Source organism: Desmodus rotundus, chromosome 3 (genome assembly GCF_022682495.2).
Source record: "Desmodus rotundus isolate HL8 chromosome 3, HLdesRot8A.1, whole genome shotgun sequence".
Lineage (NCBI taxonomy): Eukaryota > Metazoa > Chordata > Mammalia > Chiroptera > Phyllostomidae > Desmodus > Desmodus rotundus.
Genome location: NC_071389.1, coordinates 188,905,179 through 188,966,126, shown reverse-complemented (window position 1 = coordinate 188,966,126; position 60,948 = coordinate 188,905,179). Strand labels below are relative to the sequence as shown.

The 60,948-nt window shown below is 36.6% G+C and overlaps 1 protein-coding gene and 1 pseudogene across 2 annotated transcripts; one reads left to right on the top strand and one right to left on the bottom strand.

Moving 5' to 3' along the window:
- Positions 1-393: 393 nt before the first annotated feature.
- WASHC4 (WASH complex subunit 4) lies at positions 394-53,738 on the bottom strand. 2 transcript variants are annotated; one of them, XM_024579108.4, is made up of 33 exons: positions 53,580-53,738; positions 50,246-50,385; positions 49,105-49,158; positions 48,945-49,010; positions 48,185-48,230; positions 47,665-47,732; positions 44,722-44,804; positions 42,460-42,502; positions 41,896-41,999; positions 41,242-41,362; positions 39,872-39,995; positions 39,635-39,762; positions 38,395-38,555; positions 33,184-33,310; positions 29,162-29,287; positions 26,993-27,100; positions 26,349-26,495; positions 26,139-26,218; positions 24,737-24,842; positions 24,047-24,163; positions 22,293-22,461; positions 21,143-21,297; positions 18,564-18,638; positions 17,987-18,091; positions 15,854-15,988; positions 13,986-14,094; positions 10,523-10,589; positions 9,962-10,048; positions 6,808-6,955; positions 4,784-4,880; positions 3,980-4,176; positions 3,542-3,641; positions 394-1,419 (listed from the first exon to the last, which is right to left on the bottom strand). In XM_024579108.4, the coding sequence occupies exons 1-33, from the start codon at positions 53,638-53,640 to the stop codon at positions 1,352-1,354; spliced, it is 3,522 nt and encodes a 1,173-aa protein (XP_024434876.2). In that variant the 5' UTR covers positions 53,641-53,738; the 3' UTR covers positions 394-1,351. The 2 variants fall into 2 exon arrangements, with proteins under 2 accessions (XP_024434876.2, XP_045042841.2); XM_045186906.3 differs by having other exon boundaries at positions 26,139-26,215.
- Positions 21,525-22,223, top strand: LOC128780619 (large ribosomal subunit protein eL15-like; annotated as a pseudogene).
- Positions 53,739-60,948: the final 7,210 nt, after the last annotated feature.

The following is a 60,948-nucleotide window of genomic DNA, read 5'->3' as shown; positions in this document are numbered from 1 at the left end:
TCTTCTGACTTTTAACAATGAAAGCATTTGTCTTGGGCTGGGAAAATGACCCTGACTGTAACCAATGAACACAGACGGGGCATTGTACACCTGTTTCAGAAGCTGGAACTCAAACAATGTTGTTAGAATTACTTTCAGGATTTACCCAAAGAAATGTTTAATAGGCGAGTGCAATGGAATGTTAAATATTTCCCAAAATACTGTTAGTATTACATGTAAGGTTTTAAACTCTCTTGTTTTCACTATAAAGGTATCACTGTGTTATATTAAAAGATTATAGGCCACAATTAACCATTTAACTATTAAGGAACATAAAGCTTTACAAAAATAAATCTAGTACCTTGCTGGGAGCTAAATTTACTCAAGATCTTTCTATACTTTTTAAAGCAGTAAATGATTTAATTTATTAAAACTTTACTGTCTCACAGTGGTAATTTTTTAAGAACCTGCACAGTGCTTAATCTGATGTCTTAGATTATACTCGGTCTAAAGAATAAGTTTGCCTAAACCATCACCAAGATTTCAATTCAACTTAATGAAGAAGAAACCTGAGTATGGATGTGAAAATCAGAATTCATTCCGTTTTCTCTGACATCATACATAGGGCCTTCAACCAAAAGTGAAGCTTCGAGCAGGACTCTATGGCTTATCTGAATTTTATTCCACTTTGTGTATTAAGTAAATCTTAAATTTAAAGCAGTTGTAGAGGTTAAATGTTTTCAGAACAATGTAAACTGGCTAGAAAATGTCTCACCAAAGACACCAGCAGCTCTTGTGAGTCACATGAAGTTAACAATGAATCAGCTTATACTGGATATAAGAGTACGTAACACACTTGTGCCTCATCTCTAGTATCAAAACATCCTCATATAGTCCCTTTATAAGAATATGGACTGTGTATGCTTCATGAATTTCAGGCTAAATTCCTTTTGTTTAAACATGTATTTACTGGCTGTACACAGTATATGCATTGAATGTCCAGCGACTGGACAAATACGGGTCGAAGACCCACGCAAATAAAATTCTCAATATTCACGTAGATGACAAGAGATCTGAGGTGGCAGTTGAGGAATTTGGACTGGCCCTTTTAGAACTTCACTTCCTAGGCACATCTTAGCCTAAAGTCCAGGCAAAAATCCAACTTTAAAATCTCATTCTCAACCTTTGAAAAGTAGAGCCTTTGGAAGAAGAATGGACTTATCTTTAGAGCATCGCCTTAAAGAGTTCCAGCAGTTAGATATTCCCCAGAGAAGTGGCCCAGGAAGCCCTTCATCAGCTCACTGACATCCACGTCACTGGCAGCAGCAATGACTCATTCTGATGACTGCACGGGCACCGCGTGCCGCCCGAATCATTTGACAACACGGTCTGCAGACACGGTGCTGTCGGACAGGTCTCCATTGCTCATTTTAGTCTCTTCTGGAAGTACAAGTTCAAGTAACAACAGACAAATTTATGTTTATTTTTAAAAACTGAAGTAAATAAGAGCTGCATTGCTAAATTTCAAACTAAGAAAATGTTGTATCTACCAAATATTTCTTTAATATCACAAATTATATTTAGATTATCTTTTTAAAAAAATTGAGGCTGAATATTGCAAATGTTACTGGTTCTTAAAGGGATGTAGATTTGTGGGAGATCAGAACAGCATCTGGGGACAGGCAGTGTTCACCACGCACGTTTGAAGGCAGCTTCCCCGCAGCCAAATAAAGAATCACTACTACAGTGCGGGACATTACTGAGAGAAACATGGCTACAAATTCAAATAGAAAATTGTCCAGAACGAGTAGCTTTTCATTTGAATCTATAATTTATTTTTAAAAGCACCTTACTATGATTGTGATAGAATGTCACATACACATACAGAGAAAACTACTTAACTAACATATTCAGCAAACTTTGCCTTCACTCCTGAGCAACCTTCAGCTAAAATAAGAGTTCGAAAACAGAAGAATAATCCAAGCACATGAGTGATGTACATCAACCAGAAAGAACCCTAGAGTTCCTTAAGAACAGGTCCAGCCCTGGCTGGTATGACTCAGTGGATGGAATGCCAGCCTATGAACCAAATGGTCACTAGTTCGATTCCCAGTCAGGGCACATGCCTGGGTTGCAGGCCAGATCCCCAGTTGGGGACACGCAAGAGACAAGCAACTGATTGTATCTCTCACATATCAATGTTTCTCTCCCTCTCTTTCTCCTTTCCTTCCCCTCTCTCTAAAAATAAAAACAAATAAAACCAGTCCAAATCACGGTGTTCTACTGAGAATGAAAGGTTTGTTTGTGTTAATACTTTAGGCCTTAAAATAAGGACTGGAGACAAGGTTCTGGCATTATAAAAAGCCTGAACAGAACCTATGCAATAACTGAGTTACTTCATAATTTAGATTATACTGACTAAATTCTTCCAAACAGCTTTGCCAAACATTATCTTAGCTCTGAAAATGAACAGAAACATAGTATCAACATATTTTTATTTAATAAATACTGAGTATCTTCTAGGTAACAGCCTGAAATGATTTTTCAAGCACACAATAATTATTTACTCAGTCTAGACTCAAATATGTCTGCATATGCTCCTTACCAATAAGTAATATTCAATTTATGGGAATAAGATTGTTGATATAAGTGGTCTATCCAATTAAATCACCTCTCCAATGTACAAAATTTTTTATTTGACAACATTAAGATTAATAACATGTCATTTATGAAATCAAGAAAAAAGGAAAAAGAGCAAACACAAAAACTTTCAACTCAGTTGCTATACCTACTTTTGTGCTTCCAAGCAAAGAGGAAAACCTAAGTTACATAATTTCCACAACATCCATTAATGGAGAAAAAAGGAAACATCCATTTCTGAGGGAAGACAACTGTCCCTAAATTTGAAGTCTGAGAGAAATGTATCATGGCAGGGTCTTTAAGTACGACACACTGAGCAATGTACTTAAACATTAAAATATGTAAGTACTTTCCCACCATCCTACATAGTATACTATACAATGGACAGATCCTTTCCTAAATGACTCTAGTTCACTGATACCACTATCCGTTATTCTGGCTACATTACATACTAACTTTCCAAGGTCTGGCTATGGAGGAGAGCAGGAGGCAGTTCCTGCGTCACTATGTGGCTCCCACTATTTTATACCTTCTTAGTCACCTGCCCCAACTCAGTCGGTCAATGTCTAGCCACCAGCAGCTCTGACTCAAGCAACATTAATGTTCCTCCTCTAAACTGTCCCTTCTTATCTGATATAGGGGTGGAAAAAACCCACTAAGCTTATTACTTTATTTACATTTAAGAGAAGATGAATGAAACTGAATAATGAGTTACCCCAGAATGAATTACATATACTATGTCCCTTTCTTTTCAGGTTCACAAATGATCCACGTAGGCTTTATTTTTTTTTAAAGATATTTCTAGTTTATTATTTTTCAAAAGGAAAAGGGATCTGGAAGTCTAACCAGATAGAATGGGGAATTAGTGTCTACTATTAAGGAAAGATTTATTGGTCTTTCCAAATTTAAGCCATTCACTGACCTTCCTTCTCTTTCTTTTCTTGGTTTTCTTCAGCTGCAGTCTTGTCAGCTCTGAAGAAAATTCTTGCACTGCTCAGTGAGAAATACAGCAATTCAAATTCCTAAGTAAATAAAAAATATTTGAAATAAAAGCTGAAAATACTTGTATCAAAACATCAAAATTATATTTAGTGTCTTTTTTATTATTTCTAAAAAGCTCCAGTGGAAATCATAAATACAGAAACTGAAATAAGTAACCCATCCATTTTTAAAGATCTGATCAAATGGCTTCCAAATACCATTCATTTTAAAACATTCTAATTACCTCTACTCACTTCACTTGTTAAAAGGGGGGATTTTCATGAGATTTACGTTTCCTCAGATATTAAAAAGTAATGGATATTAGGAAGTAATGGATACCAAAAAGTCAAAGCAGATTGAACTATTACTCTCCCCTAACCTGCAGATAGACATCCAATCGCTTCTGGGTAAGATTCATGGTTTGCAGTAGTTTTTCATCTTGACTAGCTGACTGCACGTTCTGTTGCTTAGCAACTGCTCTTATCTCCTTCAGGTACTTCTCTCTAACAGACTGGAACCAGTGAAGCGAGTCAAATTCCTGGTACTGATCCAAAAGCTTTAGAATATAGGCCACACCTGCAGTCATTAGCAAAACCAAAGCAAAATACAGTGAGTATGTAAGTTGTGTTCTATTCCACCAGTAACTCCTAGCATTAAGCTAACCATTTTGAATTATTCTCTTTTAAATTACATCTTATAGCATAAGTAAGTGTAGCAATGTGACTGACTTAATTTCACCTTAAAAAAAAGATGTGAAAGTATAGAGAATGAAAAGCAAGTCAAGAAAGAAGAAAAAAGAAATGGCATGGCTGCGAACATCACCTGGAGATAACACGGCTGTAAGGGCGGGACAACGTGCCACCGTGCCCAGAGAACAACGAAGGGGGCTACAGGGAGACCCGGAAAACTAAATACAAGATGCTAAAACTGGGAAACAAAGCCTGTTAGGTCCAACTATACTAAGGGGTTAGCAATACTAAGGGGGCATGAACGGTAGTTACAAATTATGAAAGACAAGTATCAATCAGATGACCCAGCAAAAACAATGCTCATTAACAGTACACACTGCTCACGAAAAACAAAGCAACAACGAGAACACAGACCCACTCTCAAGCAACTCCCTCTAAAATTCCATTACAAGGTGAACATAAAACTAACGGGAAAACAATTCCATCAAGCTTACCCATGGCAAAGCCATCATCAGTAAAAGCAGCTCCAATTTTATTTTTTTTATTCAGTTTCTCCTTGCAACTAATGGAATGCTCTACAAAGTTGAGGGTCTAAAAAGACATAACAACATATTATTATTTAGTATTAGAGAAACCATGCTAAAAAATTTTCAGAACTTAGTTCCTGAAACAGAGATTTCAATTATAAACAGGACTTCTTCTAGGTTCCTGTCCTTTTGATTTGAAATAGTTGCTTCATATAAAGAGCTTCTTGGAGATGTTACAACCTGTACAAGTGTTTCTCTGAGTGACTCTTTTCCCCAAGTTCCTAAATAGGAGCCTTCCCCCCTCAATCACTACTTATCCCAAGCCCAGGGCCTTTATAGAGGCATCATAAAATATCATGCCCATTTTACACATAAGGACTCTGAGGCTTAGGGGTTGGATAACTTGCCTGAAGTCGTATTCTAAGTGAAAGTTGGATTCAAAAAAGCAGGCCTGCCTACCTCAAAGCACAAGCCCTTTTAAGCATGGCAATCCTTACTTTTGCCTACCCAATTCATTCTAAAACACCATCATCACATTCTTGGTTAAAAAGTATTAGTAGTCATTTGCATAAATGAATGCCCCCCAAAAGCGCTCCCTTAAAGTTCACCTCCTCCAATACCTTCACTACCATATTATTTATTCAACAAAGAGTTACTGATGCTTACTATTTGAAGTAATTACGGTAAAAAAGGAAAATACCATCAGAGAGCTCACACCTACCGCAGCACTCTCAGCAGGGACAAACATGCTATGTACCTGCGCTGTCCAGTGCAATGAGCACTAGCCACGCAGGACCAGTGAGCACTTGAAATGTGGCCCTCACCACTGAGGAACTGAGTTTTTTATTTTATAAAATTTCAATTACTTTAAATTTAAGTAGCCACTTGTAGCTACATACAGTAGCACAGCTCTAAAGGGGTAGAGACTTATTTAAAACTTATGAGCCCTGACTGATGTAGCTCAGTTGGCTGAGCAACGTCCTGCAAAGCAAAAGGTCACCAGTTCAATTCCCGGTCAGGACCCATGCCTGGGTTGCAGGTTCGGCCCCTGGTCAGGGCGCATATGAAAGGGAAACTATGTTTCTCTCTCACATGGATGATTCTCTCCCCCTCCTTCTCCCTCCCTTCACCTGTCTCTAAAAATAAATAAAATCTTAAAAAAATAAAGAACAGCTTTACATAGAAACCTTTAGGGAAATATTACTCTTAATGCTAGTATATACAGGGTCCTGCACAAATAATGCCCCTTTTTTCTTCCAAAATCTTTTATCACAAAATCATAAGCATGTACTTCTGTAACATAACGATACCACACTCAAGCACACCGTATGACATTTTATGTGAAAAGTTCAAATTAAAACTATAAATTATTATATCCCTATTATTACCCTACCAACCACACTCAAGCAGACCTTACTTCTGCCAGGTTCTATACTTTTCTAATCTCTTAACTCCATTCTCTCCACTGTAACAATTATTTCTATAATGCAGTTTTGGGTAACTTGAGTTATTTTTGAAGGAAACTACAGAATTTGAGAACACATGATATACTATAATGAGGAAGCACTGAAAATTTAGCCTTGCTGTATTTACTACTGAATAGAGAGCTGTCCTCTAACACAATGCTTTTAAGAGATGTGAGAAATAACTTCATGATATGATTAAAGTTAGTCTACATTAATCACTTAAAATGATTATGTGGTATATATACTTCAGCCCCAAAATAATATATATAATGGTGTACACTCAAGTATTTAAATCACACTAGGTTTCTGTGCAGTAATTAACAAATAAGAACCTATCTTAACTACAAGTTTCATCCTGCATAGCTAACAAGTGGGAAATTCTAAGCCACATTCACTGAGATCCCACTTAATTTTATCTCCAACCAGAAAGACAGTAATATAGTCTGTGTGCATTCCCTGCTACAGAGAAACTGGATCTATTTATTAATACTTTTTAAAATTCATTTGGACACTAAAAATACTCACCAGAGGGGGAACAATGATATAGAAATTTCGGAGATGTATATTCTTTGGCCTTCGAAATTCTGGTGCAAAAACATCTACAAGCATCTTGAAATACTCTGTGCCTTCAGCAGAATTTCGCGTGTGATCACTGAGGACTGAATCCAAATGCCTAAAATGCAAAAACTTACTTACTTCGTATGCAAAAGTGTGAAACACTGTAAGATATTTCTGAGTAAATTTTCTTGGATTTCAGAATGAATTAATTTTCTTACTGACAGAAGCTGAGCTGTACTGTTTAATTAAACTTAGTCCCTAAATATAACATGTGGGTCATCTTGGCACTTAAAATAGTATTTTGAGTTTTATATTCTTCCCACAAGGAGCCCTACAGAATTCCATTTCATTTAAATAGATTCCTCTTCATCTTAAATCTTTTCACTAATGCTTCTCTACACCTCCTTCCCTCAACTGAAACCTTGTTCTTTTTCAAGCACTTAGAATCCCACTCAACCTTCAGAAACACCGGCTGCTTTTTCTCCGGCATCCCTCAAGTATAGCTACTGCCACTTTCAAAGTATTGTTCCCCAAGCACTAGAAGGTAGATAGATATCTCTCCTTTGAGACTCACATAATCCAACTATTCCCAACTACTTAACTACTTCCTCCTATAGGCAGGCATCTACTAACCTTTTAACCACTGCCCTACATTGATTTATCTCGGACTGTAAACCTGCTCCAGTCCTCATCCTTCTGGAAGAGCTCACTCTCCATTCAGATCAGTTCGTTATTATAACCCCACCAGCCCCTGACCTCAGCTGCCATGAACTTTCCTTCACTTGATGCTAGTCATCCATTCCATCCAAATCTGGAAATCTTAAAAAAAAAAATTCTATTCTCTGCTGAGAATAGAATAGAGAATTCTATTCTCTATTCAAAATATTTTTAAAAAGTCATCAATTTTGAAATGAGTGAAATCATTTAGTAAGAGGTAAAATGGTCTGATTTTCTTTTTTGATATGCAAGCCACAATTTGTTCAATCATTTTAGGGCATGTGATTTCAAATAGCTTATTAAGTGTTCATGGCTTCTTTAATCTGGCAAACAAGCAAGCTACAAAACAGGGCACTTCAGAGCAAATCATCTGTGTTGGGACTTCATTCTCATAAAAATGCACACATGCATTTTCTAGTATATTTCTTTTATTTAAAAAAATTGTGAGCCTATCAAAAAGTTAAAATATAGTATAATGAACACCTGTATACCTTTCAACTAGTTCACCATTTAACATTTGTCAACATTTATTTCTTTTTTTCCTGATATAAAATTTGCTCAGCCAATAAACAGTTTAGTATGAATCTATTAAGAACCAAGACATTTTCCTACAAAGCCATAATACATTATTACACCTAAAAATAAAATACGGCAATACATAATACATGTTCAAATTTTCCCAGTTATCCCTCAAATGTCCTTCCTATTGTCCTTGCTGTTTTTCTCCTTATCCAGGATGTGATTAAGGATCAGCCACTGTATTTGGTCATCAGGTCTCTTCAGTCTCCTAATCTAAAATAGCCTCCTTGCCTTTTTCGTCTTTCATGACATGTGACATTTTTAAAGAGCTGAGACCAGGTGTTCATTTGGTAGAATGACCAACATTCTAAATGTCTCCAGTGGTTTCCTCATAATAAATTCCGAATAACCATTTCTGGCAAGAACATAACACAGGTACTTGCTGTTACACCACAGCAAGAGGCCACAGAATGTCAGGACGCCCTGTTACTGGACACCCTGTTACTGGACGCCCTGTTACTGGAAACGCTACGTTTGGTCACTCGGTTAAGGTGAAATACAGCAATCTCTCCACTGTAAGGACAGTTTTCCTCTTTGTCATTAATAAGCAATTTATGTGATAATTTTTTGATGAAATACTCTATTCTCCAAAAATATTCTAGAATTGATCATTTTTGCCTGATTTCAAGTATGATCATGGTGACTGCAAAACAGTGATTTTTCCCCCCAAATTTTCTCATCCTTTCCTATTCATTAGCTAGTGTTCTTCTGTAAAAAAGGAACTTTCCCTCTGTTCCACCAACCTTTCTTATTATCACTATGACTTACGGTTTCATTTTTTCCCTCAACGTATTACTATATTTTATAAATGCATTATGATCGATTTCTACCATTATTCTTTCTGCAATTCAAACTGTTTCCACTTTGTCCAGGGGTGCCCTTTCATGTCTGACTCAATAAACTGTTGTATCACTTATAAAACTTACTTTTCTAAGTATTTCTCAATTCTGCAAGCCTCTCTCAAGTTTTAAGTTGTGTTCCAAAGTCACTACCGACTCAAGACTATAGATCTGCAAAGACCAGTAAGATGCCATTAGCTATTTAAATTGAAATGAAATAAAAGTTAAAACTCGGTTCCCTGGCACCATCAGCCCTCATTCACGTGCTCAACAGCGACCTGTGGCAGTCCTGCACAGCGCTGCTCCAGGGTACCCGGAATGAGGGCCTGGCATTCTAGAGCAGCGTTAGCCAACAGAGATAGTAGAAAAGTAAAAAGAAACAGGGAAGTGAATTTTACTAATGAGATATTTGGCATTTACTTTCCACTAAATCCCCAAAATTAGTTATGCACGTCACATTTTAGCATATTTCAGCTCGGACTAGCTATATTTCAGGTGTTCAACTGCCTTGCGTTGCTACTGGCTATTACACTAAACAGCATGTTATAAAAGATCTCTTTTTAGTAAAGTTGGAAAGATCTCGGAATATTGTAGTCTTAAAAAATATATATTTCATAAACTGAGACCGTGACTTGTATAATAAAGTGACATATAAGTTTATATATTACCCTCTAGTCAATCTTTTATTTTTATGTTTTTAATTTTCAAACACTTTATCGTTGTTCAAGTACAACTGTCTCCATTTTCTCTCCACCACTCCCTCCCCCACATCATCCCCACCCCCCTTCCCTGATTCCACTCCCCCTTTGGTTTTGTCCATGTGTCCTTTATAGATGTTCCTGAAATCCTTCTCCCCTTCCCCCCATTATCCCTTCCCACCTCCCCTCTGGTTACTGAAACTTTGTTCTTAATTTCAATGTCTCTGGTTTTATATAAACATACACTTTATAAGTCTCCAAATTAAGATTATTCTAAAGTTAAATTACCTTGCTGCTTTTAATGTTTCTTCTCCAAGACCTTCTTCTTTTACTAGTTCTTCAAAATTTATAATATCTTCAAGATCAGGCACAAACCTGCAAAAATATTCAGGAAGGAATTTATTAAGGCAAAATAATGTGTACAACTGAAAATAAACATGTATATGTACATAAAAGTGGTACTATGGGACTCTTAACTTTTTCAATTACATATTTGAAAAGAACGTTGCATTTCAGTTTTATTACTAATATCACTTCAGACCCAAAATTGAATTTTATATATGCATAATCAAATTTTAATCCTTAAAATCATATAATCTTTAGAACCATTTACAAACTATACTGATAAAATAAATTAACTATAAGTTTAAAAGAAATAAAGATTTTCAAGTCTGTCATATTTTAAGAAAAAAATTTTAACTAGCAGACTTAATGTTTTCTTCCATATTTTACATCACAATGCAATAATATATCAATGAGGAAAAAAACCTCTACAATCTTACAATAGATTTAAGTGACATAAAAATTTTAAATGGAGTAAACAAGGCACAATGATGTTTGCATCCATACCTGATGGCATTGCTGCTACAATGAAGGCCACCAGATCTTATCATTCGTACATAGCCCATAGCATTACCTTAAAAAACCACACAAAAAATCAGGTATTTATACAAATAACTCTGAACTCTAATAATCAGGAATATAGTTATATGTAGTAATTACAAGGTGTCTTCTCCTTAGAACCAAAAGATTCTGCTGTATTTTATTTCAGTTCTTGCTCCAAAAATTTAATAAACTTATATATTTGTGCACTTAAAATATAAATTTATACACTTATATACATCTATATTAAACCCTTTGAAAATAACTGTAACTCATTTGATAAACCAAATTATATACTCACAATAAAATTTTTTTACTATATCAATAATTTCTTCACTCTTATATCGACAGAGTCAGTGTCTGTCTGTCTGTCTGTCTGTCTGTCTCTCTCTCTCTCACACACACGGCTGAAAGTACTACCAGAAAACCTTATTTGGTGCTTCCCAAATTTATGTCTCTAGCACCAACTACTCCTTCTCTAAGTTTACAATGGCTACACCTCACATGGCTAAGAAGAATTTTTAATTTAATATGTTCAAGTCAAACTCAAGATCTTCACCCCCTAATTATATTTTGTTTTCCAGAAACTGACAATTCCATCCTTCCAGTTTCTCATACCAAATGCCCTGAAGTCATTCCTGATGCCTTTCTTTCTCTTACACGTTATATCTAATCAATGGGCAAATCATTCAGCTCTGCCTTCAAAATGTAGCTAGTACCCAACCACCTTTCACCGCCTGCACAGCTCCCACCCCTCCCCAACCACCGCCACCCCTGCCTGGACCACCGCAGTACGCAGTGGCCTCCTGACCTCCCTACTGCCACTGTTGGCAATGTCGCCCCCCACCCCCACCAACCTTTTATCTACACACCAGTAAGTGGTTCTTTTAAAACTGAGTTGGAGCATATTGCTTCTTTTCTGAAAACTCCACAATGGCTTTCCATCTCACAATAAAATCCAAACTGACATCCTAACACAGCCTTGGATGACCTTGCCCCTTGATGCTGTCCTGATATCATGGCCCACCACTCACATCTTCACTAACTCCATTCCAGCTCCTATTTCCCAAAAACACGAACAGACTCAGGGCTTTTGCACGTCCTGTCATCTCTGTCTGGTACTCTTTCCCTCAACATGCACATAGCTTATTCCTTTGAGGTATTTAAGTCCTGTTCAAATGTCCCCTCCTTAGAGCTTTCTCTGAACATCACTGAACAGCACTGCCCAGGCCCACTGCATCTCATCACCCAGCACTTACTATCACTGACATCTATCTTTCTGTTTGCGCCTCCCCCAACCAGAATGCAAATCCATGACACAGCTTTTGTCTCCACTGCTCCATCCCGAGAGCCAGCACATCCTGGCACACAGCAGGAATTCCATATATAAAGCACAACTGAATTTAAATTACTCAGGAGAAAGAACAGAGAAAAAGGTAAGAAGTAGTTAAAATTTCACCATCACTGTAGTGGTATATGCTTTACACACACTAATTCATCTGATGTTTCTAACAACCTTTAAAATACATATCACTGAACCTACTTTAAGGCCTATTCCAATATGAGAGGTGACCCTAAATTGTTTCAATATGCATCCTAGAAAAATCAAGTATCTAGTTTTTTGTTTTCCTCCAAACTGTCAGACGAATATCTACCCAATCAAAATGTGCTGATGAGAGGCAAGCATTGAATAACAGTGAAGAGCAAATCTCAGAAGCCATACTACTTGGGTTCAAATCAGGACTCTGCCACTTTTTAGATAAAAGACCTCGGTCAAGTTATAAACCTTGTATGTCAGGCTCCTCATCTGTTAAATTACGGGGGGCAGAGACTGTTTATTGTTATATATCACCAACACTTAGAAACATTTCTTATCCTCAATAAATATCTACGGAGTAAATTAACAGAAATAATACTTCATAGCACTGAGTGTTATGTTAGTTAGAACACATACGCACTCAGAACAAACTGGCACAAAGGAAATGCTCAGCAAACGTTAGTGATGGCTGTTATTTCAGCAGTCAGGTTATTAGATAAAACAACTTCCCATTTTGCTCCCAGCTGTGAGATTCCTTACCCCTTTTCTCAAGATACTAAACAGAATCAAAACACATTACAGTGGTTTAAGCAGAGGTAAAGAATTTGTATTTTTTAAGAAAATAATGAAATGCTGGAACAAAATGAAAAGTGTAATTAATATTCCCCAACCATGGAATGCATCCTGGTGGCAACTGAGGTGACGCTGACCTTATTGCTTTTTTGTTTATTGGGGGAAAATGACTAGCATACTAACCTCATGACTTAACAATATTTCATAGGAGTAAAATTATATATTTTTTAAATATAAAAACATGAAATAACAGTACAGGCAATAATCACATGGGAAAAAAACTCTGGTGTTGGTATGTGAATAAATGAAGTTTTCCATAACAGTGCTCTAGGAAAAAAGCTCTTAATCTGAGGCCCACAGACTAACTTTAAGTAACTGAGCTAGAGTATATTACATGCAAAGTCAATCGAGAATTTTCATCAGACTCTCAAAAAGGGCTAACAACTATTGTTCCATAAGTTTACATAATATATGTGAAAAACTCAAATAAGTATACAATTTTGTTAATCTATGGTTACTTTTAAATGCAGCTCTTGTTTCCAAATATAATGTAACACATTTCAGAAGACAAGTCTTACATGTAAGGCAGAAAGACAACTCAAGAAGTTATAAGTAAATGTGAAATGGTGTGGCACAGAATTACAACACTTAACATTTCATCTTTATATTTATATGTAACTTATATTAGTTAACTTTTCACATATTCTTATCTTTGTATTTAAGCCGTAACCTCTTTTAAAAGCCTGGACAGTGCCTTAAACAGAGTAGGTACCCAATCAACAGTTATCAGTTGACTATTATTATGAGTATGGTCTTTGAGATGATTAGTTATTACAATATATATATTTACGTTTTGTCCTCACCCAAGGACGTGCTTATTAATTTTAGATAGAAAAGGGAGGGAAAGAGAAAGAGGGAAAGACATTGATGTGAGAGAGAAATATCTGTTGGCTGCCTTTCATACACGCCCCAACCAGAGACCAAACCTGTAACTGATGCATGTGCCCTGATCAGGAATGGAACCCACAACCTCTTAGTCTGTGGGACGACACTCCAACCCACTGAGCCACACTGGCCACAGCTAAATATAGTTTTAATTGAAAGACTTTATTTAACATATTAGTCCACAGTCTATCAATAATTTCTGCACCAACAGTCTAATCATACTTGAAAAACTTTTGGTAAGAAAAGAAAGTTCTCTAGTAGAATAAAGCTGAACTCAGACACTCACATATTAAGTTACTTGTATGAGATATTTAATATATGAGATAGATTCTTAAGATCTGTACTTTATTTCCCAACACTCTGATAATAACTTACCAATTTGGCTGATGAGTTGCCTAAACTGATCAAGGTAGCTTTGTCCTTCTGGGGTTATTCCAAGTTTTCTGATGCCTCGATTAAATTTTTCTGCTCTTTCAAAAGGATACTAGAGAGATAATTCAAAGACTACCTTTATTAATAGAGACCCCTAATGTATAAAATGCCTACCAAATCAACCATGTTAATACTACTTTCCTATCTAATTTTGCATTTCCATTATGCTTAAGGAAAAAAAAAAATCACTCAAATCTAATAATAAAAAATGCATCGCACAGAAAGTACCAATGTTTAAGGTCAGTACAAAATTAAATTTTTTGAGAATAATCATTAATGCCACCACACTTAGGTTTCCCACCACCATTATCAGTCTCCCACCACCCACCCACTCTATTGGATAGATAAGAGAAACCAATTCCTCCTGAAAACATTTGTTCAGAGATGTGTGACCACATTTCTATGGGCTGAATAGGTATTAGGAACTTATATAAATATACTTCTTCCCAAATAACACACAGTGGTTAAACTAAAATTTCTAGGAACCATCACCAATAACATTTTGCAAGTCTTAGGTCATTAAAAGATTTAGGATATGACTCATTTTTATAAATAACAAATGTAAACAATTCTTACACAACAATAGCATGGTTGCCCTGGCTGGTGTAGCTCAGTGGATTGAGCATGGGGTTCGAACCAAAGGGTCGCCAGTTCAATTTCCAGTGAGGGCACATGCCTGGGTTGCGGGCCAGGTCCCCAGTAAGGGGTGCATGAGAGGCAACCACACATTGATGTTTCTCTCCCTCTCTTTCTCCTTCCCTTCCCCTCTAGAAATAAATAAAATCTTAAAAAAAAACCAAAAAAACAAAGCAATAGCATGGTTATTTATTTCTCTGAATACTAGTAATTTCTGTTCCAGTAAAAGATAGTTGATACAATTCTCTACTGATAACTATAATCTGTAATTTTATTATTTTACTAAAAAGCAATATTTTTCTGCCCTGACATTGAAGAGAACTCCCAACTAGTATATAAGAGAGTTGAAACTAAGTGATGCTTAAGAAGGGTAATTAAAATAGTTCTGGATGTAGCAAATCAAATATATCACCCACTTAAAGCTGTTGGTTCTCTACCCAAGTGGCTATATGCCTCTATACTGTTACCAATTACAGTTCTTCACCTCACTATGAGAAAACTCAGCCTCGAGGGTGAAGACAAAACAGCATTTCTATAAATTATAGGTTGGGATGTTAAATGGTACAGTATTTTATTTTTTTAAGATTTGTATTTATTTATTATTTTTAGAGAGGGGAAGGGAGGGAGAAAAAGAGGGAAAAAACATCAATGTGTGGTTGCCTCTTGAGCGTCCCCTACTGGGGACCTGGCCTGCAACCCAGGTGTGTGCCCTGACTGGGAATCAAACCGGCAACCCTTTGGTTCGCAGGTCAGCACTCAATCCACTGAGCCACACCAGCCAGGGTTGGTACAGTACTTTAGAGTGCCTGGAAATATGTATCAATTTTAAATACTTATATTCTTTGCCCTAGAAATTTCTTTTCAAGGAACCTGTCTTTCAAAAGTAGTGTCCAAATACACAGAGATAAATGTGTAAGGATATTACTGTAGCACTGTTTATAACACTGAAAAAATCAGAAAAAAACCCTAAATATTCATCAGGAGGAGAAAGTTAGGTAAGTTTCAGTATACATCTTTACTATCAATTCTTAAAAAGAATAAGGTGGATTTAAATGTACTGACATGTAGTCAACACACTGCCCAACAGTAGGTATACAGTGTTATTCCACTTCTGTTAACCATTCGCTATACACAAGAGTTGAACTGAACTACCTTAAAAATATTATGTAAAATACCTTATGATCATTTTGGTCCTTGATTTCCCTGAAAAACCGAATATCTTTAATCAATCTGGATTTGATATGTTCATCATACATAAACTGGCTAAATATATAGAACTTCTTTTTCAAAAACTGGTAGGTGAAATTAACCTATAGAATTGGGAAAAATATAAAAATTAATTTAAAATCAGTATTACTAAATAACAATTATATTATAAAGTCTAATTTATATGAGACTTTATAAAGTCTAATATTTATAAAATCTAATTCATGCTGGACCTGAAATATTTAGATAAATGAAATTTTTTATTGCCCAACTCTACAGAACTTTCTATAAACTCCCCTTAAATATTTTTACTATAAAAGGGAAAGAAAAACAGAAAATACTTTCATAGTGGGACTAAGAACTGTAGCGAGAATCACAAAACCAGATTCATCCCTCTAGTCTTTAAGTTATAAACCACAGTCAGAGGTTTCTATATTTCCCCATCTGTAAGATTATTTATTACTAGTATTCATGTCTGGAATGATACTAAAGTAACAAATGTGGTGTTCTATTAACTCCCCTTAAGGAAGATTAGTAACAATTCAATTATTTATCAATAAATATTCTGAGCACCAGGTCCACGCAAGGCAATGTGCCTGCTCTCGTGCTAGACTCGGTCCTTCTCATCAGGAAGTTAGAGTCTAACGGGAGTGGCACTTTAAACAAGTATGTTAAAGAAGTTATTAAATCTCAATTGCAACAATTTCTAAACTGAGATGGGGGTGCTTTGAGAATGAATAACAAAAGGCCCCAATGTTGAGTAAAAAACTCTGAAAAGTATGATTTAAGCTGAGATTAAAGTCAAAATATTATGATTAATTCTGACCTACAGATGGAAGCCCTGTACTAAATTCCATTCCCACCATTCTCAAATACTACAAATTGTTTAAGAAAATGTATGTCATTTTTAACAGTCTTCATTTACCCAATTATAGAAACGGGTGCTTTCTCAGAACTTCTCTTGTGGCTAAAACATTGCCTTTTTCTTGATCACATCACAGCAGAAGCAGTCGCTTCTTTATCCTTCACACCCTCAACAACTGGTAACTGTGCCAACCTCTCATCTTACTCTTCTATGCTAACTTGATCATCATCAGACATTACAAGTTACTTTCATTAATGTGGGTAACTGATTAGCAACTATATCTCCTGCCAGACTATGATTATGAGGAAATGTCTATTTTTCTCACCCCAAACCCTAGCACAGAGCCTTACATATAAAATAGGTGCATAATCATACCTGTTACATAAATATTTGCTAGATAAGACAGTTTATTTATCCTTAAACTTCCAGATAGGACCTTTACATGAATGACTCATTTTAAATTTGAAACTCTTTTATGTCTCATTTCCATATTGGTAAGCACTAATACAGAGCTCTAACTGTATCACTTACCAACTCAAATACCTCAATGGCTCCTCCACTACATACGACAAAGGTTCCTATGTAACTGTGCAGTTACATAACTTCTCCCTATTCCCTTACTCTCAAATATGCTTAATAGCATTCTACCATTTAAGCATTCACATTCTTTTTTCAAGGAGAAATTAAGTATGCCCTGAAAACCAGGGAAATTCAAAGAGCTCTCTTCTTCCACAGAAGGAAAAACAGCACACAAGTTAAAGTGATTTCTTCAAGTGATTGATGCCCACTTCTAAGATTCAAAATACTTTTAGTACATTGCTACTTATATGGATATCAAATAATTATTAAGCCCCCCAAAAAAGAGCATGAGTGATGCTAAATAAACTGTTACCAATGATTCACTTTTGAAAGCAACTTTCAGACAGTATCAAACAATCCATACAGATATATATGTATTTATGCTGATGCTGTCAAATATCTAATGCTGTTTTTATAATGATGACCCTGAAACAGTAAGATATCCGAAAGTGCTTTTGTATTCCAGAGCTTCCATCACAACCAACACAATTTTAGTGCAAGACATTTTAATTATACCAACCAGAAAAATGGAAATTCCAATACAATATGAAGAAACTGGCATATATTGACCAGAATATTCTATGAGAAAACTGCTTTCCAAAATACCAAGTTAAACAGGGGTCCATTACCCACCCAAACCCCTAAAAAAGATTCTTACTGTTGTGTTCATGATTCCTGTGCCGTGTGTTCGAATTGAATTAGCAATATGCCGAATATTAATAGTATTCAAATGTTTGTTATTGCTGGTTCGTTCAATAAAAATCTGCAATGTAACACATTTATGCTTAAGTAACAACACAGCCCAACAAAATCACTGGTCAGTTATCCAACAAAAATTTTAGAATCTATTTCATGAGTGATAATTTCATTAGAAAGTCATTTAAGAAGATAATACAATTAAAAAATAAACAAGATGATCTCTAATTTTAACTATTGAGATCAATGCTTGCACTGGCTGGTGTGGCTCAGCTTACTGAGCACCAGCCTGCAAACCAAAAGGTCGCCGGTTCGATTCCCAATGAGGGCACATTCCTGGGTTGTGGGCCAGGTCCCCAGTAGGGGGCGCACGAGAGGCAACTGCACATTGAGGTTTCTCTCCCTCTCTTTCTCCCTCCCTTCTCTCTCTAAAAATAAGTAAACTCTTTTAAAAAAAAAAGAATCAGTTCTTTACCCCTCAGCCTTCCTACTATATAGCCACCCACATTATAAAAATAAAATTTCTAAAGCCCACTCACCTGATTGTTCAGATTGTAGAGGTATCGAGACACAAATATATGAATATTTCTCATAATTTCCAAAACATCCAGACCCTGCAAAACAATCCACACAACTCTATCATTCATTTAAGATAGTTAGACTTGTATCAGTATAGTGACTTACTGTTTACATTCCCCAATATTTTTTATTTTAAAAAACAGCTATACAAGAAGACTGACCAAATGTTAAAAGAGCCTTCTAACATGTACTATCACTGGCTGCTAGTTATCTTATCCCTTTTGTATACACAGGAACAGTTAAGTTTAAATATTCAAAGATCTATGACTCACAATCAGTTACCCACCATTCTTGAGAATAGTTCTGTCTTCCTGGGGATTTTCTCTGTTTTTTATAAAGTAAACTAATGGCCAGATTCTGAAAGATAGGGTATGTGGTAATATTTGTAAAATACACACTATTTTTCAGGCACTGTACAAGGTTCATTTTAAGTAATTCTCAAAAAGTAAGGTATTATTCTAAATTCTACACCTGAAGAAAATGAAGCTAAGGGAGTTCTCCAGCAGCTAGAAAGAGACAGAAGCCAGGGGTTAGAAGCCAGGTCAAATACCTAGGAAGACGCAGAAGCCAGGGACTTTTGAAGGTCTAATTCCCAATCCTTATGCTTCTTTTAATTATACTAGACCATGTTTAATGAATCCTTCATTAAGAATGGTGAAGAATCTGCCCTGGCTGGTGTGGCTCAGTGGACTGAGTGTCGGCCTGTGAACCAAAAGGTCCCCAGTTTGATTTCCAGTCAGGGCACATGCCCAGGTTGCAGGCTAGGTCTCCACTTAGGGGCATGAGAGAGGCGACTAATTGATGTATCTCTTACATATCGATGTATCTTTTCCTCTTTCTCCCTCCCTTCCCTCTCTCTAAAAATAAATAAATAAAATACTTTAAAAAAAAGAATTATGAAGAATCTGTTAACTTCAGTTATTACTCTAATACCTAGTGGTATCATATAAACTGTTCTACAGCCCATTTGATAAAATTTTCATTGTAGCTTTTCTCATATTCCAAATTAAAACTTTGTTTACTCATTCTTTCTCTACTCTGTAAGTACATGAGCTGAGACTGTTTCTATTTATTTTTGTAACCCTAAACATAATTCAGTGCTTACCAGGTTTTCAGTAAATATTAAACATATAAACAAATGAAAGGATATACATACTGATCCCACAAATAGTTCCTATATGTAGTGGGATGAAGGAAAAATTATGATCCTTAAATTCTGGAACTGTTTTGTTTGTAAATATCATCTGGATTATCTTAGAAAGAATTACATGCAAATTAACTGAAAAAAAAACTTTTGTACTCATGAGATAGTACATACTGTCAAACAGCTCATTGAATTAGCAAAGTTAAATGCTTCCCTATGCTTCTCATTCAAAACAAATACATTTGTAAATATATAAACTTAAGCATTTTCCCTAAGACATTGAAATGTATATATTATATCCAAGTTTAAAATCCTTAACTGTGTGATCTTTATTAAACACGTTACAATTCTGCAGAAATCACCTGGCTATCCCAATGTTTCTGAAAAGCTGTATCAAAACCTATGCGTACAGGCACACCTTGTTTTATTGAACTTCACTTTATTGAACTTTGTACATACTGCGTATTTTATACACTGAAGTTTGTGGCAACCCTTCATCAAGCAAGTCTACCAGCGCCATTCTTCCAACAAGCTCAGGTAAGAGTTAGCATATATTAGCAATATTTTTAAATTAAGGTCTGTACATTGTTTTTTAAACATATGTTATTGCACACTTACTAGATTACAGTACAGTGTACACATAACTTTTTTTTTAATGTATTGATTTTAGAGGGGTCAGAGAGAGAGACATCAATTTGCTACTCCACTTAATGATCCACTTCATTGGTTAATTCTTGCTGTGTCCTGACTGGGGATCAAATCTGCACCTTTGGCATATCAGGAGGACCCTCTGACCAACTAAGCTACCTGCCAGGGCACAACTTTTCTATGCACTGGAAAACAAAAAAATTTGTGTGACTTGCTTTATTTCAATATTCACTTTTATTGCAATGGTCTGGAACCAAACCTGCCTATCTCCGAGATTTGCCTGTAATTCAAATGTTCAACACAAGATGAAGTATAAACAGGAAGCCTGTGATAATTTCTTTCATAAAGCAAATTAGGGCCCTAGCCAGGTAGCTCAGTTGGTTACAGCATCATCCCAATATGCCAAGGTTGAAGGTTTGATCCCCCCTGGTCAATGCACATACAAGAATGAGCCCACGAATGCATAAGTAAGTAGAACAACAAATCGGTTTCTCTTTCTGTCTCTCTCCCTCTCTCTTGCTCTAGGTTCCCTTCCTCTCTCTCTAAAATCAATACATTAAAAAAAATTTTTTTTAAAAGAAAGCAAATTCACACCATATAATTTTTTATTCTTGTCAAGTATGAGATTTTATATAGCAAATGTTTTCTTAAAAAATGAACATGTAATAATGTTTAAAAAAAGATTTCTTAAAGAAATACTGTTATCATGCTACAGTCAGACTAAGCTGGAAATATTTTATACCATACCTGTTCCAAGGTCTGACTAGGAAGGTGGGCCTCTGTCATAACCAATCCATAACGCTGAGTAGCTAAATTTCTCATTTCACTGTAAGTGGCCCAGTCATGAAGAGCTACTGTTGTAAGATTGTAGAAAGTCTTGTCTAGGTAGTGAGTTACATAAGCTAAAAAATAAATAAATAAATAAATAATTTTCTGACTCAGGAAAAGGTAGAAAAGAAATAAAACTAAAAAGGCAGCAACTTTGAATATTAAATTTTTTTCTAAATAAGGTGCTAGGAAAATAAAAACAAATAACCAGAAAGGAATTAAAGAATAAATGGACTGACAAAGGGATTGTGGGAGAAAGACTCTTCCTTTCCATCTGGCAGCAGCCATCCGGTAAGCCAAGATGGGCGTCTGCAAGTACATCCTGCAGCTATGGAGAAAAAGGCAGTGCGATGTGATGTGCTTCTTTCTCAGGGTGCGCTGCTGGCAGCACCACCAGCTCTCCGCACTCCACAGGGCCCCCGCCCCAGCTGGCCAATAAAGCACGCACGCAGGCTGGGATACAAGGCCAAGCAAGGTTATATCACATATCGGATTCACGTGTGCTGTGGTGGCCACAAACGCCTTGTTCCTAAGGGTGTGACCTACCGCAAAACTGTCCATCATGGTATTAACCGGCTAAAGTTTGTCCAAAGCCTTCAGCCAGTTGCTAAGGAGCGAGCTGGATGCCACTGTGGGGCTACTGTGGTCAAAATTCCACGTACAAATTCCTTGAGGTTATCCTCACTGATCCACTCCATAAGGCCATCAGAAGGAATCCTGACACCCAATGAATCACCAAGCCAGTCCACAAGCACAGGGAGATCCAAGGGCTGACATCTGCAGGGAGCCAGAGCCGTGGCCTTGCAAAGGGTCAGAGTCCCACCACACTATTGGTGGCTCTCACCACACAGCTTGGAGAAGGCACAATGTTCTCCAGCTCCACTGTCACCGCTAATATAAGTAATGTTTGTAAAATTCTTACCTAATAAATAATTTAGGTCAATTAAAAAAAAGAATGGAATAACAGTAAAAAAGATAAGCTCCAAGTTTCATTTTTGTTATTTGTTCTTTTATAGTTAGGGCAAAAAGAGATATAATATGACTTTCAGAAGAAAAGCAGAACACTCACCTCGAATATCAATGAAACGATTGAAAAACCGAATTGGATTCAGAGAGAAAAACAGGGCCAGGTCTTTCATGCCAACTTTGAAAGGGTTTCGGTCATCCAGCTTTAAGTGAGTATGCACAGAAAGTCGCAGATCCTTCTCTATTTCTTTGCACAACTTGTCCAGCAAATGCTATTCACAAAAGAATTAATACCATAAGTTTTCAAAGTGATATTTCAATTGTACTGCTCCGCTAGGTATCTGTGCTTTAACCATTAGTTTTATAATCCATGCAATGATGAAAAATTTGTCAAGCTGGTTTAAGGGCCTAAATACTCAGGTAAAATATTATTTTTATTAGGAAACTGATTATTACTTTGCTCCCCATTTTAAACCAATGATTTTTCTGACCAGGAAGCAGTTAGATATAACGCGAAGCTTTTTTCATTAGTACTTTAACACCCTTGAGAGAAAATCAAAAGCTAATGCTTGATGGTTTAAATATAAGGAACACAAATATATATTATAAAGCACAAAATTTATGGGAACGAGCAACAAGAAAAATCCTGAGAACATGCAAGAGAGGAAATTTTTTAAAAGCTTCCTTATAAAAATCACTAAAATGTCATAAAATTCATTGAGCTAAAGGTAATGAAGTTGTCCATCTTTTCTGGTCTACCATGGAGTTCTAAACACTGGTAAGACATGTATTTAATCTTCTAAATAAGAATATTTCATATAAAAATTATATAAAATTTTCCATAATTTTATCAAACCCAAATAAGGTTTATATTGAAGTTGACTCATTTTTAATTCCTCCCTCTAAATAAAAATGTCACTAGATGAAAATTTTAAAGATATCAATGTTTATAATACTTTATTCAAACAGGGGGGATGTACTATATTGTATCTGAATTATTGCTGTTACATAAGTATATCTTTCAAAAATATAATTTCCTCCTCTTAGTAAGTAGCTCTCCAAATGAATTTAGTAAAATAATGGTAGTTGTCTTAACTGTATTATCATTAGTAGCATCAATATTCCAACCAATTTTGCATTTGCATTCTTCTAATAAACAAAAACTTAAATATAAATATACTATTTACTGAAGTAAAAAAAAAATCCAAATTCCTAGTCTGGATTTTTATATAAAAAATTACAAATTAAAGATCAAGTTAACACAATAGTGATACTATAACTAAAAATCATGTCTTTCTTCTAGATAGTGATTTATAAAAAATTTTAAATATGTAAGCTTGCTTCAATCTAAAGTTTTTCCAGCCCTGGCTGGGTGGCTCAGTTGGTTGGAGCACTGTCCCATGTACCGAAAGGGTTGCAGGTTCAATTCCCAGTCAGGGCACATACCTAGATTGCGAGAAAGATTCCCAGTCAGGAGGCAACCGAATGATGTTTCTGTCTCACATTGATATTTCTTTCTCTCTAAAAAAACCCAAAAATCAATAAACACATCCTTGTGTGTGGATTAAAAAATAAAAAATAGCCCTGGCTGGTGTGGCTCAGTGGACTGAGTTCCAGCCTGCAAACCAAATGGTCGCTGGTTCGATTTCCAGTCAGGGTACATGCCTGGGTTACGGGCCAGGTCCCCAGTAGGGGGTCACAAGAGGCAACCACACATCAAGGTTTCTCTCCCTCTGTTTCTCCCTTCCTTCCCCTCTCTCTAAAAATAGATAAAATCTTAAAAAAAAAATAAAGTTTTCCCAAATACTGCATTCCAAATACATGTTTTAAGTTTTCCAATCTCAAATGTGGTATTACCTCATTTAAAATTTCCATGATCTCCTTGTCATAGCAATCCAGAAGTATTTCATAGGACTCTAAATGCCTTGCGTGCATCATAGCAGGTACACAGTCCCGTAAAGCACTAAACATATACTAAGAAGAAAATTAGAAAATTCAATGTACATGAATTTACAAAAACCAGATTCTAATCTAAATAATATCACAGAGTTTAATTACCTATCTTGAAAGACAAAACGTCGATCTGAAGGCTATTTTTTTTTTACGTATAACTTTCTTCCTTTCCTAAATGAGAGTAGTTGGATTTTCTAATGTATATATTTTAAATATACAAAAAAATTCAAATTTACTTATTCTTTCCTATCTTGAGCATTCAGTTGCACGTATTTCCATATAGAAATAGAAAGATCTGAATAATACATACCTTACTGACAAATTAATGTCAGACAATTGTGACATAAACTAAAATCAAGGAAATGAGAGTGGTAAGGAATAGAGCATTTCCCTCTCTGAACAGAGGGGAAGAGTTAAATATATTAATATGTATTAAGTATACAGTCTATACTGTATCAATGCTATTGAGTATGTATAGCAGTGTGAAAACCAGCATTAGCAGTCAATTTTAAAACAATTTGTTAAATCAAATAATCTATTTTAAAATTAGTTTGTACAGTGATTAAAAAAGTGATGGGTTTATTCTTTACTTACATGTAATCTGGCTGCATCAACAGCATTTTCATATACATCATCTAAATAAATTGGGAAGACAGCTCGATGCCAGTATAAAAAACAACAGTTACATTGTGCTTGAACTCTACAATGTAAAGGAGTAATTAGTGGTATCAAAATTGAAGTATCTCTCCCCTCGCCAAAAAAAACTAATTTCTTACTCATTTTTGCACTCCCGGCATCACTTAACCCAAAATTAGTATTGAAAAGCCACAAATAAATATTTCAACTTGAACAAAGGTAAAAAAATATTCTAATATATGATATTTTCAGAATTATGCACATACACTTTAGTTTTAAAGCACATATGAAAAACTAACTTTTAAATAGAGGAATTTAAAATAAATTTATTTCTATATCATCTGGTATGTCTGCACTTACAAAGCTTGCATCACATGCACACTTTTACCTGTCTCAAAACTGAAAAGCAAAGTCTTTTAAAATACTGTAACAAAAAAAACCCAGTTACACTTAATCTGTCTACTATGTTTGCAAAGTGACTATTTCATACCTTACAGTGCAACAAAATGATCACTAAGTATCTCATAAAGAACACCATTTAGTATTTCCTCCAAAGATGGAATGTTAAATGCCACTAACTACAAAAAACCTCAGCTTCTCAGAATAAAAACATTGTTGTAAATATGAGCATTAAATGAAAACTGTGCTGTAACCTTAATTTGGCTAGAAATGAAAATTCAGAAGATTCATTTTCCAGTTAAGAAACTTGCTGCTTACTCTTCAATTAAAAAATAAATAGTCCTGGCTGGTGTGGCTCAGTGCACTGAGCACTGGCCTGCAAACCAGAGGGTCGTGGGTTCAATTCCCAGTCGGGGCACATGCCTGGGTTGCGGGCCAGGTCCTCAGTGGGGGGCGTGTGAGAAGCAGACACATGACTGATATTTGTCTCCCTCTCTTCCTCCCTCCCTTGTCCTCTAAAAATAAATAAAATCTTTTTAAAAAATTAAAAAATAAAGCCACAAGGAGCTACAAAAGGAAAGCCTTTTAAAAACTACTTCGTCTTAGTGCCTGGCTACCAACAATGGATGTCTAAGTCTCTCACAAACAGATGAAGCCTTATGAGAAAGCAACAACTTTAAATGTCAGCTGGAGACACCCATCACAAAACCCACAAAGCACCTCAGGGTCTGCCAGATGCTCTCGGGGCTACAGCATACTGGCCCATGTGAGTTCTTCCAGAAGCTGGAAGCAAAGTTAGACATATGATTCCTAGTCACAGTCTCATTCTGGTCATGCTAAAGGAATCACGCAGAGGAACTAGTGGTCAATCGGGATTTCATTTCTTCTCTTGTTATGCTAAAAAGAAAATCAATGTTTCCATTAGCCCTACCTTTTGATATCATTACACATCCCTACTTACCTTTCTCTGAGTTCACTGATAAGATCCAGCTTTTTCATGACTACTTGAAGTGGAAAGAGTTCTTCATCTTTAAATGTCTTCTATTGTGGAAGGGAAAAAAGGGCAGAGAATTTGCAGCCAAAATAAGAAAAGATTTCTTGGATCAATAAGAAGGTAACTATGAAATCTCAGATCTTGTTTTTATTACATAAGTAGGAGCAACACACTTACCAACTGTGTGCCAACACTGAGCGCCAAAGAAACAATGAGGCGTCTTTGCTTTGTGCTTGGTCCATTTAGAGTGTTTTCAGCCAAAACTAGAGCAGAAAGCACATCAAGACGCTGTTCGCTATATTTTTTGTCAGAAATTACTCTTTTCTTAAAGATAAGAGAAAACAGTACATATTAGTTTTATTTCTGAGGCAATAACAAAAGACTCAGAAGAAAATCTTCTCAACAATCTTTTGCATGATTCACTTTGAGAGAGCTTCTACAATACTTTCCCTGTTGAGCTTCTTCTGAAACTGTTACGTGATTTATTCCTGTAACATTATCGTTCAGCACTGTTGGGGATAGCACATCTGTATCAGGCATACTTTAAAATTTCCATTTTAATTTAATAAGGAAATCATTCCTTTAAAAAAGATGCTTGTATTTTAAAGCTTCATATAATGTCACTTTTAATATGTTAACGTATTATGTGTTTTAAGTTCAGAGAAAGAGCACTCTAAGTAAAAATCATAAAATACCACGGAGATAAATGACCAAGAAAGTTATGTTTGAGGGAATGGAGTAAACTGGCTGAACTAGAAAACACATATAAAGCAAAATAACAAACTAAAAAGATAATTATGCTGAATACATAAGCTTCATACCTTGGCCACAGAAATAGAATTCAGAGCCTGATGTTGAAGGTGCTGTGTTATATGTGAAACGGAATCGGCCACAACCATGCTTCTCCTGTAGAACATATGCTCAATTGCCTGAAAAGGGTCAGAAGTAATTGTGTAAAAATTAACAAAAAACTTCTAGGCAAAAATTACAGAATATTTTTATTACCTTGAGCTAGGTAAAGAACTTGTAAATGAGATGCAAGAAGTACTACCATAAAGGATAAGAATGGTAAATTCAAATGTAATAAAATTAAAAAGCCAGTATAAAAAAAGGCAAGCTAATATATGAGAAAATATCCACCATACACAAGGGATTAGTAGTTAGAGTACAAAAGACCCCCAAAAAAGTAAAGATTTTTTTAAAGGCAAATATCCAACAGAAAACTGAACAAAAGACATGAACAAATTTTTAACAAAAGAAACAGTTAAATTTTAAAAAGATATTATTAATAATCAGAAAAATGAACATTAAAAATCACAATCAAAACCATTTACACCCACTAATTTGCCTAATAATACCGATATTGGCCAGCTGGGAACAACGGAAAGTCAATGTAGGAGGCATGTAAGCTGGTATGACTACTTTGGAAAACATTTTGGCGCCACCTTGGAAAGGCGAACATGTATGTAACAGCAATCCACTCTTATACAACAGCTCAGAAAAACTCAGGCACTAGCACTCCAAGAAACATATGCAAGAAAGGCAACATTGTTTATAATAGCAAAAGCTGGAAACGACCCAAAAATTCATCACCAGGCAAGCTGCACAGCTACAAAGAGGAAGAAACTATAGCGATTCATCCCGACGTAGATAAATTCAAACACAAAATTTTGAATAAATAAATAAATAAGTCAAAGAACACATGAAGTATTTACTCATTAGTATAAACTTCAAAACATATATAAACAATGAATGATTTATAGACCCAAACTTATGTGATAAACTAAAAAGAAAAACAAGGGAATGACAAGCATAAAATTCAGGACAATAGTTTCCTGAGGGGGCAGGAAAAGATGCGATCAGGGGGGATAAGAGAGGGGGCTTTGAAAATATAGGTAACATTCTTCTATTCCTTAACTGGGATAGTGGGATTTGAGTGTTTACTATCTTTTTTAATTATTCTGATACATTTCATATGTATGTACCTATGCATGCATACACACAAATATATGCACTTTTGTATTTGTATTTCTTAAAAATAAAATATAGCTGATAATATATGTTAAAGAAAAAAGACAAAATCTAAAGGCACAGTCTCAAAAAAAATCTATTTCCTAAGCAAATCTAAAAGCTATCAGCAGAAATTTGCTAGCAATTCTGAATTTCAATTTTTTTAAAGATTTTATTTACTTTTATTTAGAGAGAAGGGGATGGGAGGGAGAGGAAGAGAAACACTGATCAGTTGCCTCCTACACGCCCCCAGTGAGGAACCAGCCCACAACCCAGGCCTGTGCTCGGACCAGGAATCGAACCTGCGACCTTTTGGTTCAGTGCAGAGCTCAACCCACTGAGTCACACCAGCCAGGGCCTGAGTTTCAATTTTTAAAAAAGGTTAAAAGGCTCTCCTGCTTAGAGGGGCTTCTTTGTTTATTTTTATAGAATATGCTAAGAAGTATTTTACCATATTTCCAGAAGTACACTCTGGTTCTTAATTTATTTGACCACTCCTGCAAGTAGCTTACTCATTCATATCACAAGATTACAGCACTTTCTCTAAGTTACAAAATATATAAATATATAAATATATATATATGGCCTCATGTTGACTATCCTCATATGTATTTGAAAACCACAAAATAACAGCCAATGGTAAAAGGGTATAATTTTTTTAACTCATACAATGTGCTTAAAACTTCCATGAGTAAATCTTTACTAATACTTAGGCTAAAGTTTTGTTTTTTTTTTCCTTCCTTTATGTCTCACTACATGTTAACTTTTAATACAGTTTAAATGTATTAGCCATTCATAGAATCTTAACATAAATTTCATTCAATGCCTAGTTAGTTCCTTTAATCCACTGAATGATAAGTATATTTTCCCATAATTTTTTATTCTCATATAATCAGAAAGTCAAACCTTAAAATATCATCCTAATTTAAACCCAGGTCATTTCTAAATTATAAGGCAAGGTAAAATAATTTAAAACCTACCTTGAGAAGTTCAACAAGCCTGCATAATGCCTTAACTGAGGTTTTGGTCATTGGCTTTTGCATGGACATGTAGAGATTCATTGTGGTTTTAATAATGGTACTAATACTATATGCATATAAGAAACCCTATAAAAATAAAATAAAACGATTAAAATCACAAGAAAATATTTCTTCACAATTTCAATCTCTGTGTAATAATTATTCCTCAACTTACCAATAGCTAGTGTTTCTAAAGTTCGTTTTAAAGTCATCTCTTATAAGTCTCACATATTCTTCCCCCACAATGTTATGTACATTGTGGTTAAGTTTCAAAGCAGCCCTTAAAAGTTTTTTTAATCTAGCACATTCCAGAAGTTTGGTACTGCTGAAATTATTGTTTATAATCGCATTAAATAATCTTTGCACTAAAGAAAAAACCTTCAGAAAAGTTATTTGGGTGTCAGGAAGATATCTATTCATTCGTATCTTATCTGCCAAGCAAGAAGATAGACAGAAGTTAAAGACTCCTATGTGTCTACAGCTTAAGATGAGAACTGAGGACTATAAGGAACTAGGGATTTAAAAATGAGGGTGAAGAGAGCTGCTCTCTGGCCAACCCCTAAATACAAATGCTTTCTCAGTTCCGAGCCAGTTCCCCCTGCTCTTTCCCCTAGGCCAATACCCAATCCACCTGCCACCATGTTCCCTGCCCACGCTGGTGCCAATCAGACTTTCTCTCCTCCCAGTCCAATAAGAACAGGTTCTCTCCTACCCTCCTATTCATGAAGAAAGCACACAGGTCTTGTGAGGTTTTAAAAAAAATAGTGCTAACAAACCCAGAGAAACATTAGGGATAAGAAAACAGGACAAATAATATTCCCTCTCAAATATTTTTTTAATTTAGATCCAAAGAGGATATAGAAACACAAAGACAATGATGGAGACTTGATGAGTTTATAAAGGACCAAGAAAGATACACCCACTGGTTACGAATAAAGCTAAACTATGTTATTGTGGACATATCCAAGGAGCTGGGGCAGGAGCTGCATGTGAGTTGTCCTCAGCCTCTGGCTCCTGCCCTACCATATGTGAGAGATCCAGTACACTCCCATCAGGACCAGCAGCTCACTAAAGGAGTGAGACACTCAGTGTGGGGTGGGAACTTCTCTGAACCTGTACCAGCTCTGCGGTAAAGAGACGTGCTAAATTAAGAGAACTAAGAAATGAGAGGGTAGCAACCTAAGAAAGTAGGCAATAAGACCAAAGCTTGGGGTATTCATGCAGGGAAGAGCCACAGTCTTACCTTGTCAGCTACAGGGCTGTAACACCAGACTCTGCCCTAGTGCAGTGCAGCACTGGGAAAGGTTAAAAAGCAGGACAAGGAATAGGAGAAGTGTAACTCAAAGGCAGGCGGACAGTGGAGGGGTCTCTTTTAGGGGGAAAGGAGATATAGAACTCATGGGCCAATATCACGCCATTCCCAGACAGACGGTCAGTAATTTATGATAGATATACATGAAGGATGTACAGCACTTATTTTTAAAATCTAAATTGAGGGGGCGGCATCTGGGGTCTGTTTCTGTTAACAGCAGAATATAAATAATTTGGACTAACCTTTCCAACTAGAAAATCCGGGTAAAACATTTTTAAAAACCTCTTGGCATTAAAGCTATGAAGAAAATAAGGAAATTTACATTCCTTATGGCCAAGCTCTGGGAGAAGACAGAAGCCAGGAGAAGTGAGCTTGACATGTGAGGCTGCTTTCCCTTCCATAAGAGGAAAATAAAGGCAGAAGACAAGCTTATTTTTCAACCTCTCATAGGAAGGGAAAGGGGATAAAAATAAGAGTTCGTGGCCTGTAAGGAGAAAATGAGAGTCCAGGAAAACACTAGGCTCTGGCTTGGGATCCTAAAAAACTACCCCTAAACAGTAGGGGTGAACTAGAAAAAACCAGCCATCAGAGGATTTAGGTCCCACTTCAGTCATCTCCATGTATGACTGGGTTGCGCTGACCCGTGTTACAAGTTGTCCAAGGCCAGGTATGTACCAGAAGAAAGACAAAACCTCTCTGGAAGAATAAAAATAGTATCCAGATCTTCAAATTGTATCTACAAGTTTTCATATATAATGTGTCACACTATAGAAAATAACCAACCATACAAAAAGATGGCATATCCAAAAACAAGATAAACAATAGCTAATAGAAATCAAAGGAAGCCAGAAGGCAATAAAATGGCAGCTTTAAAAGCTACGGGATGGTGGGGAATTAATCCTACCAAACTAGAGTTCTGTGGGCAGCAAAACGACCTTCAAAAATAAAGTTAACATTATACCAAGTGAAATAAGTCAGTCAGAGAAAGACAAAACCATATGATCTCACTCACATGTGAAATCCAATGAACAAACTGAACTAACAAGGGAAATGGGGACACACTCACAGATGGGGACCAGGATGACAGCTAGAAGGGAGGGGGGCTAAGGAGGGATTGAGCAAAAAGGAAAAAGGACTCATGGACATGGTGTGCTGATTGCCTGGGGGGGGGAGGCAGGTATAAGGGGAATGAATAGTAATGGAAAAAATGCAATGAAGATTAAAGCAAAAAAAATGAAGTTAAAATAAAGACACATTCACACAAAAAACTGTGATAACTCATCAATAAAGTCATTTTAAATGAAATACTAACAGGTATTCCATAACTAGAAGGATGAAGAGATGTAAGAAGAAAAGCAATAAATACAATGAGTAAAAATATGAGTAAATCTAAATGAACGCTGACTATAAAAACAGCAGCAGCAACAATAATACCTTGTGATGTTTAAAATGTATAAACAAAATACACAGCAGCAGCACAGAGAGAGGAGAATAAAGAGAATTAAAGCGATTTAAGATCCTTACGCTTTCTGGAAAAGTGGTAAAACTAATGTACGTTGGAGTTGAATGAGTAAATCATGCATCTTAAAATCTCTACAGTAACCACTAAAATAAACCGTATTCAAATTCAAATGGCAGAAAAAAAAAAAAAAGAATAAAAGCGATCTAGAACAAGTGAAGTAACTAGTAAAGTGGTAGTTTTAAATCCAAATATATCAGTAATAACATACATAGAAAAGAGTTTAATGAAAAATTAAGATCATTAGATTGGGGGAAAATGTATACTGCTTATAAAAGATACACATGAAATTTCCGGAGCCAAACAGGTTGTAAGTAAAAGATCAAAAAAGACATACAATGTAAACCTTACCTAGAAAACTAGGATAGCTATGTTATAACCATACAAAACAGATCTACAACTAAAGAAAAAAGGGATACTTCATAATTCAATTCACTAGGAAGATAAAACAATTCTTAATGTTATGCACTTAGTACCAAGACACAGAAAACGAAAACTGACAGAGCTGCAAGGATAAACGGACAAATCCACAGTAACAGTGAGCGAATCTAACCCAATTCTCCCAGTAACTGGTGTGCTATGCAGACAAAATCATTTAGAAACACAACCTACTTAACATCTACAGAAAACTACAACCGACAAATACAAATTACACATTCTTTTCAAGAGTCCACAAAATGTTTACCAAAGCTATCATAGGCTGGGCCATACTGCAAATCTCAACAAATTTCAAAATACTGAAATTATTGCTAAAAGTCAATAATAAAAAGATAACTAGGAAATCCTCACATTTAGAAAACAATAAATCTCTTCCAAAAAAGCCACAAAGAAATCACAATAAAAATTTTTAAATATTTTCAACTAAATAAAGGATAATGGAAACACAACATATCAAAACATGGCATACAACAAAAATGGTCATGCTTTGAAGAGAATGTAGGGATTTAAATGCATATATTAGAAGATCTAAATTAATCAATTACAAATAATAAATGTTACACAAATCCAAATGTAACCTAATCAATTTCAATTTTATAGACAAAAATATATCCTATCCTTTCCAGTTTTTTTTGAAGTGTACCTTCTGTGCATTAGATTAACAAAGAAATGACACGCAAAATATTCTAAGAGGATATTTTTTGTAAAAACTACCTGTATAAAAACACTGCATCTATTGGTGAGGTCTTCAGCAAATTTATCCATTCTCTGCTCCTTAGATAAAATAGATTCCATTTTCATCATCCACGAGCTCACAAAGACGTAGTAAGACTGCACATCTCTAACAAAGGAAAATACTGGGGTTACTAAGCATGGAAAAGAAAATGTACTTCCATTTCTTCGTATTGGTTGGGATAAAATATTTCCTTGCAGCAGCCATTTCTTCTTACTGGTACTGAAAATACAGATATTATATATACGTATATAATTTATTCATTCAACAAGTATCTACTGAATGCCTACATAAGGCAAGCACTGTTTCTCAGTACTCAGAACAAAAATCAGCAGTAAAGAAAACAGACAAAAATCTCCAACCCTACAGGAACTACTATAAAGGACACATGGACAAAATCAAGGGGGAGGGTGGAGGTGGGGGAGGGGGGTAGGTTCAGCTGGGGTGGGGTGGAGGGATGGGGAGAAAAGGCATACAACTGTAATTGAAAAACAATAGAAGTTAAAAAAAAAATCCCCAACCCCATGAAGCTTACATTCTGGAAAGGGGAGCTGTGTAAGAAATCACTAACAAAACTTTCTAAGATGTCAAATGATATGGGGTATAAAAAATATACAGCAGGGAAAAGGGATAGGGACTGGGATGGTTGGTACGATTTTATATACAGTCATCAAAGTAGGCTCATTTGAAACGTGATTCTGAGCAAGATTTAAAGATGAATGAGTAACCCATACAAACATATGAGAAGAAAATTCTAGTGAAGCAGCAAATGTAAAACATGTTAAAACAGAACATATGTCTGGCACGTTCAAGTAATACCAAAGAAGTGAGTGGAGCACAGACGGCAGGGATAAAAACAGGAAAAGGAGATCGGAGAGGCATACGGGCGGGGGATTGGGAGAGAGGAAAAGTGGGGAGTGGGGAGAGCCTTGCAGAGGGTAAAGACTTCAGTGGAAAGTCACTAGCGGATCTGAGCAGTGACTTGATCTACCACTGAAGAGGGTCAGTACACTTTGGCTGATACGCTGAAGTAAACTATAACGAGAATAATGGTAAAAGGAAAACCACTTAGGATGCTACTGTTACAATGCAGAAGAAAGGGGATGACAGCTTGAGCCAGAATGGGAAAGTGGAAGTGGTGAGAATTTGAAAAGCCAATATTTATTGAATGCTTACCATATGCCAGCCACTGTTCTAAGCACTTTATACAAATTAACTAGTTCGATCCTCACATTAACCTTATGAGGTAGGTATTATGATCCCCATTTTAGAGCAGAGAAAACTGACACCCAGAAGTGTGTGGCAGAAGCTCAAGATCATATAACTGATAAGCAAGTCAGCAAGTCAAGATTAAACCCCCAATCTAGGAAGCATTCCCACCTTGGAAAGACTTAATATAATTATATGCACGTTGAATCAAACACTAAAGCTTTCTACCAATGCATCTCAAACCACTCAAGACAGGAACTTTTAGCCCACATGCTGTTTAAACTATACCTTTTTAAAAAATCAGTGTGCAAAAAATGGACAATTCTCCTTTGTGGGATCTGACTTTACCAACTCTTTTCCAAAACTGTCTACAGTTATGAGCAGCTAGAGAAAAGACCCATTACTGCTGATGAGAATCAGCTAAAGGACAGTACATCAGGGCAAGAGATTGAAAAGACCCACTTCATTAAGAGTAAAATCCCACAGAAGTTGCTGGCTAGCCATACTGCCAAAGCAATCTGATAATCCCAAGAACTCAGTCTAAAGAAGGATTACACCAAAATTTGTAATAAATGCGTTTTAAGGAGGTGAAACCCTACCATCAACTCTGAGAAAAATGGTTTCCGCTGAGCCAGAATTCCATCAGACAAAAGACACCAGTATTGTGTTTTTGGCTTCACCTCCAATGGTGCTGAAGTGTAGTATCTGACTTGTGGAGAATTCGATTTAGAAGGCTGGGACACAGAGAAAGAGCACTGGGGCAACGCCTCCCCTTTCGAGTAGGACACGGTGATCAGGACCCAGCAGGGATACGATGTGCAGGAGAGGACAGAAAGACTGACAAGGACAAGAGGAAGGGGCCTAGACTACAGAGCCTTCCCTCACAGCCAATCGTGTCAACCACATTATAGAGAAGGCTAACACACAGGCAAGAGTATTCACTCGGTTTCAGACCAGAGCGTGCAGAATAAGGCAGAGTGTGTCTGTCACTCCGACCACATCACTCCTATATAGACACCAGGTGATCTTGTCTCCTGTAAATATACACCAATAAACCTGCTTCAAGTTTTAAAAAGCAAGTTAACTGACAAAAGGAGTACAAAAATGGCCAAGGGTCCTGTCAGACCGTCAGCTTCACTACAAAATACAAACAGGAAAAAACAAATCTCCTGCCCCAACATAAAGAACTAAACGGTGTCAACACCTGTAAGCCACTGGGGGTTTGAAACAAAGGTTCATACTCTATCCTCTAACATCAGCTTCCCAGTGTCAAAACGGTTGTGAGTGAAAAGCAAAATGCAGCAACCTACAAACCTTGGACCCCAGTCAAGAGATGGCTGGCGCACCTGGCCCCACGCGTCTTCCTCACTTACACGATGAACTCTGGAGCACGACTGGGACAGCTCTGAGTCAACCCTCGACCTTTTCTACAATGTTAGACGAGCTCATGCTGATCACATCCCCCCTCTCCCAGGTTTCACTGCGGTGGAGTTTCTACGGCAGAAGTGCAAGGACACTGCAAAAACACTAGCTCTGTGCAGCTCCATAGTGACTGTGTATCGGTAGGATCAAAACTTAGAAACAAAGTTTTATCGTGTGGGATCTTTGAGAGTCAACTTCTTCGACCTTCCACCAACAAGACTCACTTGGCACAGCACCCTGGACTGACGGTCATCTATATTCTGCCCACGTAGGTCTGGTGAGAGCGCACACTACCTCTCAGAGGAACCTACACAAGGCTGCTGGAGGCTTGACAGTAGAACTGGCATGGGTTTGTGTACCCTCTGCGTACCTGGCTGTGTGACCTGGAAAATTCATTTCTCTAAGCCTCATTTTTCTATCAAAAATGGGATAAAAACAGTACTACTCAGAAGCCGTTTACAGCTTATGCTCTAGAGCTGGACTGCCAGGCTCTGTCATCTACTTGTTGGTTAAATTTGGATAACTTTAATCTTTTTATACTTTAGTTTTCTCATCTATAAAATGGCAGTAACAACCACATCTACCTCCTATCATTTTCTGATGACTAACGAAGATGATATACATGAAATTCCTGGAATAGTTGCTAGCTTATCAAAAGTACTGAACAGATATTAGTTATAGCATTTATTTCCCACATAAGATTGTTACAGGTTTTACATAAGACATTGGGTTTAAAGCCTTTATTAGCATAATGTCTACTAAATAGTTAAGAGCTCAATCATGTTAGCAATTATTATTATCTGTCATTTTCATCTTTTAGTTCTAGTCCAACATTATGAAGTTACAGAGATCAAATCTATTCCCTCCTTAACCTGAATGCCCCTCAAATACTTAAAGACACCCACATCTTCCCCAGATTTCTCTTTTAAAGGCCAAAGTATACAGAGTCTCTTCAATGAGTCTTTAAGGGGCATGGTTCTCAGATCTTCAGATACCCTGTTCAGCTACACCTAGGGATGCTACAGTTTGTGACCCACTCATTGTACAATAAAACATGGTACCACCAAACACCAACTATGATCTGCCCAATAAGAATTCAATGAAACTACCAATTCCTGTCATCCAGATATTGTAACTACTAGTTTCCATAAGCTGGGTATAGTTGTTAATGTAATCTAAGTATGTACTGGCATTTTTAGCAACTGCATCATACTGTTAAAGAATATTAAGCCTCTGATAACTAAAATATCCACATCTTTTTTAAATTGTTGCTATTAATCCTGATCCCAGTCTCCCCATCTTACTGAATTCATCTCTTTAACCTAAATCCAAACTTCTGTCTTTATTTCCTCTCAACTCTGCTTCAGAATGTATTAGGGAGCTCTGAAATCCCTACCGTAAGTAGTCCTGCCTGATTTGAGTTGTCATTTTCCACTGACTTTAACCACAGATTATGGGAGAATAATGCTTTAGGCAGGGGTGTCCGACCTTTTGGAACCTCTGGGCCACACTGGAAGAAGAGTTATCTTGGGCCACACATTAAATACACAAACACTAACGAAAACTGATGAGCAAAAAAGGCATTTTAAGTAAATTCATGATTTTGTGTTGGGCTGCATTCATAGCCATCCTGGGCCACATGCGGCCCACGAGCCACGAGTTGAACACCCCTTCTTAGGGGATCTCCTGCATTTGACATAATTCTTCCCCCATTGTGCAGCAGAGGCCCCATTTCCCCTCAATAGTCAAGATCAACAGCAAGTGGGTAAGTACGCCTACTATCCTTTCAATATGTCACAGAGAGAAACTGAGTCCAGCACAGGGCCAGGGGCCAAGTCCTGTGTCACTTACAACCTTCACCCAGGCCAACATGCGATTTCAGCACTGCACTCAAGTAAAGATGCGCAGTAAATTTAATTGTCGATGCTAGGTGATGAGAACGTTGGAGCTCTTTATAATTTTTTCTCTATTTTGTGTACATTTGAAAATTTACAAAATAAGAGTTAAAAAATCAGAGGTCAATATCAGAAGAAAACTAAAAGCATTCTTTTAAGGAAGACTAAGGTACAGGTGGTAATTATTTTTCCCTTTAAACCTTTAGTTTTTAACTTTTTAAATATGTATCTACATTAGTTTCCTAAAAATAAAGAAGTGCATAAAATTAAAGTCAACTCCTCCAAAAATCAACATTGAACCACAGACACAAAATGTTTTAATGACATCTACTGCAGACTTCACTTTAAACAAAAACTACTTAGTGCATCTGATAAAAACTATATGTATATGTATTTGTGTGCATATATATGTACGTGTGTATATATGTATATACGTATATAAATACACACACACATATCTTCAAAAAGTATAATTTGCCTAAATCTTAAATGGAGGTTAAGCTTAAAAACAAAACACAGACAACTCCTAGAAAATAAATTTCCTAGAGAATGCCCAACCTTTTCCCTGGTAATGAATAAGTATGTTTGATTTTATAATTCAAATGTTTAAGCTTTGAAAATATAAAATATCTAAATATTTTCATTACAGATACTTCTTAAACCTACTTGGTAAGTGACTGAGCTTTCTGCTGTAGGAAAGTATCTCTGTGTATTTTAATGGCTTGAAGACTTTTTCTGTCTAGAAGTTTGGCAGCTGCTGGTATTTTCTGGATCAAAAAATTATCAGGAAACCAAATAATATTAGCAGTTAGAGTGATGGCTGGTACCTGAAACAGTAACCATAAGGGGAAACAAATCATTAAATGAAGGCTAAACAATAAGTTGTTTAATAGTTCTACAATACATAATGGAAAACAATTTATTTCAAGAAAAATTAACCATGAAAAATTACTCATTTATATATTATGAGACAAACTGTCTTACTGTGGCACAATTAAGGCATTTCAATGTCGGGCACAGAGCATGACAATAATTTTATTCTGCCTAAATATTAACATAGCACATGTGCACACATGCACACACTTTCACGGATTTTAAGATGAACAAATATATGCCATAAAAATTAAATGGAAATCCTCATGACCTTTACTTTCACTCTCTATTAACTTTCAGAAAAATAAATAAATAAATACCCAAGATGGCTGGGTTCTCGTGGTCACATATCACTTGATTCTTCACACAAACTAAATTTTCAATTTTTTTTTTAATACTTATCCAATGACATTTTTTTAAATTGCTTTTAGAGAGAGAGGGAAGGGAGAGCAAGGGAAACATCAATGTGTGAGAGAAACATCGACTGGCTGCCTCCTGGACTTGCCTGGACCTGTGATCATACACACCTGGACCAGGTGTAAGACCAGCAAACATAGGTATGTGCCCTGACCAAGAAATGAACCCACAACCCTTCAGTTATGGGATGATGCTCCTACCAAATGAGCCACATTGGCCAGGGCTAAATTTACAATTTTTAAATCAGGTGCCACATCGTTGTAACAGGAAAGATGTAAAAGAATTTTTTTTTAATTTTTTTCTACTTTAATAATGAAAGTAAGTGGCAACAGGAGAAAGAGAAAGAAAAGTAGTAATAGCAAGTTAACATATAGGAAAAAAATCTAGAAAACCACCACTAATACATATTTACATTATGCAGAATTATAAGGTGTTTTCATGTAGTATATTACTTATTTCTAGAATGCTAGGGGTTTTTTGAATGACTGTATTTTTGTAATTATTACAAAAATTATTTTTTGTAAGCAGAAATAGAATCCATTTTAACATATTCGCTTTTATCCAAAATCTTTGTCATCTACTCAAATTGAAAAAAATAAAAATTCCAAGTTCTTACCTTCTTACAAATGTCCAATAAAGACTTATAAAACTTCTTATCAATAGTTCGAAAAATCTGAAAGTGTAGTACAAAGAGACCACAAATTCCAACATACTTGTCTCTCTGGTCAATTTCAGAAGGCTCTCCTTATAAAATGATAACACAAGAGAAAAACAGAACAAGTATATGTAAAATTCTACTTTCAAGGACATGCAAACTTTATAAACAAAAGCCAAAGAATGCACTACACATTACCAAGTCTGGCCTCTACATTTGCAAAAATTGAGCGAATACTATGTGCAAATTCTTCTGCAAAAGTGCTATTTTTTGACACAGATACACCTCCATTAAGAGAATCAAACTGCTGCTCTATACAGGCCTAGAAAGGAAACATTTAAAGAGAAATTTAGACTCTCAGTAACAATCTATTAAGCAAATTTAAAATATAGCGTGTGATGAACTGCTACATTCATCATTTTCATTTTACTAGCACCAAAGTTCAGGTTTTTACCTTAATCTACTATCTAAATTCTTTTGAATGGAAAATTTACATATACTCACATATTTGAGTACCAGTTACGTGAAATAAAACTAAATCAAAAATCTATAATTCAATATGAAGATACATTCAGTGATGTATTAAAAGACCTATCTGATGAAGCACTAGAAAACATGTTTTATTATTTACTTTGCACTTTTAAAAGTAGAGTTTATTTTTTCTGTTTATAATTACTTCCCTAGCATTTTATTACACTATGTGTAGAAATGTCTCCTGGAAAAGCAATCAAAGACAAAAAAAATTGCCTTCTAAATCTAAAGGATTAAAGTTAAATTGATATAAACAAGAGTTAGGATGAATCTGTTAAAATTGTGGTCACGTAAAACATAAGTTAAAGGTAACCGTGAAGCAGATACTACATGGAATATAACACAGTTTCTGGTAGATACTACCCATAGCACTGCTGTTCAACAGAATTTTCTGTGGTGATGGAAATGTTCTACATCTGCATTAGCTGAGGTGACGGCGGACCACAAACAAGATCTGGCTATTTTTCCTCCAAGCCTTACTGAGATATTATTGACAAAAAACATGTAAGTTTAAGGTGTACAGGGTGATGACTAAATTACGTGTCGCTATCAAGCACTTGAAATGTTGTCAGTGTGGCAGAGGAAGTAAACCTTTTAATTAATTTAAATTTAAATAGCCACATGTGGTTAGAAGCTACCGGGACTGTGCAGATCCGAATCATATTCTCTGAGACTTGGAAGAATTAAACAGACTTTTGAAAGGTAGTTTCACAAACCTAAATCTAGAGGTTAACAACACACACAGTACTTAACACAACTGCTTAGATCTTATTCCTTGAAGGGCTTTATCTTTTTATACACTTAAAAAAAAAACCCAAAAAACACAACCCTCACCCCAAATACAACTAGTACACTAATTTTGTTTGCTATTAGGTACTGAAATAATTATACATTAGTAGACTAACAATGTTTTAAGACAAAGCACTTTTAAAGAAAAACATAGTATTCAACACTCTGCTAGTATGCTATGCAAGTATCCTGCTATAATTCTGAACTTACATAAGCCCATTTATTATACACTGATACAACTCTCATACCTGAAATATCATTCCATCAAGTAACTGCCCTTCTAGCTTCAGCAAGAACTTTTCAAATGGCTTTAGTTTTTCTTCCTGAATTCCAAATTTTGAAGGATTGTGATGGACAGATTTCAGTAACCTTGTGGAAGATTATAAGACCATACATTTTTAAATTAAAATTTAAATTAAAATCTCATATTTGTATTTCTTGTTTGGCTCTACACATTGAAAAATCTGAACAAAAAAAAGCCCTAATACATTTAATTTTCTAATCATGACTTTTTATATCATCTTAAATGCAGATACCTGATGTTCTCTAGATACCAGACATTTAGTAAACTTACAGGTTGAATAAAATAAAATGCGTTGACTTATAAAGTCTTGGACTATACAATGAAATAAAACTAAACTCAGGAAAAACAACTGTCCTTGGAATAGAACCCAAGGAAAAAATAAATCTGAGTCCTAAGGTAGTCCAGAATTAGGATGCTTTATACAAGTGTATCATACTCTCAAACAAACCCACCTGAAATTGAAGAATGGTTATATCTACATAAAAATATCCGACATGAGATTCTTCTAAATATATATTTCTAAGTCTTTTAAAGGACTTGCACTATTTATATTTGTTTACTTTTTACTAAAACAAAGAGAATATTTTAACTGGCTCACCTTTTATACATAGTCCAGTGGTCTTTTAATGTGATATGATTATCAATAATTTCATCCAGGGTAAGCAAAACTGTTAGCAGCTCTCCCAAGTGCTCATACATTGTCTGTCAAAAAACCTTTAATGATTACCATTTAATCACTAGTTAGAAGTTAAGCTTCATATGGATTTTTAAACACATTTTAGCTAATTACTGAATTAATTAAAGCAGTGGGTAAATTAGTTTATTAAGCTACAGATGAAACTACTAATCCTCAGATGGAATAACTAGCTTTCAATAGAGAAACACTGTGCCCAATATTTCATCCTTAACTATGACACTGAGGATTTGTTTCACTCTCCAGAGACCACTTGGAGAATCTGCACTGGGCCACTGCTGGGAAAAACTAAGAGTTACACTGCTGGTGGGTCAGTAATGTCTCATCAGCTTCACAAATGAAAGAGAACAAATCCAAAAAACAATCCTTTAAAACTCTTGTTGTAATTGTTGTACTCCTCAATCATACAAACTCCAAAGTAAAATCAAGTAAAAATTAGTTTTATAGATCAAGTTAAATTACTTTTACCTGAAAATGAACTCCAGTTGTCTCTATAATTTTGGGTGCACCTCTATAATAAAAAAAAAATACCCAAGTTAAAAAAAATGTATCCTTTTTTGTCGTAGTTTATTTTTATTTTAAGGAAAACACCTAGCAGCAGGAGCTCTTGGGATTTTAATATGAATTTATCTTTATTTCAGTTTTAGTTTATAAAATTTAAGAGATCCAAGGAATTACTACCATATTCCACTTTCCCAAGAAGGGAACTAATTTACACAGAGTCTGGACTATCCTTGCCTCTACCCAACTCGGTGGAGAGGGATATGACAATATGTGGTCCATGTACCCCCTCAGCCATAATACTAAAGGATCTAGTGAGGGAGGGAGGGAGGGCAAGAAATAACAAAACTGATACTCATTTCTTTCTCAACTATTAGGATTTCCCAATTCCCAATTTAGAATCTTTACCTTAACCAAACTACTTCTGAGTTGTCATCCCTACGGAAAAACAGTGCATACAACTAGGATTACACCAATATCAAAAGCCCCAAAATAATTCAATTTTACCTCCCAGAAATTCAATTTATTCAACAGTAAATAATTCAAAATAGTACTTATATATTGATGCACATATATTCCACAAGATAGAATATTTTGAAATTAAACACACAATCAAATAAATTTCATCTCCCTTGGGCAGGGGTGTGGTGGTCGGGACTCACACACTAAGGACTGATCACACACCAGGCACCGCCGCGGCTGGGGGAGCCATACTCTTTCCCTTGTGCCACGAGAGAGTTTCAGTGAAAGGACAGAACGTAAATACCTGACTGAGGAGTAAACATGAGAATGAGAAACAGTTAACACTGTCTTCCAGTTTATAAAAGAGAGTCAGGATGTAGCATGGTATGCAAGAACAAAAATGAATGGATTGGTGAACAAAAATAGTGCCTAAATAGCTATGGAATCTTGGCAAAGTAATTCCTCTGGGCCTCAGTCATCTCTTCTCATAACTGAGAATCCCTAGTCATATACCTCAACAAAGTTACTGTCAAGTTTCATTAAATACGGTCACGCAGCGCTTAACCACAGGACATGGTCTGAGAAATGCGTCATTAGGGGACTTCATCGTTGTGCAAACGTCACCCAGTGCGCTTACACAAACCTAGATGGTAGGGCCTACAATACATCTAGGCTATATGTGAGAGCCTATTTCTCAATACAGGAGGAAAAATAAATTTCCCTCTACCCCCCGGGCTCTTGGCTGAGCCATCCCTACAGTAAGAGATTTTATTTTAGTACAGGGTGAGAGACACTCTTAAAATTGAAGATTTCCCTTACAAATGTAAATGTGTTTTTACAAAGAATAACCTCTACTTGGTTTTCAGAGCTTCTCCCTTGTCTGCTGTTTTTTAAGTAATCCTTATGCCTAACAGATGTATTTTAGAGTGACAAATTCTGTTCCCCTACGGCTCCCAGGCTACAAACCTAGGATGTTACTATCCTGAATACTGTAAGCAACTATAACACAATGGTAAATTATTTGTGTAATGCATTGTGCTACAACGTAACTACAGCTACATCACTTGGTGATAGAATTTTTCAGCTCCATTATAACCTTATGGGACCACCATCATACATGTGGTCCATAAGTAACTGAAATGTCATTGTGCATCACACGACATTTCAGTGAGGGGAACAGTAAGAGGGGAACATTTTAAGTAAAGACTATTAATTATGTAAGATAATCATTTTGTGATAATAAGAATGGTAAGAACTCTATGAAAATTTGATCAATTTTCTTGAATGAAGGACAGTGGTCCCCAAACCTGAAAGATTATTAGAATTACTCACAAAAATTTTTTATATAGATTCCCTAACCCCACTCCTAAAGATTCTGCAGTTTAAGAAAAGTCTCATGTGATTCTAATGAGACAGGGAACCTTCAATGTAAAGGAGGGAGGAAAGGAGTAAAAAGAGAGAAGAACATGGTATGTGAGGCGTTTTCTATAATCAAATTTCTTTGTGATTATTCTGTCCACATTCTCATTCAGACAGATAATGGGTTCATTCACACGGTAGAAACCGTGACTCATTAACCTATCGTTTCTTCATTAAACACATCAAATAGAGTTTGAAATAGCATGAGTGTTTAAAGAACGCTGAATAAGTGAATGAAAGAATGAGTAAGTGAACAAACAAAAAACTATTTCAGGTAATTAGCTAGTTTTTGAAAAACATTTCCTATATTTCTATTATAAATGCAAAAATATTTCTAAAATCCATTACTTGTTACTGATATAGAGGGCAGCCAACTGATGGACTACATTCATCACCACTTCATAGCACCTCGTAACAAAACAAGACAGTTCCTGAAATGACAAGTTGGGTATATGTTACAAAGTTGCTTTTTAAATGTCACCATTTCTGACTGAATTTTAGGGTAACAAGTTTAAACAAAAACAAAACAGTTTTCCAGTAAGAACTCCAGTTAACCTGCAGCCAACTTCAAGCATCCCTCAAGCAATCAATTCTTAATTCATCTCCTGCATCCCTCCTTCTACCTCTCTGCCCCCACATTTCATTCATACTTCTGGTTTAAGTCTTGTGTTTTTCTCCTGTAACTCCTGAATGACAAAAACTGTCTCATTCCTTCTCTGAATATCCACTGCCTAGCATAGCAGCAAACCCTCAACTGCTTCTCAATAAATTTCTGTCCTATCAGATGAATAAACGAATGAACGTCTGAATGAATGAAGAAGCACAAAAGCTGCCAGTTTTAGAAAGTATGACAATGAGGGGAAAGGGCTCTCCAGAAATCACTCTGACATAACTTTACATGTTTACCTGTAACCTTATTTATAAACAGACTTGGCACAAGGCAAGTGAAATATTAATTATCTTAGGAACGTTTGTGATTAAATAACTAACTTGCATATACCATGTCCCACACCTAAAAGTTTTTCAGAAGCTCTCAACTTTTAAACCTATAGAAACAGTTCATATCCTAACATACTTAAAACCTGATTAAACCTGTGCTGTTCTAAATTTTACACTATAGAGGCAGGAATTTCTGCTGGTTTTGTGCCCTGCTGTATCCCCAGCACCAAGAATGGTTTGTAACATGTCTGTGCTCATAAAACACTTGTTGAATGTTTAAAAATGAAATTTTATGCAGCTCTTGGTGAAATCCAAAAACAATGTACCATTTTTAAAATGAAAATAATGCATTTCAATTTTACTTAAACAGCTCCAGTTTTAGATTTATTAAATTTCTAAAAGTTTAATAAAAGCAGAGAAAAGAGCAGAAAAATGTAGGACAAGCAGCACAAAGGAGGCAGAAAGAACTCCAGATATATAATAGACTATCTAAGACAGAAATAGAATAAATTAGCCAATTAAAAGACAAAGATTTTCAGATTGTAAAAAACATCAAAACTAGGTATGTGCAGTTTTAAAGAAACAGAGCATAATGACACTGGAAGCTTGAAAGAATGGAGAGAGATAAATAAGGAAAATGTTAACTCGAACAAAGCTGGGGCAGTGATATTAATATCAGACAAAACAGACTGTTAGCAATACTATAGCTAATTACTACATATAATATATATTTATATAATTATGTATTATATATGTTATCACAGCTTAAGAGGGTCACCATATAATGATAAAAGATTCAATTTATTAGAAATTACTAACAGTTCTAAACCTGTATGCACCAAATAAAATATCTTCAAAATAAAAAATGTAGAATTTAATAAAACTAGGGGGAGAAACTGACACAATGCTAGGACCCTACAAATTACGTTTCTTAAGACTCCTGCCCAGCAGGCTTCCTGTTAGGTTCTGCCAACAGATGTCACTAAAAGGAGACTAGAAAACAGGAAAAACATCCTATTTCTTCGTGCTTTTATCAACATAATCCAGGGGGGAGCAGTTCACGCCAGCATTGGCAGGCTGCTCCAGCCTCCAGCTCCTTCCGCCACTACAGAGCCAACCCTGCATTGCCCTCTCAGAGGTACCAGCAGCAGCCAGGCAGCACTACTCCCTCAGAGCTGTAAGTGCTAATTGCAGGGGCCTGCTCCTCCAAGCTCCCAGATCCTGGAACCCAAGCCCTCCCCCTTTCCCCCCCAGGTGTAGAGGTGGTATCTGCTTCCTCTGGATCGCCTCACTGTTCTCTTCTCACTCAGCACTCCAACTTTTCCGTAACTGACTACCTATATTAAAACCTCCTCTTTTGAAGTATGTTGTGTGAATTGTTTTCTACACTGGACCCTGACTGACCCATACCATAAGAGGATAATTTAAATAAAATGCTCTCAAATTAGGTCAAATAGACCAATAAAAGTACTAAGGATATAAAAGATCTGAACAATATATGAGCATGCCTGATTCAATGAAACAACCACATCTTGTACCCAACAATCAGAAGGCAGGTAGAATTATGGATATTTTTACCTCATCTCCAATTTTTGCTTTCGTCATATTATACAAGCATTGCTTTTATAATGGATAGGTGAGGAAAAAAAGTTATTTCATTGTTCTGAAATAATTAAACCATAAGACCTAGAATAACTCAAACTTGGCAGTGAGCCCTGACCAGTGTGGCTCTGTTGGCTGGGCATCACCCCACAAAGTGAAGGGTCATGGGGTTGATTCCTAGTCATAGCACATGTCTGGGTTGTGGGCCTGGTCCCCGGTCAAAGCATGCGGTAGAGGCAACCAACAGATGTTTCTCTCCCTCTCTTTCTTCTTCCCCTCCCCTCTCTAAGAATAAATAAAATCTTTTAAAAATAAATAAAATCGAACTTTGTAACGATGAAAAGCGAATCTAAATTGAAACATTTGGCTAGAAGCATCAAGCACATGTGCTTTCAACACCTCATCATTGCTCATTAACAGCTTAATCACCCCCACTAGCAACTTCTTCCTGACATAAATTATCTCTTCCTACGTAATATAAAGTTTAAATTATTTTAAAAGATACAGTGATAAGTTCTCCATAAATAAAATCATACAAAGAAACTTATTTTGATCTTTACTTCCCTAGAAATGCTATGAAGATCTTTTAGGAATTACGATCTCCTTAATTATAATCCAATGCCAACTAAGTGTCTTACCATCACAGTACAAATTTTCAGCATTTGAAGGTTTCAGAAATCTTTTTTAATTATGTGTAATTCACTAAAACTTTTCAAAGAAAAACCTCAATAAAAAGTAAAAATCAATTACCTGTAAGAATGAAATAAATCTCCCCATTTGAATTTGGCAATCACCTTCCAACATGCTAGAATCTGTGGCTTTAAAGGGCAAAATGAAGAATTTTATTTCAACTGCTTTTATATAAACTAAATCAATACCAAAAAATAAAAATGATTTTTATTCATTAGGACATCTTCTAATCTGCATAGCATTAATAGAATTTTTACACTGAAATAAAAAAGAAAATCATTAATTACCCAATTGAAAGTAACGATCTGTTTTGCTCTTTAATAAATTCAAGGAAAATTCTCATCTAGCTACAATGCTTTGTAATTTATAAAAATATCACAAATAGGCTTTAGAGAATTTGCTGCTCTTCATCACTCAGGGTTTTTTTTCACGTGTTTACCAAACCAACCAGCCAACAAAAAATCTGATGCTTTTCTCACACTAATACGTTATGGTGATCCTGGAATTGTCTGTTAACTTTTTGTTCATTCCAATCTCAAAACCGCATCACAACATTACAATATGAAATTTTAAAACTTACCTCCTTCTCCATAAAACAAGAGACCGTTATAAAACTTAGTTTCAGCCTGTTTTAAAAAAATTAAAATAACTTTACAAGGTGCTCTTTTGTTTGTAAGTTCCTAGGCTTAGTTATCCATATTTAATAATAAGCAGAGGGCATCACTTATAAAGAAATTCACTTAAATTCAAAAGCTGCTTAAATTCAGATAAATTTATCTTTAGAGTACCAAAGATTTTACTGACAGTCAGTGTTATTTCTTGATTTCTCTAATCTCTCCTCTCTCTTCCCTGACCACTCCATTGTACACCCTCCCATCAGTTCATGGGAGATAGAAAGCAAACACATAGTACCAAAAACAGAGAGAAAAGAAATGAGTTACCAACTTCGTTCAGAGTTTTGATTGCTTATGGGCAAGGTAACACAAAATACATTAAAAATTCAAAGCTTTTTAAAAATATAAGTTATATCTAGAAAGTAAGTATATAGGCCGGTAACACAGACTTTGAACATATGCAGACCTGAACTCAAACTGTTATGACCAGTAAACTGTTAGGCAAGTGACACCCTCTTTAAACCTCACTCTCCTCATCTATTCCTCACATAACTCCCCGGGTGGTTGGAAGTATAACAGGGTTAGCACGGTGTTTGGTGCACAGTATCCTGTCATTACTATTACTATGTAAATAAATAATTCATTTAACACTCAATAAACATGCACAATGTACACACATTTCCTTTTAAATCATGTTTTTAACATCTTAAGAATACAAATAATTACCTCATATTTTAATTTCTTGATTTCACAACAAAGTGCAGCATAAACTGTGATGACTTTGTTTAAGACCTAGTTTCATGAGTAAAAATATAAAAGTAAAATAAATTATAGTAGACAATTAAAGCATTTTTATAAATAGATTTTTAGGTTTAGGAATCTGTACCTTGTTTTCAGTCTTTATGAGTTCCAAAAGGGAAGACTGTTCATAAGGCAAAAGCTATATAAACAAGAAAAAGAATATTTCTTTTTAATTTGAAAAGAATCACTGAAATCTTAAACACACAAACGGAGTCTAGTTCTGTTCTATTTAAACTTGCACCAGACCAGATAGGGCGTGACTGCTAATGGGCATGGGATTTCTTTTCGGGGTGGTGAAAACGTTCTAAAGTCGGCTCTGGTGCTGGTTGCACGATTCTGTGGCTACACAAACCAAAGAATTGAATGATCTGTGTACTTTATCCCAAGAAGGCTTGTCAGTATGTGACTTAGGACAGTGTCTAGTACATAACAGATGCTCAATAAATGTTAGTTATTAAGTGGTAACAGGTTATAGTTTTAATGATAAAACAACACAGAACTACCTCAAAATGGAATAGAGCAGGAGTGACCTATTTTATACATTATAAAATTACTCCTGCCCTGGCTGGTGTGGCTCAGTTGGGTGTTATCCTGCAAACCGAAAGGTCTAGGGTTTGATTTCCAGTCAGGGCACACGTCTGGGTTGTGGGTTTGGCCCCTGGCTGAGGCCTGTACAGGAGGCAACCAATCCAAGTTTCTCTCTCACATCAATGATTCTCTCCCTCTCCTTCTCCCTCCCTTCCCCTCTCTCTAGAACAAAAATATGTATTTAATTACTACCACATTAAGATTCCCTAAATATCATAAAGGAGCTTTTAAAAAATGACAAAAATAGTCTGTATCTTGATTGGGATATGAGTTACATGGGTATATGAGTTTGGCAAAACTCATTGGAAAGTATATTGTAAATCTATGCATTTTACTATATGTAAAATAACCTCACCTGAATATTCTATTCCAACCCTCATCATTTTCTTGATGGAAAAAAAAAAGCTAGCTCAAAGAGTCAGAGTCTGTCATTCTTGATACTTAAAAGGCTTTGAGTTTATGTCATTCTTTAAAAACACAAAAACACCTGTATGGCTTAGAGAAAAGGAAATTACTAATTTTTCTCCATATCTCTTAGTTCTCTAGGCACCAAATAATTTATGTTTCATTTTAAGTAATTATGTTTTCAAGATATAGTATGTCCTAAAAATGTATGCATAAATAAAAAATAATCACACCTTTAATGCTATAGGATCGAGATTGAAATCCCAAACGTCTCCAATTGAATCATCCAGTGCGTCCTCAATTCTTCTCAGTTGCGATGTGTACTCTTCAAGGAATTTCCCGTAATTCTTAAGCTGAACTTCAGCATGAATTTCTAAATGTAAATGTTAAAACAGTATGTGAGTACAAAGATTATAGGACATTTATTTCAAATAATCTCAAAAGTCACAGCAAAATAGATACTAAGCATTGTTAAATGTATTACTCTGGAATATCTTAACTTCTTGAAAATAAAGTTTCAAAGTTTAACAGTAATTCAGCTTTCAAAGTTTTCCAGATAGATAAAATAATTTTAAAAACAGATGCTGCCATATACAGAGATATATATCATCTTAACACTAACTTTAAAGTATTATAAAAAAAAGTCACTATCCCATTGACCTTATTATCTAAGGCTTTGAAACTTAAAATAATTCCTTAGTCAACTAAATGTTCTGATTCTATATTTTAGTCATAAACAACACTTATGAAAAAAAACTCATGACCTGAATCAAGTGCAAAAATTGGTGTTGTCATACAAGTAAAATTGAAAAGCATAATTCTTAATTCTAGGCACAGTAAACTGTTTAAAAATATACCAATATACTGTTTCTGAAATGCATTTAGACCTGTCTCATCATAATGAATATTATTCATGTAATGCCCCAAATGTATCAAGATATTCTGTTTTATTCTACTAGCATAATAGAGTTGGAAAAGCCAGTAAAGAACACTAAGTTCAGAATACTAGGTTTATATTCACAGAATTTACATACTAACAGATTCTAAACAATCACTGGAATAAACTGAACAGTAAAGGTATATACCTTAATACTAATGAAAGTAAATATTGTACCCTATACATAAGAATTCATTACTTATTACAAAGGCAGCCAATTTGCCCTGGCCGGGGAGCTCAGTTGGTTAGAGCGCCGTTCCAATACACCAAGGTTGCAGGTTCAATCCCCGTCAGGGCACATACAAAAGTCAACCAATGAATGTATAAAAAAAGAAACAAAAAAAAAATCTCTGCCCCCATCCCTCAAATCAATAAATAAAAATGTTTTTAAAAGGCAGCAAATTCAACTCCAACTCAGTTTTTTATTAATTCGAATAACTATCCAACTTCTATCTTATTAATAAAGGTAAAATTTTTCTCACCTCAAATTAGCAATGCAAAGCAAACTCTAAGTATCTTCTGATTCATAAAGACCTAGCTCCCCATTCTCCCTTATTTTGAACTAATGCACCGAATCAGGTGGATCAATTTAGTTCATTAAGGTTCCCATCTCATTATAGCATTAACCTAGGCAATTTTGAAAAACAATTAGTCTAGATAGGATCCACAGTCCAAAAATTAATGAAAATCAGGCACAAAGACGAGGAGTCTTTTCCCCACAGCTTAAATTAAAAACTGCGTAAGATTCTCAAAAATCCCAAGTACACGTCTAATTCTCAGTTACATGGAAAATTACCACAGCTGTATTTAACCAGAAAATGAGTTCTTAGTAACAAAACTACAAAAACATGCCAATAAAGTATTCACTTAGTCTCCTGGGGAATTCACAAAGTAGCAGGCAAAAGAAAACCTATAACATCATTAAAGTTCCTTGTTGGTAATACAAGGAACAGCTATAATACTAGTAAAAGTTAGAAAAATTTGAAATAAGAATTACATGGTGATTCTTCAAGAGTGAAATTCCAAAAACCTACCTACATGGTTATCGCTTCCAAACGACCGCATTCTTTGTTGTATCTTTGTATCCCTAACACCTAGCACAGGGCCCGGCACACGGAAAATGCCGGAGTAAATCCGATCATTCTACTCTAAGGTGAACTGTTTCCCCACCCAGTAACATATTTTTACCCCAGTTTTTTGAAGATGGACGTAAAGATACCACCTTAGACGTGACAGGTCATTACTTAAGGGAAGTGGGGGGAGGTAGAAGAGGCTGTAGGGGGAGAAATGGTGATGGGAGGAGACTTGACTTGGGGTGGTGAACACAACACAATATAGACACAAATGATGTGTTGTAGAACTGTACACCTGAAACCTATATAATTTTAGTAACCAATGTCACCCCAATAAAATCAAAAGAAAAAAGAAAAGGGGAAGGTAAAGAAAAGAATTCATTACTTATTCCAAAGGAGAAATAGAGAAGCTCTGGAACAGTAAATACAGAATCCTCTCCCCCCAAAATTAAAAGATTTTATTAGCACCAAGATTGTTTCCTTTAATGCTGCATGAAAGCTAGTATCTTGTGGAATGTTTTGTGAAAAACTGCAAACCATCCTGAGTTAAACTCAGGCTTCTTTGAGACTAAAAAAACTTAATTCAATTTAAGTACACATGAATCTTTCATTAAAATTATGCAAAATTTCATGCAATTTTTTAAAAATTACATTCACTTTTTGGAAAAACTGCATTAATAAACAAATTCACAAGCAGTATGTCTCAATACCTCTTATATCATTTATGCAGATTATCACCAAAGATAAGAAACAGATTGCCAACTTGTATTCATCTCAAGTACAGTTTCACTAAAATAATTAATTTGGCTTGTAAATCTTGTTGTGTGGAACTGAATTTATTAGTTTTTTTGGTTGGACTTCTGAGTCAAATCTGACAATTCGATTTTCTGAAGCAAACTTTGAAGCAGATTTGCTGTAATTTGTGAAACTTTTCGAGTTGCAATGGAAACAGCAGGGCATCACTTTTATCTAACGTAAATAAAAGGCGTGGAAGGAGGTAAATTAGCATTCACGTGTTTATTTTTACCACGGGAAGAGTTGTTCTTCGCTCTAGTCTATGGTTATAAGCGTGTAAAGAAAAAACAGTCGAACTTCCAAAAAAGTTGATTTGGGGAGGAAAACAAGAAAAACAGGAAACCGAAACAGGAACCCGGACCTCAGCCTCTTCTAAAAGTGAACGCTGGGAGGATCTGGCGAAAGCCCCGGGGACCCAGGGCCAGACTCCGCTCCCGGGGCTGCAGGGCCTCCCAGGACCCGCCCCGCCCGTGTCCCCGGACTGCAGAAGGTGGACGCCGTTCCCCCACGGCCACGCGGGCTCCCCGGGACAGTCACCGCCCCCCATCCCCATCCCAAGCCCTGACCCGCCTCTCCAGTGAACCGTAACCCTGAACGTGACGCTAGAGAGCGCTTCCCTCTCACATCCCAAAGGGCAGAAACTGCCCCTAATCAGAGGGCTGCGCAGCAACCGCGACGCGGAGCCCTCCCGCAGAAGCACCGCCAGGGCTGAGGCCCGCGCGGCAGCGTCCCCCCGCAGCCCTTGTCCTGCAGCTCTCTTACTCTGCGAGCCGTCGTCAACGCGGTCGAACTCCCAGTCCGGGGACAGTGTCTCCACCGCCATCACCGCGGCGCCTCCCTCAGTCACAGTACCAGCCAGCCTGGGTGACTGACAACCGCGGCCTCACCCCGGCGGCTGTCACAGCACGTGACTTCCGGCTCTGGTCCCGCCCCCGCGGGCGAGGGTCAGCGGGGCTTAAAGCCCCTGCGGGCCGGGCCGTAGGGGCCGCTGGGAAAGCGAGTCCTGTGCGGTGGCCGGGGACGGTCCTCCCGGCGTCCTCGGTTTGGTACTTGGCCACCTCTCGTCTCATGCCACACCTACACCTTCAATTTCTCCTTGCAGTCTCCAAGCCATAGTTAATACCTGTGGCGTCGCTCTCAGTCTACCCTAGAAAGGCAGAATTGGTGGGGCTGGGGCTTCCCAGGAAGGCGTGGTCCTGGAGGAAGTCGCTCCCCAGGCGCTTCTTCCAGGAGGCCAGTATTTCCAACCCCCTCCCTGTCGCCACCATCAGGGAGCTTGCTGCTTTCCCCCTGCACGTCCTGTGCGATTGCTCTTGAGAAGAAACTGCTGAGCGAGAGGAAGAGTTGCGGAATTTTACTATTCTGCCTGCACTGCATTCGCCGCTCTCCATTCCCTCCTCTCAAAAAGATTGGGGGTCGGGGGGGAGAAAAAATGCTTGTACCTGCTACCTGGCTTTTCCCTGAAGAAAGAATCTGTGTTACCCAGTAACAAGCTATATAGCAATGCTCATTACTGCCTGGTTTTTTAATAGTAATGGGGAAAGGTCGAAATGTCCATCAATAGGGAATAATTACAGGAGCTTAATGATCCGTACTATGAAGTAGTAGATAGCTGTTTTAAAAAATAGATTTATAGAGGCTTGAAAAAATTGTTAATTTCTTCAACCAGTGTTTATTCAGGGCCTTCTCTGGTTGCTAAAACCCTTCAAAGACTTCGGTTGTCTGGTAAAGGAAATTATTAAGATACAGTCACATCTCAGTATTCGTCGGCTTCAGAACTCGTCAAACCCTGTTTTCCTGGCATTTTGACGAGAAAAAATGTTTCAGCACTCAGCGCTTGCTCGGTACTCATGAGTTTCAGCACTCATCAGGAGGTCTGGAATGAATTAACCACGAGTACTAAGGTACCACTGTATTTGTACTGAGGAATCTAGAAAGTACAGTTGGCAGATCTACAACTTGCTTTTGTAAAGGTTTACTGGAACATAGTCGTGCCCATTTATTTGCATATTGTCTGTGGCTGCTTCACAATACAATGGCAGAGTGGAGTCGTTGCACCGGTGACCCTATGGCCCACAATCCTAAAATATTTACTATCTGGTCCTTTAAGAAAAAGTTTACCAACCCTTATTTCAACTTCAAAAGAGCAAAATGAGCCAAAAGATAAAGTCTCTGTAAGTAATGGTCTACAAAGTGGGTTAAAATAACCTAATTTAAAAAATTGTAACTATCTTAGAAAAATTTGACACTGGTTATTAATATATCAAAGTAATTGACAAAAATGCCTCTATGTCCTTGTAAGGAGACAATGGAGATGGCCTAATGTAATCAGGTGGACCCACTTGCAGTTAATAACTAGGAAAAGTAGACAAAATACAATGAAAATAACTTTTTCAAGATCTGAAAAAGAATAAAATCATGCAGAAACCACAGGAAAATTTACTCAGCAGTAGTAGTAATTATGGGTTTGTGGCTTTTTGCCTGACAGTGTCCCTCGCCCCTTCAAATCCAGGAGTAAAACACTGCAGTCTTGCTGGCTTGAGGTGGTAGTAAACTATGGTCAGCGTTGTTGGAAGAGAAACTGGAAATTTGGGGGGAAGAACCCTGACACAAGGGACCCACCAAAGGGATGGGATCTAAAATCAGAGTGTAAACTCTGCCCCAGTCCCTGGCTGACCACCGAACTACACGCAACAGGTCTGCTGAAAACAGCAGTCAGGGGTCCTTGAAAAACAAGTGCACTGGCTGAGAGCTGTGTTTGCTGCTCTTTGACGCACACATTCCCCAGCAGATGCGCGCCTCCAGTAGCAGAAGCTGACGCCCTGTGGGTTTAATTAGCAGGGAACTGAGGCTGGCTGGAAGAGAAGCTTGACATTTAGAAGGGAAAACTGATAATCAACGAAACTACTGCAAAGGGGCTGAACCCCCAAATTTGAGTAAAAGCCCTGGCCGTGTCTTCCAAACTTTTGGCGTCTTTGGGCCACAGTGGAAGAAAAAGAGTTGTCTTGGGACACACGTTAAATACATTGTGACACATTATCACCAAAAAAATCTCAATGTTTTAACTAAATTTACGATTTTGTGTTGGGCCACATTCAGAACCATCCTGGGCTGCATGAGGCCCGTGGGCCACAGGTTGGACACCCCTGGAAGCAGAAATATAAGCTACTTCACTCTACAAGATTTAAGTTCAAGCAAATTTACTTCTTTCTAAATCAAAACCCAAATAATTTTAAGAACATAGAATCCACAGTGTCACTGAATTAGGGTTGTTTTTGGTTTGTTGTTTTTTTTTTTTTTTTTTATAATGAGTGATAAAGTTTAATTCACCCAAATCTGACAGAATAAAAGAAGAAATAAATAAAACTATAATTACAGTTGGACATTTTAACACTCCTCTCTCAGTATTTAATATAACAAGTAGACAGAACGTACATTTGAATGATACTCTCAACCAACTTAATTAATGTTTCTAAGACATTTTACTCCCAAACAGTAAAATAGACATTTTTCTTTTCAAGCATACAAGGAATACTCAGCAAGACAGACCATATGCTAGGCCATAAAACAAGTCTCAATGAATTGAAATGTTATATCCTCAGACCACAATGGAGTTATATTAGAAATCAGTAACAGAAGAATCTCAAAATCCCTGGGACTCCCTAAAAATTAACATGAATTTCAAGAGCATGATGCTGAATGAAGAAAATCAGTCTTAAAAGTTACACACAGTGTGATTCCATCTATTTAAAATTCTTGAAGAGGTAAAACTGCAGAGAGGGAGAACACTTCAGTGGTTAGCAGGGTTAAGGGGCGATTGGTAGACATGCCTACAAAGGGATAGGGCAATGAATTTGGGAGGGGGGACGGAGAGTGGAACTGTTCTGCATCTTGACTGTGGTGCTCCTCACACCAATCCATACAGTTGTTAAAAGTCAGGACTATATACCAAAAACAGTTTTACTGTATGTAATTTTTAATACATTAATTGCTGGCATTGGCCTTCACATGCATTCAGTTTCAGGATTCAAATGATGTCAAGTTTTGGATTTTCACTGTTTTTTTCTGTCTCTCCAGTTTTTGCTACATTCTTTAAGGTCAGGAGTGTCCAACATTTTGGCATCTCTGGGCCACCCTGGAAGAAGAAGAGTTGTCTTGGGCCACACATTAAATACACAAACACTAATGAAAACTGATGAGCAAAAAAAAAGGTTTTAAGTAAATTTACGATTTTGTGTTGGGCCACCTTCATAGCCATCCTGGGCCACAGGCAGCCCATGGGCCATGGGTTGGACACCCCTGCTGAGTTTAGAGGTCCATATCATAGCCCTTAGCAGCTTCAGGCTTATCACCATACCAAATCTAGCATGAGAGAGAATAGAAGCACACTTAACTGATAGCTCAAACAGAAGTCCCAGAATTAAGTCTTGCTGGTCTTGACTGGTCTTCCTAGGACATTGCTCACATTATTAGACCAATCATGTAACTGAGGGAGTGGGAGAAAGGCACCAGTTGGCTTATTCTAGGTCACATGTTCCACCCCTGGATGCCAGAGTGAGGGGTTGGGGGAGAGATAACTTTATAGGAACCACAGTATCTAAGGCAGGTGGTGGGAGATGGGAGCAGATGAAAACCTGAGTACAACTACCAGGTAGTGGGCTGGTTTTACAGTAGTTGCCCTACCCGTATATTGCACTCTTCCCTAGGGAGGTGTTTTCTAAGAGTATCAGTTGAGAGCCTAGGGTGTTTATTGGACTCTCTTCTTGGCAGGTGTTGAACTCCAATTTCTTGATACTAACATGGGTAAATTATTTATTTTAGTTTAAATAAATTAGAATTTAAAATATATAGCATATGAGTATAAAGACTGATGATGATCCCCAGAGTTGCTGAGAAAAATGAACATTTTTGTATCTCACCTTCTAGGTGCAATCTGACGGGGTGCTTCAGGGTTTAAACCGCTACATTTGCATCAGAACCAGACCTCTAGGTACTCACGTTAAAGACCTGACTGACTGAAGGATGGTCTTTGTTGAGGATGAAGATGGGGGTCATTTACTGAAGGTTGCTCAAGATGAGGCAGGATAGTAAGAAGTTGGGAAAATTCCTGGGCAAGTGGTAGAGGGACACTGAGACAAGAAAATTAAACAAGACCAAACTGTTTGAGCAACTGACAGCCAGCTAGTGAGTTATAAGAATTTATGTCCCCTAACCAAGAACACTTAAGAGTGAATGGTTTATACCCCACCTCCCTAACCAGAGAAAACATAGCTTAATTTGCCCTGGTCTGGAAGATAGAGAACAGAGACCCAATTAATGTCATTTGTGCCAGCTAAGCCCAAGGGCCAATGAAGTCAGAAACAGATAACAAAATCCACATTAAAAGCCAGACAGACTCAAGATAAAAGTAAAACAGTATAGCGTAGCAAAGAATATTCCCTAACTCCATTATGTGCTCATTTTGACACATGAGCATATTAAAAATTCATCTGGAAAGCTGATGAATATTCTGCTGAAAACCTCCCCTAACATTCTCACCCACAGAAAAAAGATAAAAAGCCCTCAAGACGAAGACTCTGTGCGGGCTCACTCTAGACCACGTCAATGCCCCTTCTCGGACACGAGCCTTTTATTTCCTCCTAAACCCTGAGGTTCCTGAGGAGACTTGCAGCTAGGGGAGCAGTGGGCAGCAGCAGCTCCACCAGGGTTTACCCCCTGATCCTCTCTCCAGGGGCACCCCCATTTTCTCCAATTTCCCGGTGAGCTAACAGCAGTCCTGCCTTGGCTCATTCCTTTGCTATAATTTTTCTAGGGAGCAAAGCAGAGCACCACCTGGCTCTCTCCTGTCACTTCTTCTACCCTGAGTCTTTCCTTTGTTTCTCTGTCCCCAGCCTTAATAAATATACTCTCAAAATCACCTGGACCCATGCTGTGACATCTTTCCCACACAAAGTCAAGAACCCACATACTGCAAGCCAGACAGGCAGACCCACTCTGGGCTGGTGCCTGCCCAGTAACAAGGAGACTAGAAACAACCTAGGGATGGGTTAAGTCAGTGACATGGATGACTCCCCATGGAGTCTGGGGCAGGTGTTAAAAATGAGCATACAGAACTTCATATACAAATTTTTTTTAAATAAGGCATTTAGTCTTTTTTCTTATTTACTGCAGTTTCTGGTATATTTAAGCTGAAATCTAACATCTTACTAATTTCCTTCTTTTTTTCCCCACCTAATTCATGTTCCTTTTTCTTTCCCTTCTGACCTTCTTTTGGATTGGTTTTTAAAAAATCATTCTATTATCTTGACAGTTTTACATTCTGTTAACTTGGTAGTTAAACATGGTATTACTATTCTTTCAGTGGTTATATTAGAGATTATACTATCCATATATGCATCCTTAATTTATTAAAGTCTCACCTAAATTAGTAACACCATTATTTCTAAGACAATGCTATGGCCTTAGGACACTTTCAGTCCACCTCCTCTCCCTAAAACTCAGATCTATTATTGTCATTTACTTTAATTATAATATATTTGAGCTCTATAAAACATTATTAGAATTGTTTTAGAAAATATTAACTTAAATTTGCCCTCATACTTACCCTTTCTACTGTTCTTCTTTCCTTTATCTCTGAAATTCCATCTGGGTTTATTTTCTTTCTACTTAATGACCATTCCAGTCCTCCAAGCCCCCCTCCCAAATTTATCCAACAATGCTTTATTGTTATTTATGTGTTTTCCTACAGATATGTATATATCCACAAGATTTTATTATTGTTATTATTAACATAGTCAATGTTTACTTAAATTCACTTACATATTTGCCTCCCCTCCCCTCCTTTTTTGTCTTCATTCCTTCCTGCTTTTGCAGGCTTCCATGTGGGTAATTTTCCTCCTGCTTGAAGGATGCTCTTGAATATTTCCTTATTTTGTGTCTGCTGTTGACAAATTGTCTCAAGCTTTTGTTTCTAAAAAATGACTTTATTTCATCTTCATTTTTCTGGATATATAAATCTAGACTGGCAGGGATTGCTTTTGTTTGTAAAATTCTCTAACTGCATCTGGTCTAACCTCCAATTATCAAGAGAACTACACTTTTGGTTCTTACAGAAGAACACCTCAGACATCCTATTTCATTATACTTGGGTGAATGTAAACTCATTTTCTAAAATTAGGAGTTGGAGTATAGAACTATGGAACCCTCACTCAGGAAAAACCACACTCCTTGCCCATGTCTCCCAGGTTGTACAAATCAGAACAAATAAAATTAACATCAATATTTGGAAGTTTTTAAAAAGCAATAAATCACAAAATACAGTCAGGGAAATGGGCTGAGTTGGGAAGGGACAGTTCCCAAAGCAAAAACCTGGGTGTTTGCTGCAATTCTCCAAGCTTTAAGGATGATTCTTTTTCTCTCCTTCTTGCCTTCTTATTTATTCACTCATTTATTCTCTTTTAACAAGTATTTTTGAAGCTCTTCTTAGTGGTAGATACTGTAAATTCTTATAAATAAGGCTGCAAGGAGCTTCTAGTAGAGAAGATGACAGGTACATAAATACCAGTAACACATTGAGACATCTTTAGAGACGCATAGACAAAAGTCCTTCCCAGTTCAGAAGAGTAAAAAATTACCGTATTTTGTCATGTATAATACCAACCCATGGTTTTGGCCCAAATTTCAGGGGGAAAAAATTTTTTAAATTCAATTATTTATTTATTTACATTTAGAAAAAAAGATTATCATATTCCAGGGTATTACCGTATTTTTGGGCTATAAGATGCACCGGACCATAAGACGCACATAGGTTTTAGAGGAGGAAAAGAGGAAAAAAGACCTGCTCCACCGCTGCCCCCCTCCCCCGATCAGCGAGCCAGGTAAGCTACATTCCAACTATAAAATGCACCCCAATTTTCCTCCCAAATTTGAGGGGGAAGTGCATCTTACACTCTGAAAAATATGGTATTTTGCATATTGATATCATTATTGCTTTCTAGAGTTACACTGTTAATGCTTAAGCATAAATAAAAGAATTAAAAACATTTATATAGATATGGAATTAGTACTACCCATGTATAAGATGCATCCTTATTTTTCCCTCAAAAAAATTTGGGCAGAAAAGTGTGCATTA

Coding starts and splice junctions, on each gene's coding strand:
- WASHC4 (XM_024579108.4), bottom strand. CDS start 53,640: ATGGCGGTGGAGACACTGTCCCCGGACTGGGAGTTCGACCGCGTTGAC. Junction 38,556..39,634: donor TATTGGACATTTGTAAGAAG/GTAAGAACTTGG, acceptor TTACTGTTTCAG/GTACCAGCCATCACTCTAAC. Junction 22,462..24,046: donor TCATGGAAATTTTAAATGAG/GTAATACCACAT, acceptor TTTTGTGAATAG/CATTTGCTGGACAAGTTGTG.